The sequence below is a fragment of the Arachis stenosperma genome, chromosome 2 (genome assembly GCF_014773155.1).
Source record: "Arachis stenosperma cultivar V10309 chromosome 2, arast.V10309.gnm1.PFL2, whole genome shotgun sequence".
Lineage (NCBI taxonomy): Eukaryota > Viridiplantae > Streptophyta > Magnoliopsida > Fabales > Fabaceae > Arachis > Arachis stenosperma.
Window position 1 is genome coordinate 98,178,138 of NC_080378.1, and position 72,089 is coordinate 98,250,226.

Here is a 72,089-nt window from a genome sequence, read left to right on the forward strand (position 1 = left end):
GACTACGGTTTGCTCTAAAAAAGTCGGGACGAAGACTACTTGGCAGATTAACATCAATTCAAATGAGTAACTGCCCCTAAAATCTCTCTAACCACTTCCGGGAGCCATATCTTAACCTCCCTAAGATAAAGGGACGGTTATCACCCTAAAAGGGTGGCACTACTTCAGCGGTGGTTATTGGTTCACCCCTATAAATATCCTGACATCCCTCAGGTATCTCTAAGCCCAATACATTCAAAACTTGCTCACACCCTTGCTAACTTAGGCATCGGAGTGTCTTTGCAGGTACCACCCCCCATTCACTCACACAAGTCGGAAGGAGGTTCCATCGTGCAAACCTGCTCGGAGACTACCATCCGCAGACGATTGGACCGGCCAAATACGGTCCAGTCTATTAATCTCCGGTTACCCACCGTAACATATGTAATTTTTTCATAGGTGTCAAACTAGTGTATTTATTTGCTTCAATCTTTTGTTAGAATATTTAAAGTTATTTAGAGGTACCCACAAGAAGGATTTTTTATTTTAATAAATAAATTAATTATAATAATTATCGAAATAAATATTTTTTTCTTATCTCGTTTATAGTATAAACAAGATAAGAGAGGTAGACGCGACACATAAAAATGATGGTAGAAGAGATTAAAATAGATATGTTTGATAAATTAGTACTCAAAAAGAGTACATAAACAATTTTAGATTAAAATATGATCCAATTGGATTTATTTAAATTTGAAAAATAAAAAATTCGTACGTGTTCAAGTTGCATGATAAAACGGTTATCTCCCACGTTATCTCCCATTCTTCCATTAACCTCTCCTAACAATTGGCAAACGGTTATTTTCATTCTCACATTCTTCTTCTGTTTTATTTATCGTCCATCACTCTCCCATTCTTTGTTAGATTGATTTAAATTTGAAAAATAAAAAATTCCTACGTGTTCAAGTTGCATGATGAAACAGTTATCTCCCACGTTATCTTCCATTATCCCCTATCAACCTCTTCTAACAATCGGCAAACGTTATCTCCCATTCTCCCATTCTTTTTCTTATCGTCCATCACTCTTCCATTCTTTGTTGAATTGATTTAAATTTGAAAAATAAAAAATTCGTATGTGTTCAAGTTGCATGATGAAACGGTTGTCTCCCATGTTATTTCCTATTATCCCCATCAACCTTTCCTAACAATTGTCAAATGGTTATTTTTCACTCTCCCATTCTTTTTCTGTTTTATTTATCGTCCATCACTCTCCCATTCTTTGATATTATTAATATTTTTTTATTATTTTCAAAAAAAATATTTTTTTTACAAATACACATATCTTGTTTACATGTAAACAGCGTCCACATCTTTTATACATACAAAATTATCTGTAAACAAAATAAGAGAAAAATATTTATTTTAGTAATTATTTTTTAAAATATATATTTCAGTAATTATTATAATTAATTTATTTATTAAAATAAAAAATCCTCCCACAAGAAGCGAGAAAATTTTCGATCATTAAATGCTTTTTCTGAACCTTTTTATTTTTTGTTTGTCACTATTCATGTTAAAAAAATGAAGAGTGCTAAGGGGGTCAGCAACTTTTGTGATTTATAGCCATCAAGTAGCCATCAATGATGTTTTTAATGGTGTGAGATTTCATCCAATGGTGTAGAATTAGTCAATTTTTTTTTGCTAGTTACATGCTGGCTAGAATTTAATAAAGTTGTTGCCCTAGACTTTTCCTAAACCAGATACATGGATTTGTGTCCCACCAGCTATAAAAGGATGTGTAACTCTTGGTATTCTTCACAAACTTTTCGTATTATATTTCTCACAAATACAAGGCATTAATGGCCAGTAATAGTCCATACATAGTTGTGCTTGTGTATCTCAATTGCCGTATGAGAAACGGCAACAACGGGGTGACATTTGAGTGCGAGGATCCAATATTGTTTCGCACTCAGCGTGTGAATACGTTGTCGGATTTGAAGAGTTTGATATTGAGCAAGCTCAGTGGTACAGAAGAAGGGTGGCGTATAGGTTGCTGGCCCCCATGGGTAACGAAGTCTTCCGGTTTCGACTATTCCGACTTCAAGGCGACAAGCATGTGCGAGTGATGTTCGACATCCATGGGAGGATCATAGTGGAGCAAGTGATGGAGCTATCTACAGAGGTGGGACACAGTGGTCCTTCCGTACACTCGGCCTATGTGCAGGACGACCGACCCCTCGCACCACCGCCTATTCATGTCATCGTTCTAATGGATGAGGCAGAGGATGGCGAGGAGGAGTCAGACGAGGATTACGTGGCAGACAGTGGTGATAGCGACTTGTCCGATAGTGGGGATGAGAATGAGTGTGTTCCGGAGACACCTGTTCCGACTGCAGCCCGGCACGTCCTGCCTCCACCTCTTCCAATACCGGCACTTTCGGCAGTTCTGTCTCACTATCACAGTCTGGATTTGGATGCCATGCATGAAAGGACTCTCTTTCTTGACACGGGTGAAGAGGATTACAACCTAGACGGCGGTGTAGAGTTTTAGGTTGGCCACAAGTTTAGAAGCCGAGAGGCATTGCTTCAGGGTGTGAAGAACTACAGTATTCGGAGGAGTACGGAGTACCGAGTGATCGAATCAAATCGGTTATAGTACCATGTGTAGTACTGTTAAGCTGATAATGGGTGTCAATGGAGCCTCCGTGTGGCCCTTCGACAGAACCTTGGATACTGGTAAGCTTAAGTTTACCTGTGCCTTTCATTACTTCTATACAATATACTAAGTAGGTATACGACATGGCTAAAGCAATCCTGTGTTGTTGTGTTCAGGGAGGTTCGGAGGGTGGGTGGAGTGCATAGTTGTCTAGCACCCACCATGTCTCAAGACCATCGTCAGCTAGACAGAAGTCTGATCTGTTGGGTCATCTTGCCATTGATTCAGTCCAACCCCTCTGTAAGCATTATGATTTTGCAAGGTGCGGTCCAAGCAAGCTATCACTTCAAATCATCCTATAGAAAGGTGTGGATGGCCATGCAGAAGGCAATTGCACAAATCTATGGGGATTGGGAAGAGTCGTACAACAAGGTTCCCAAGTTGCTTCAGGCACTACAGAGCTATTTTCCTAGTACCATTTGTGACCTACGCGTCAAACCATTCTACGATGGACACCTCCTGGTACGTGACTGCAGTATGTTCGACAAGGTATTTTGGTTTTTCCTGTCATGTGTCGAAGCCTTCAAGCATTGCAAGCCCCTTGTCTCTGTAGATGGTATGCATCTATATGGCAGGTATGGTGGCGTGATGCTTATTGCGGTGGCGCAAGATGGGAATAGAAATATCCTGCCTATTACTTTTGCCATTATGGAGTCCGAGAGCACCGAGTTATGGTCGTTCTTCCTAACTAATCTGAGATGCCATGTCACCCCACAAGACGGCCTGCTGGTTATCTCCGACAGATCTCAGGCTATCAAGGCCGCGCTTAGCTCTAATGACAGTGGTTGGCATCCCCCAAGAGCCTACCATGCTTACTGCATAAGAGACATGGCTACAAACTGCATGACTCGGTTCAAGTCAGCCGAGGGCAAGAGGTACGCCATTAACGCTGCTTATAGTCCAAGCAAGGTTGGTTATGAGTGGTACATGGATGCGTTGAGAGGAGTCTCGCCTACAATGGTTGATTGGGCTGGTCGTTTTAGGAAGGAGATTTGGCTACAACATTGCGACAGCGGGCGTCGGTTTGGTCACATGACGACAAATCTGTCAGAGTGCATTAATGCAGTGTTGAAGGGCACCCGATACTTGTCGATTTCTGCCATTTTGCGCATCACGTACGAGAGATTACAGAAGTGACAAAGGGCAGATAGGCGCAGTCACAGCTCGCTGCTCGATGCCGATTCTCACAGAGATTATTGGCCGCCATTGAGAAGAACAGAGCATGGATACCAAAAATGCATGTCACTCACTGCGACAGGCGGGCATCGGTGTTTGTTGTTGAGGAGCTTGAGCCCTTTGAGGGATGGGGGCGGGTCCTTCCGTGTTCGGCTATTGGAGGGCACGTGTGATTACGGCTTATTCCAATGCCTCCACTATCCGTGCCGTCACGCACTAAATGGGTGTGCCGCTGCTAGCATTGAGTGGGTCTCGTATGTGCATCCTGTGTACAAATAGGAAGCTGTTTTCAAGGTGTACGAGATGGAGTTTTCCCCTATTCCAGACGAGTCGATGTGGGCGAAGTGGCATGGGACGAGGTTGTGTCCTAACCCAGTAATGCATCGGAAGGCAACTGAAAGGCCCGTGTCCACCAGATTCCAAAATGACATGGACGAGACCGAGCTACATGAGAAGCGATGTGGCCTGTGTTGGCAATACGATCATACTAGAAGGGGATGTCCTAATCAGCCCATGGGAGATGTGTAGGTCGTACTAGGGTTGTATGTTTACCAAAGTTGGCATGTGTTGGTCTTTTTTTATGTAGTGTGTTATCTAATATTGTAGTAACAATGGACGTGAAACATTGTAACTTCTAATGAAAGGTTTAATGACGAGCCCGTCACTTTATGTAATGTTGGTGTTTTTCCTTGAAAGGAACAATAATATAAACGTAAATACTCATAAGAAAGAATAGCAATATAAATAACAATATACACAAACTAAGTACCACAAATGTGCAATCAAACTAAAATCCAAATGTACATATCATACTCCTAAATAATCAAAAATACATACATAAGCTTAATCCAACTATAGTACAGACAATATTATAATTACTATCTCTGGTGTGGATCCTGGTAGCGGCGCTTGTGCCCAGTGCCACATGGGGGAGGCTGAGCCTGTCGCTGAGGTCGAGCCGGTCGAGGAACCAGAGCGGGCACAGGGCCTGAAGCGCAGGGTGATCGTACACCCTCCATGCAAACTGAATAAAAAAACGTGTAATAAAATAACAAGTATTACAACACAGCAAGTAGAAGGAAATAACAAAATATTTATTTTCATGACAAACCTCATCGAACCGTAACCGGTCGATCGATACCCTATAGTACAGGAGCCTGGCCTGGTGCTGATCCCTACTCTGCTGCTGCAATCCAACCAACCTGAAAGTAACAAAAATATATACAATTCATTAAGTAACAAACCATGCAAATTAACAACAATGTTTAACGCGAAATGAAAAAGTAATATTTGGTTACCTCGCAGCTAACGGGTACTGGTAGACTCCTCTATCTGGTGGACACCACTGAGAAAATCTCTGGTAAATCCAACTCATCAACAGTGGAGTGCAACCGGCGATGTCCGTGACACCCCGCTGTGCCACCAAACAGAATGACTGGTAAGTCCAAGCCAGTACTGCAGAGCCCCATGATAATGCCCTGCACTCCGCGAAGTCCCGGAGAAGCGGTAGCCACCGTATGTGCACCAGGTTGTTGGACTTATCTGTCAACAGATACCCTCCAATCAGTAACATAATGTAGCATCAAGCATACTGTCGGAGGGTCTTAGGATCGTTGGTCGGGGGCATCTGGCGAACACGATCACGCAACAAAACCAGCTTCAGCGTGAACGACTCATTCCTCTGTGCCGCCTGCTGTGCCGCCACCGGAGGCCTGACACCAAGCAACTGCTCCACCATGGCCCACGTCTCCGTGTTGTACCACCTACCAAAGTCACGCAGGCACCCCCAACGGGATTCCTGTGTGCACGGAGGCCCAGGTGGTACGCCACGTCCTGCAGAGTGATAGTCATCTCACTCCACGGGAGATGAAACGTGTGCGTCTCCGGATGTCATCGCTCCACGAGTGCCGAAATCAGGGAATTGTTAAATGTGAAGTCCCTGAGCGGCACCGTGTCGTCGAATCCGGCCTCAGCCAGATACGGGACGATGAGCGTTCGATGGAGGAAGAGTATGGTTGACTAGTCGGGGCAATAGAAGGCGAGGTCTCTGCGGAATGAAAAATAAATTTTTAACCTATAAAGAGATAATAATACATTTTTCTACTCTGCTTAAGAACAAAGTACTACTACTACTTAGGAACATACTACCATGTGTCTACTCTACAGCTGTCTCTAAATTACTTATGTCGGTAAGCAAATTCTAATTAAGTCAACCATAAATATAACTGGAGAACACAAATCGATAAATATTTTTAAATTTATTTATTTCGATAATTAATGCTTTTATTTTATATATTTAAATAAAAAATCTCAAATTGAGATCATCTTTAAAGAATGAGAATATCATTTACCACTTTTAAAAATTGAATCTGTTAAGGCAAAATAGTAATTTAGTACACCGAATCCATTCACCGGTATAAAATGCCGAAAAAGCACCGAAACATAGCAAGTCGTGGACGCATGGCATCCACATACATACACACTCAAAAGATCATGGCAAATTCACCACCATGCATTTTCCTAAGCAAAATTCCAAACTCGTTAACCCCTTCCCAAAGAAACAATAACACAACTTGTCACATTCCAGAACAATCTTCAATCTCTAATACAAAACAAAACACAATACTAATCACTTTCCACCATCATGATGTCCCTATATAAAGGATTCAAGGCCACATCTTATTCTTACCCAAATCAACATCTCTCCGTGTTATTATTCTTGCAATTACAATCTCATCATCAACATACCCTTTTTCGTTCTGTTTCCGCTATGGGATTAATATTTGGAAAAATTGCTGTTGAGACACCAAAGTATGAAGTAGTGAAATCTACACAAGACTATGAAATCCGAAAATATGCACCATCAGTGGTGGCTCAAGTCACGTATGATCCATCATTGCCACAGTTTAAGGGTAACAAAGATGGTGGATTCATGGTTCTTGCAAACTACATTGGTGCCTTAGGGAACCCACAGAACACAAAGCCTGAAAAGATTGCCGTGACTGCGCCAGTTATAACAAAGGACACCACCGGCGAGAAGATTGCTATGACTGCCCCAGTTGTAACCAAAGATGGCAGTGGTGGCGACGGCGATGGCGGTGAAGCCAAGAAGATGGTTACCATGCAGTTTATTTTGCCATCTGTATATGAGAAAGCTGAGGATGCACCAAAGCCTATTGATGAGAAGGTTGAGATCAAGGAAGAGGGAGAGAGGAAGTATGGTGTGGTGAAGTTTAGTGGAGTTGCATCAGATGGGGTTGTGAATGAGAAAGTTGAGAAGCTGAAGGGGTGTTTGGAGAGAGATGGGTATAAGGTGATTGGGGATTTCTTGTTAGCTAGGTACAATCCACCATGGACAATACCTATGTTTAGGACTAATGAGGTTATGATACCAGTTGAGTAATGTATGATATCAGTATTTCATGGGTTTCTGTTCTGCTTTTACATTATGTTGCTTGTATCTTATGACTCAGGTGTATAAACTCAATTAAACACAGCAATGGCAATGTTTGTTATGATATTGCAGTTATGTCTTTAATCTTTTTCTCTTTACTCCTATTCTAGTTATCATATTTTGCACAGAATTCAATTTTGTGTATTTCAATTCCAGTTGACTGCTGAAAATTCTACTGAGTGGACCTCAGAATTGAACTTCATATAATAGTTAAACTATCAGGGGAGAAGCACAAAGCTCAAATTTACACATGAAACACAACATGAATAAGGAAGAGAACAGAGTGATACATATTCAAAATTCTCATCCAGAGAAGAGCTTCACTATAATAATTATGACATTCAAAACTATAAGGGGGAGTCTTAAAAATTGACATGCATATATGAGTCCCAAGACTTGTCCTTTAAGGGAATTTCTCTGAGGGCCTGTCATTTCTGCCAATGTCCACCCTCTTCTAGCAAGGAATCTATCTTCATTTAGTATTGCCAATGCATTTGCAAAGAGAAGAAAACCTTCCAACAAGGTCCAAAACCCCATCTCCTTCAATGCCAAAGGGGGCTTAAGTTATTATAGTCTTGTAATCTATATCTGTAACACAACAATCAGATAAACATATTGAATTATCAATATTCAATGAAAATCTTTCATGCACAAACTATCAATTGAATGTGAAATTTGGAGAATATTACAGATATGTTGACAATAGATAGCCTAACACAACCTTCCTTTTCATGAGTTCTAGAATTTGGACCAATTATGTGTTAATCTTTGCAATAAAGCATAGGCAGAGAGGAAGAGTTTCATCAACATGATACCTCCATGTAAAACTTTAGGGCAATTGCCTAGCCTGAAGATTACACTGACTAAGCTAGTATAATATCCTACAGTTTTACAATCTTCAAAGAACTAGTAAGTGAATGAAAAATATTTCTATCCATAAACCAACTTCAAACAGTATAGTAAACTCTTCGACTACAAATGTTCATATACAAAGAACAGAGATCAAACGCCACTTGTTTTCCTTGGGTATCACAACTTCCCTCTAAATTTGTAGCAATAATAATAAGGTGTCATTAAAACCAACAATTTTCGGAAATAACCACAACTTCTTCAGTGAGAATGGCAACATAAGAGAACAGCAAAACAATTCAAATTAGCATACAAATAGGAACTCTTGGGAAATAGAACACCATGAACAATATGCTGAAAATTCTCATCAGCATATTGTAGTTTCACCATGATCAAAATCACTCATCAACCACGCATGCACTAAAACGATCAAAACCATATCAAATTGTAAAAAGAATTAACCCAAGATACCAACCATGAGAACAAAAACAAGGATCATTACTAATATAACCTTAAGGAAATATACATCATTGCTACAAAACTAAAATCAATGCAAAAAATTCACACAAAAAAATAAGTTGATCAAACAAAAAGCTAAAAGTGCTAGAAGATTTGCTAAAATTTGATCACAAGCGAGATGATGAGTTCTCTTACCTGTTAAAGGAAAACGAAGCAAATGACCCCAGCGGGGTTTGGACTTTGGAAACTGAAGTCTAAACTCTAAAAGGAAACCCACGGTTTTAAGCAAGAACTTTCCAGAAAACTGTCATAGGAATCTACAAACTCATCATCTGACGGTTCAGATTTGCTCTTGCCGACGTGTCTGTAGCATTCTGATTGGAGCAGGATATTCTTACCTTAATTATAAAAATATTCTTATCAGTTATCACAACGCATTTTATGGATTTAATAATTTGTTCAATAATGCTAGCAATAATTTATAGCAAACAGCCAAACATGTGAATATGAAATTTATAACGTTGAATCTGTTATATAAATAGGGATTATACATTTTGTTTCGAAATTAAATATATGAGCTAATTTAGATTTTAATTTAAAAAAAACTAATTAAATAATTTATTTTTAGAAATGGGACTTTTGTTATTTATTAAATAAATTTCTTTTCTCAACTATTAGTATAATGTTGATGTAATTTATATATACTACTTGAAGGATGTAGATACAATTTGATTATGAAATAGGTTTCATTACTCTATTGGTTTTATAGTTTCGTAAAATTTTTAATTAGGTCTTTATATTTTTTTTCTTTTAATTGAGTGTTTGCACCAATTTTTTTTTTAAATTGAATTCCTACACTTTTTATTTTTCTTTTATTTGAATCCTTGCACCAATTCTTTTTTAGTTAGCTCTCTATATAATTAAGCCAATTACTATCAAGAGGGATCTAATTAAAAAAATTTGATGCAGATGCCCAATTAAAAAAAAAAAAAGTATAAGAACCTAATTGAAAATTGTGCGAAACTATAGAGATTAAGAGAATAATTAAACCTATGAAATATAATGTCTAAAATTAGTGAATTAATTAAGTTAAAACTGAGAAATATTAATTATACTAATTAATTGATTACCATGTTAATCAAAATTAAAATATATTCACATTAACTAGTTATTATAATTTATGATATCAAGTAACATCCATATCAACATTAATATTAGACTAATAAATATGAGGCAAAAAATATCGTGAAGAGAGTTGCTTGATATTAAAAAAAAATTAAATTAATTCTTCTGACCAATTTTAGGAATTAAAATGAGTTTTATTTCACTATATAAATAATTGTGATTAGAATATAAAATACCAGACTTTTTGAATTCTCATATTACTTGTTAACAATTTCAAGTTTAATAATGCTTATTGATTAGGTTTAATTATTTTACATATCTCTATAATTTTATTAAATTTTTAATTAGGTGTCTATACTTTTTTCTTTTTACTTGGTCTCTAGGCGTTAATTTTTTTTTTTCAATTTAGTTTCTGCCATGACAAAACTGTTTGAGATAATAGAATATTATGTTAAAAAATCGATATTCTCATGATTGGGTTAGAATAGCTAATTGAGCACACTTTTATTTTTTCAAAATATCAAAACAACTGTTGGTATTTTTTTCCCAAAGTTAGAGAACTCTAACCAGCCCTAACTTGTTCTCTGAAGTTCCAATTCAGTGGCGTTTTTCCTCCGTTGGTTGGTGTCGTCATCCATCTGCGTTGTCGTTCGTAGCGGCGTTAGCGTCCGTTACTTGGTGGTTGTACGTCATTTCTGGTCTGCTCTATGTTGTTCGTCTGTCTGATTTGCTCTGCTCCGCGTTGTTCGTCTGTGACTTCCGTTGCCTTCCCTCGCCGCGCTGCGCCTTGCTGTCTGAAGTCAATATGCCAAAACAGGTGATGAGTTAAATTATATATATATATATATATATATATATTATAATATATATATATATATATATATATATATATATATATATATATATATATATATATATATATATATAACATATGAGTTTTGTTAATTGATGAATTGTATATGAATTGATTTTGTTGATTATAAATTTTGTTTATTGTTGATTGTTGTTGCTGTGATTATACTGGTTTATTAAGGTTCTATTTTCCTTTTTTTTTTGTAGTGATGGGGATTATGATTTCACCATAGACATACATCATGATGACAAGTTTCATGATACGGGATACGGGCTAGAATATTTGGGGAGAAGGGTGTTGGAAGACCTGCATTTTGAGCTCGAATAGTTAGTGAGTTGAAGAAGTTAGAGTACAAAGGGTATGCTAAGATATGGTACTGTGAAGCAGGTTGTCAATTGAACTCAGGTCTTAGAGAGTTTATGAGTGATGGAGATACGATGAGAATGGATAGATTATTAGTATCGCATACTGTTAAGCATTGCTTAGTGTATGTTGTTGATGGTTACAGAGAAGGTAATGGTGTTAAGATATCTACGAATGATAAAAATTTTGTGCCAACTGACATTGAGTACAATAGTAGTGATTTAATAAAAGTAGAAATTAAAGGTGAATCAAAGCCATTTAGTGAGGAGGATCAAGTGACATCCATATCAGCATTAATATTAGACTAATAAATATGAGGCAAAAAAATTTGATTAAGAACTAATAGAAATCACGAAGAGAATAGCTTGATATTAAAAAAAAATTAAATTAATTCTTCTGACCAATTTTAGGAATTAAAATGAGTTTTATTTCACTATATAAATAATTGTGATTAGAATATAAAATACCAGAATTTTTAAATTCTCATATTACTTGTTCACAATTTCAAGTTTAATAATGTTTATTGATTAAGTTTAATTACTTTGCAGGTTTCTATAGTTTCACCAAATTTTTAATTAGATCCCTATATTTTTTTTCTTTTTAAAATACCAAAACAACCCTTGGTATTTTTTCCAAAGTTAGAGAACCCTAGCCAGCCCTAACTTGTTCTCTAAAGTTCCTGTTCAGTGGCGTTTCTTCTCCGTTGATTGGTGTCCTTGTCCATCTGCGTCATCGTCTATGGCGGCATTAGCGTCCGTTGCTTAGTGGTCGCACGTCGCTTCTGGTCTGCCCTGCGCTGTCTGTCCATCTGCTCTGCTCTATTTTGTGCTGTTCGTCTGTGGCTTTCGTTGCCTTCCTTTGCCATGCCTCGTCGCGCCGTGCCTTGCTGCCTGAAGTCGATCTGCCAAACAGGTGATGAGTTAAAACTTTTTTTTTTGTTTTTCAAAGTTGATGAAACATGTTTAAGCATATGATAATTTTTTTGACATAATAGTGTATGAGGTGATTACAAAAAAATATAGCACTCTTTGAATACTTATTTCTTGAATTGATTTCTGAATTTTTTTGTTAATTAATGAATTGACATATGAATTATTTTTTTATTATGAATTTTGTTTATTGTTGATTGTTATTGCTGTGATGATGCTGGTTTATTAGGGTTCTGTTTTCCTTTTATTTTGTAATGATGGGGGATTTGGATTTCACTATAGATATACATCATGGTGACAAGTTTCATGATATAGGGTATGGGCTAGAATATTTGGGGAGAAGGGTGTTGGAAGACATTTTGAGATTGATAAATGGAGTTTGCAAGAAATAGTTCGTGAGTTGAAGAATTTAGGGTACAAAGGGTATGCTAAGATATAGTACTGTGAACCAGGCTGTCAATTGAACTCAAGTCTTAGAAAGTTGATGAGTGATGGAGATGCCATGAGAATGGGTAAATTATTAGTGTCACAGACTATTGAGGATTGCTCAGTGTATGTTGTTGATGGCTACAAGGAAGGTAATGGTGTTGAGATATCTTTGAATAATATGGATTATGTGCCAACTGAAACTGAGTACAGTGACAGTAGTTTAATAAAAGTAGAAGTTGAAGGTGAATCAGAGCCATCTAGTGAGGAGAATAAATTTGACGATAGTGCTGATGATGGAGATCACGAAGATCATTTTGGTTTTGATGTTGAAGATGAAAATGATGGAGAAGATTCAAATACTTTTGGGGGGTTCCATGGCCCGTTAAATCAAGATAACAATGGTCAAGCTAGTGGTATTGAAGTTAGAGAAATTTCTGACGGTTATGAAATTGAAGATATTGATATCCATGAGGGAGATTCGGATGATATGATTAAGAGAAGATATCCTAAATATGATGAGGCTGAGATGAACAGGGACTATGAGTTTAAGGTGGGGTTGGAGTTCAAGTCACTCGCTCAGTTTAAGGATGCTATTAGAGAGCATGCTTTGTTGAATGGAAGGGATGTTAGGTATATCAAGAATGATAAGGTTAGATGTAGAGGGAGTTGCAGAGGGAAGAAAGGGAAGTGTAGGTGCATGGCATTTGCATCCGAGGTTAGTGGTTCCGATTGCTTTCGACTGAAGACCCTGAATGAAAAGCACACTTGTGGATGAAATTATAGCGGTAGACTTACATCAAGTAGTTGGGTGTCACAGAAATTGTTACCAACATTAGTAATGGAGGGGAGATAAAGATTGCAATAGTAATTCAGACCATTCAGAATAAATACATGGCTAATATTTCAGTTACAAAGGCTTATTCGATGAGGAGAAAAGCGAGGGAAGAAATACATGGTAGGCTATTCTGCAATATGGCAAGCTGAGAGATTACTGTGCAGAGATTACGAGGACAAATTCCAAATCTATTATTCAGATTGTGGTTGATAAGCCTTCAATTACTCAGATTATGGGGACATATATGCTTCTGTTTTACTGTTTTTTGGTTGAAATATTTTGTGTTTGATGTGTTAATGGAATAGGTTGTCATAGATAGCATTCATACTAGTGAAAGTGATATATTTTGAGGACATATATGCTGTTGTTTTACTATTTTTTGGTTGAAATATTTTATGTTGCTGTTGTTTTATTGTTTTTTGGTTGAAATGTTGTGTTTGATGTGTTTAGTAGAATAGGTTGTCATAGATGGCATTCATGCTAGTGAATGTGATATATTTTGGGGATAAATATGTTGCTTTTTTTACTGTTTTTTAGTTGAAATATTTTGAGTTTCATGTGTTGATTGGAATAAGTTGTCATAGATGGCATTTAAGCTAGTGAATGTGATATGTTTTGGGGACATATATGCTGCTGTTTTACTATTTTTTTGGTTGAAATATTTTGTGTTTCATGTGTTGATTGGAATAGGTTGTCATAAATGGCATTTAAGCTAGTGAATGTGATATGTTTTGGGGACATATATGCTGCTATTTTAATTTTTTTTTGGTTGAAATATTTTGTGTTTCATGTGTTGATTGGAATAGGTTGTCATAGATGGCATTTAAGCTAGTGAATGTGATTCATTTTCTGAGAATACATGCTGCTATTTTACTGCTTTAACTTGCTTTAATTTCTGCTAAATAATCACTGGTTTATGTAGCAAATTGGTTGTGTTATACCTGGTTTCAGAGCCTGTTGATGCTGTTCCTGTAGCTAACAGAGATGATGTGGCTGGCCTAAATGGAGCTGCTGCTGTCGCTGACGATGGAGCTGCTGCTGACACTGCAGCTGCTACTGACACTAGATCGGGTGTAAATATTTGTAGATCTAAAAGAAGAAGACAAGTAAGAATAGGCAGAGACAGAAGAAGGTGCAGAGGAAGGAATGTTGCTGCATCTTCACAACCATTCCCCACCATACTTAATGCTACATCTTCACAACCGCTACCTCCACACCTATTGCTACCTCTACTAAACCACCTCCCATAGTTGCTACTTCAGATTCTCAGGCTCCAACCTCTCAGCTTCTCTTACCTGTCATAGCTGAAGATTCTTAGCAATCTCCTAGAGCATCGTTTCAAGCTTTATCAAAGACAAAGGTATTTGGTGTGAGGAAGAGTACGCGATTCAAGTTAGGAGTGAGGAAGCCAACTGAACAACCAAGTCTATAAATACACCTAACTAAAGACTAATGTATGATTACATTTAGAGTTAGGGTTGTTGGAATTGCTATTAAATAATATATATTGTGATGAATTGTGTAGAATTTATTGTTAGTGTTGTGTTTCTATGGTTAATGCTTATTATGGGGGTAAGTCAACTATTTTAATATTTTATTATAAGTTTTGACTACTTTTAATTGTTTTATTTTTTTATTTTTATTTTGAATTAGGTATGTGATATACTATATAATTACTTATTTTGTGATGTATTGTGGAGATATGGTAGGAAAAATTCATTGGAAGTGAAGCATGCATAAGCAACAAATTAGTCCCTACACAAACATGAATTGATTATAGTATCAATACACCAGGAACGCATAGCAGCGGAGAATTGGCGACGTTTTACCATGTCACCGCAAAGCAAGGGTGCGGAGGAAGAATCTCTTCGTTGCCGCCACAACAGCGGCGATTGCTCAGTGAAACGCCGCTAGGTAAGGATCTATTAACTCAATTTCTGTTTTACCTCTTTTTAATTTATCTTATATAATCTAATTGATTCCTCCCCAAATTTTGTAGAACCCCACAAAGAGTCCTTGGAAGCGCGCAGACACTGCCGTCACTGCTCCACTGAGCTATCACGGCCTCTCCCTGTCACTAGTTAGTTCTGACACTTTGAGCTTTCCTTCGTGTTTTCACTCTTGGTTCGGAATTTTGAACAAGAATTTGTCCATATCTTCTATTAATTGGGGTTAATTACTACTGTTTAGGGTTAGGAATTTGATTCATGTGACTTGGTCCCATATGAGCAAGCTCAGCTGGCTAATCATTATTCTGCTTCTGTCATAATTTTAACTACTTGAACACGTGAGTGTTGATTGACTAGATAGCTAATTGAGTTAGATTAATTAGCAGATTGTAATTCTATCTTTTAAGAGACAATGCTGATTAGAGTATACATACATATGTGTTTCATTAGCAAGAATGAATTGCTCTGTTATTTTGTTTCTCTTAAGTAATGAGACTAGATTGTAGAGAATTAATCTCGTCTATCTCTCCCCTTGAGTCACTCTCTTATTCTGTAAATAGCTCGAGTAATTTTTGCATAGTGTGATGAGTGTGGAGTTGAGAAACAGGGTTGACTAGTTCGATTGATCTAAAGAGCATATTGTCCTCATTCAATTGAATTAATTTTTAAAGATACTGTGATTCTCAATCGACTGTTCATTTTTTATTTGTTTCTCCCATTTTTCTTATGATCGATCATCCATCTTTCCGTTCTCTCTTAAACCGGCCTTAGTTAGTAGACTTTGAAGGGCAATCATGTGAGTTGAAATGAATTAAGCAAGCTTTAGAACGAGTTAAAAGAAAATTTCATTATCCTCTAAACCCATACTGAACCCCCTCCGCATGCATGTTCCTTTTAAAGTAAAGACTCTTAGACTAATCTAGTTACAATTTTTTGGATGAATCCTAATAAATAGAGGCCAAATGGTTGTCATCATTTACTCTTTCTCGGTCTCTTCTACACGTGATCTCTACTTTTAAGTTTACCAGTTAACCTTTAAATTAATTTTTCTTCTCAGATGAGTCATGAACATTAAACAAACCTTAAACATTCCCGGCTGCCCCTAACAATACCATAATTCACTAGGCTAAAATCTCTTGAGATGATCACCTAACCAAGGTTTCAATTCATTTCTTCCAACTAAAGAAAACTTGTGTTGAGAGTGTTACTTGTTTTATACGTAAGTAAGATAATGTAATTAAACTAGACCAGATTAATAGGACTAAAAGGTGCGGATAATGCACACTATGGATTGAAAGATACATGCATTTGGATTTTGGACATTATAAAGGAAAAATGCTGATCTCCACTATACTCTTTATGTGCTACTAGCATCTATATTCTGCTTCTAAGCTTTGAAATTTGAGGCCATTATACAGCACTCTATAGAGAGTTTTGAGAACTGAAATCACGTTGTTTTAATGCAGATTTATCTAAAACTGACAGTGTTTAGAGGCTCTTCAACAAAGCCGGTTTTGGTGCAGGAAGCGACTTCATTTGGTGTCGATTGCTAAGTATTATGCACGAAAATTGCCAAATGGTGCTTTTGTTTTCGCTGTTGATAATAATTGCAAAATTATTTGCAGCAGAGAAGCTTCTAGAGCACACTCCAAACAAGGTTATTATTTTTTCAACTTTCTTATTTGTTATGAATATGATGATCTTGATTTATTATTATTGTACTATTCCTATTTAGCCTTTGTGAGTAGTAGAATTGATCATTCTGTAGTAAGGAAAAGGTAAATAATAAGAAGGAATTGAGACTGATATAAACTATAATACTATTAAAGTGTTATAAGCAATATACAACATTGGCAACTGCTCAAGACTACAACTTGGCCCTACTATCAGCTGTATCAAACTGTTATAATCAATATTTTGGTGATTTTTGGTATTGTCGGATAATTGATAATATAGTATATTGGGGATTATTGGGTTAATGACCTGGATTTTAGATTCGTTATCAGCACAAGTTTATAAAAATATACATTACTTGATAGGGACGTTAAATGGGAAGGGTGGGAGTTAAAAAGATTGAAATTCTAATAATGCTTTAAGGATAAAGAATGAAGGGTATATAGAAAATACATATCTAATCAAGCCATTTTTTACAAGAACTAGGACTTTGTTATTGACTCTTCCAAGTGACCATTGAACGTTGGTATTTTTATTTTTCATATGATGTGTTGTTGGTCCGTTAATTGTGCTTTACATCTTGGTATTTTTTTAACCATTTTTGCTAGAAAAGGTTAACATTTTATTTCAGCAAAATTTTGATCTGATAACTTTGATCCATCCAAATGCCTTTGATGGAACAATTTTAAATCTGCTTGCTTAGTTGAATCTCTTTGAAGCCGGTATATGTCATTGTATAATTTTAATTTCTCCTTGCTGCTTAGTTCCTGAGATGGCTGCATTATCAGAGTATTTGGTTTATTGTGTCTGATTCAGTGATTTTGTGAAAGCTCATTGATTACACTTTTTGTATAGTGTGAACCGAGTCCTATTTCATGTTTAGCAGCATTCATGCATGTTATTATCTAATTGATGAATGAAATGTTAAGATAAAGAGGAGTTTCTAAGTTCTAACAAACATATAGACACGTGACCCTTTATCCTATTTGTTTATTTGTCCGATTGGTAACTGTTATGTACAACATAATGGTACAGAATATAGAAGTTACATTTGTCTTATCCACTATGTGAAATTAGAAAATAGTACTTAATTAATTCGTGCAGTTAGCTAGCTTGGCTGGATTATGTATTTATTATTGGTAGAGAAATTGTTGTACAGAAGAGGGGAAAGTTAATGTTTTACAAATATGAATAATAATGGGTATATAATATACTTTGCGTATTTAATTTAATTCAACATTTACTTAATATATTTGAATTTCTTTGCATGACGAAAGTTTTCTCTTTCTTTTTCTTTTTTGGTTAATACAATTTCTTGCTTCATTGCAAATGAAGCCAAAATTTTCACCGAACTCAATTATATGCTTCATCGTTATTACTTTAATTATTATTGTTAAAGCATCTTCATTCCATTGCTCAAATCCAAATAAGGGTAACCCAATAATTCAATGTACTATGTCCGTTTGTTATTTCTCAGAATACAGATTTTAAAGTTTAAATTTTTTTCTTCGTCTTTCCTTTTTTTTTTTCTAAGTAAAGAAAATATTGTCACAGCCCTGTCTTTTTTGTTCCTATTTTTTATGCTCTTTTTTACTGGACCAATTATTTGCACTTACACAGTAGATGACAGGATATGGAAACTATAATACGATTTTCTTAGAAGTATATCTAAAATAAAATATCTACAATTTCAAGATTCTATTCCCTATCTGTTATAATTGTTTAGTTACATTTTCTGATTTAATTGTTTTCTTAATCTAACTATTAATCCTGTTTTCTTTTTCGTTTTTTAAGATGTTTTGAAGATTCTATTTTATTCTATTCTATTTTTATTGTTTAGTTATATTTCTTGTTTTAACTATTTTCTAATTCTAACATTTATTCCTGCTTTCTTTCTCATTTTTAAGGAAGCTTTTCTTTATCTTTTCATTTTTTGGACTTGGAACCAACAATTCTTTCTACCAGTATTTTTTTAGAAAGTATAGAATTTTGCAATGAGTAAGCCTCCTCCCCAATACCTTTTGTGTGCTATTTGTTATCCTGGATGCAAGAAACCTTGTTTCTGTTTGCGATCTGAGTTATTCTGTCGCTCCCTACATGGTTTTGCTTGTACTAAATTGTTTAGTTTAGCTCATATATTAGTCTCCCATTTTATAATTGTGATAAACTGTGATTGGTTCTTTTGACACAGCCCATTTTGACTTTTTTTTAAATTCATGTCCTTATTTACTGTTTATTCATTTGTTTATGCTATTTCATTAAAGCCGATATTGATAAGGGCTGGATTAAAAAGCCACGAGGTAGTGCAGAATATAGGGATGGTCTGAATAAATTTCTTGACTTCGCATTTGCCAATGCATCATCAAATGGGATGATACATTGCCCATGTCCTTTGTGTGGGTTCCGGTTTTTCCAAACTAGAGAGGATGCATATGATCATCTTTTAATGAAACCTTTTCTCCCTAACTATACTTTCTGGTTACATCGCGATGAGAGGATCGTAGATGAGAGCTCTGGTGATAGTGTCCCTGCAACTTCATGCCCGTTCCTTCCGCCACGCAGTGTACCAAGGCCTGCTCCACAAATGAGCGCATATAACATTCAGAACTCGGAGCCAGGCCACGTAAACTTGGCAGTTAATGCTAATGATGTAGATTCTGTTAATCAAGAAGCTGATGACCCCTTTGTTGATTCTAGAGCTCAGAATCGCAAAGGACACAAGACTACAGAGTTTTGGGAAGTTAAGATAATCGGTAACGTATTTAATAATTTTTCTATATTCAACATGGTTTAGACTCTATGTTATTTATTAATTTTCTCGCATGCTGTCCACAACGGATACACATATAAGGTATTATATTTCGCTTATAGATTCCGATGGCATAATCAAGTCGATAAGACTAAGCGTGAGGGAGGCTATGGAACGGTCCAACGGTAGAAAGATCGTGCTCAAGTTCAACAATGCAAAGTAACCAATTGGAAATGAAGCTGGACTGTTGAGTGGCGTGCTTGGTTTGCTAGGATCTGACTTTGAAAAATTTCCTATCTGTGAGGAAAGTTGGCATAAGATTACCACTAAAGATAAGGTTTATAACGAATGTATCAAGGTAAAAGTTTATACCCCCTTTGAAATAAATCTGTTTATTTTTACAATTATTGACAAATTGTATTATTTGTATAGCAAATTTTCTACTTTGATGAAGATAGCGAAGGAACTATCAAGAAAAATATTTTGAAAAGTATGGGAAAGTCTTGGAAGGAAACAAGGCTGAGGTTATATAATGCTTTTTACGAGCCAACATTCACGACTGAAGAAAATATTAAGCATCGTCCGCCGGAAATTGATCGGGGGCAATGGAGATGGTTCCTTGACTATCGCACCAAAGCTGAGACCAAGGTAATCTAGTATATCATTGGTACACAACAATACAATTTATGTTGCATTGCCCCTTTTTAAATCAGTTTCTAATCACCTTTTGTCTCTGATGGACCAACAGGAGAAGTGCAGGAAAAATGCGAAGAATCGATCAAAACAACTATGTACTTACACTGGCGGTTCAAAAAGCTTTGCACGGCGGATGGAAGAAGAGGTACTTTACTTTTTATATTCACTCTTTGTACTATTTTTGTGAATTAAGTTTCCTTGATTGTGTGGAATGCGGTAATGGCATAAACTTTATTGATACAGTCGGAACAATAAGCTAGAAGAGTTAGTAGAGGAGAGTTATGGATCACAGTGCACAAAAAAAAGATGACTCCTATATCAATGATGAAGTAAGAGCAATTGGTGTAAGTACTACTACTACTTATAATTGAACCATAAACTTATGACCTCAAATAGGGTAATAGTCTATTTCTTTATGTTATGACCTCAAATAATGGTTTACTACCCTATGTCAAAATGGATTAAAAGACCTTTGCAATTTCTAATTCAGCTTACGTTAATTATAATTGCAAGTTTACCTGTTATGTTTCTAGACATTTTGAACTTCAGTATAATTTATCCCTTATTTCTTTTTTTAGTGGTTGGCATCCTATGTTGTTATCTTTTAAGACCGATATTATACCAAATATTTGTGTGTTTTTTATTGTGATGAATATGATACAATTAATCATCATGTTTGGTGTGTTCTTGACATGAGATGGACCCATCAACAAAATGATTGTATTTGCTAATTTGTGTTTGTAGGAAAGAATTGAGGAGATTGAGTAACATGATTAGTCATCTAGGGTGTTGTCTCAAAATGATTCCATTGCTCAGGTTTTCGGAAAAGAGAAACCGGGTAGAGTACGTGGTGTGGGTTTTGGACCGACTCTTAGTCAACTCTTCGGTCCGAATTCACATGTGCTTGACAACGGAGTCCAACTAGAGGAGACACAGAGGAAGCTGCTTGAACTGTAGGCAGAGCTGGAAGGCGAGAAGTTGAAGAGGAAGGCAATGGAGGATGAGGCAGCAGCAAAGAAGAAAAAGATGAAGGCGATGGAGAGTGCTCTAATTTATCTGTTTCAATGGCAAGGTGAGGAGCCGCCACCAGACATCGCTGCAAGGATGAGTTTCGTGGAATGATAGAGTGAAAAATAGAATATTAGGATTGGAGATATTTTGGATTCAAGCAAATATTTTATTGAATTAGACTGAGCAACTCTTTGAAAGAGATTAATGTTCTTCATGTAAAATTCCTAAAATACCCTTCTCTTTTTTTCCAAATCAGAAACCCTAGTTCCCAAATTGGGAAACTTGACCTTGAAACCTTTTACCCAACCACCAGCCACACACACACACGAAGAAGAGAGGAAGAGGAACGAAGAAGAGAGATTTCTGACGGAAGAGGGAGACCCCGCAACTCGCTGCCGCCGCACTGCTCAGGGTTGTCATATCGCCGTCGCCGGAATGAGGGGAGGTCGCCGCTAATGTCCGAGAAGTCGTCTTCATCACGGATCAGAACTGAGGCGATAGAGAGGACCGCGATGGAGGAAGGAATCGCGCCGCCCAGTCGCCGTCTGTGGGTAGTCGTTGCCGGTGTTGTCGCGAGAAGGAGAGAGCCCGCGTCGGAGGAGAAGAGCCGTCAGGTTCTGCCATCGCTGAGGGACCAGTCTCTGTTAGAACTGTCACTGCTGTTGTGTTCCGTCACTGCCGCCTTGCCGTGACCCCGTTGCCACCACCGAAGGCTCATTTTGGGCTGTGATAGAGTGGTATCAAAGCTTAGGTTTAATCTGTGTAATATGGAGCAAGTGTCTTATGGTAGGATCACAATTGTATAAATAGAAGCGCACCTATTTGTACAAATTGTGGCATTATCAGAGGCCTATAGGAATGTCATCCTTCTCTTTTTGTCATTCTTGTCTTCTGGTTCTTGTCATCATGAGTCATCTATCGATTCTTGCCACATCTTTTCTCTTCTTTGTATCCTTCCTTGAGTTATTATTTGGTAACTTTTCATGAACTTGCTTTTGCAATGACCTCAGTTTCGATTTTGGTTTGTGATTCCTGCCTTGTAGCTAGTTCTAATCTTCCTCGCTTTTGTGAATTTTTGCTTTAATCTTCTTCATCTTCATGTTGTTTTCTATGGTTTCTGATTTCAAGATTTCATCTATTATCTAGAAGATTCGATATGTTTTTGCTGTGAATTATTATCTTATTCCTCTTATAGAACAGTATTTGGATTTGTGGATTGTGGATTCACTTAGCTGCTGATTGAGATGCTTTGTTCTGGATTTCGATAAAACAAGTTTGTTCTTCTTATGTTGATGATCTTTGAAGTTAATATAATTTTGCACCACTCGTGATTCTTTCTTTTGAATCAATAATTTAAAAAAAAAACTGTTATTCGGTTGCTCAAGTAGAAGAACTACATGACAAATATATGCATGGAGTGTTTTTCTTGTTTGCTAGATTGGAATTATAATTTTCTCCGTTTAGGTGTGGCAAAATTTTTTTTTATGATCTGTTAGTTGAATTGGAGATCTTTTCCGATCTGAATGTTTGGTTGAACTTTTTCTTGTTTGATAATCTGTTCTGCTATGGCTTTGTTTGTTGAACATGGCTTTTCTTTTAAGGGCACTATTTCTTCTGGGAACTTTCAAGTTCTTCCCGTTTCAATCTTAGGATTCCTTTGATTCTGAAATTTTGGATTTCAATTTTTGACTCATATTGCTTCTGCTCAGTTACTGACAATACTTCATATTTTCATGGTAAAATGACTCAAAATAGCATGCAAATTATGGGGCATGAATTTTTGTGCATAGAAACTTCTGTGTAGTAATCACTTTTTCAAAACCCATGCTTTCTTTTCTTTTCCTTTTTCATTTTTCTACTGGTTGATGCGTTAATGCTGCTTTGGATTAATACCTTTACTTTGCTGTGAAAAACAACTCAAACCAATTTAGTTTATTGTGTACTGAATATTGCATTGAATTTTGAAGAAGGGTCTTTCTTTCCTCCTTCATTTGTTTTTCAATCATGTTCTAAAATCTAAGATTCTTTGTTGTTTTTCAACACCCGAGTTGAGCATTGTTTTCAATACCTTTCAAAAGTTTTGAACTTATGCTTGTTGGTCAGTTCTCTCTTTTTGTGCATTTTATTTGTTTGATTTTTTAATGCTGTAACATTATTTATTTTATGGAAAAGTGCTTTGAATGTTCAAGCTTTCTTCTTTTATAGACCTTTGTTTTAAACTTTTAATCAATGCAAGTTTTACCCTCAAACTTCTGCAATGCTTTGCTTGTTTGAATTTTCATTGAAGACCCTTTACTCACAAGTTTCTAATCCGTTTACTGATTTTCAGTTGTTTCCTAGTTCCAAATTTATGATTCGAAAAAGCATTTTGCTTAAAGTTACTTTACCTTGTGCAAGTTAACCATGTTCTGGTTTAAACCTTGAATTGTTGCATATGTAGGGGGTTTAATTTTAAATGATTTTAATTTTAGAATGCCCATAAAGTTTATTGAATAACTGCATATAGGTTTAATTGTTGAGTAATTGATTGATTAAATGAAGGCTGAATTGTGACTATGAAAATGTGATTGGAATTGTTGATTTAGTGATATTGATTGATTATGTGAATCGTGAATTGTTTGACCAATAATTACTGGGAATTCTAAAATGTTGGTGGATTACATTGGATTGATTGCCGTTAAGCTGGTTGATTGATATATTGTAATGATGGTGAACTTGACTGATGGTTGATTTGGACTTGATTTTGAGAGGTATTAAAAAGGTTGAATTTTGAAATACTAAACTACTTGCTGAAAATCTGAGTTTTGAAATAAAACGGCAACTTTGAAAGTGAACTAGTAACTTAATAGTGATTGGAATGATATGAGACTAAAAGCTAAGCGAACTACAACAAGTATAGTTATTAATATTAAATTTTGGAGATTTCGTATTAACTGGAGAATTAGTTATGATTTTTCAAAGTTGAAATATAAAATCTGATTTTTGCATTATTTTAAAAGAAGTTAGAAACTTTGAAAATCTATAACTAATTCTATGATGATCGAAATTGCATGAGACCAAGTCTGGATTAAGCTTGGGAATATAAGGAACTGGACTGGTGAATTTGAGACCTTTCCGTTAAGTTTATGATTTATTGTGGGTTTTTGAATTGTGGATGTCAAATCTGATTTTTCTGAAGAAATGCTTAACACAACAGCAACTTGTTTCCTCTATTGGAAATTCTCCAGTTTGAATTTCGAAATGAAACTAGTTTTAAATAAAACTCTAGTCTTATTACTTTAATTTCATAAAATTCTTTTGCTATGTACTTTATTTGTAAATTAAGTCATAACTGTGTGATCATATGAAAATATTTGAGTGTATTTTACAATAATAATAAGTTAGATGTACATATAAATGTTGGCTTAGAGGATAATGAGATGATTGCTTATATTCTTCCGTTATGTTTTACATAATCTATCTATTAATGACATAGTTACTTAATATCCAAGGTCATGATAATAATCTAAAGGCACTTCGTTAAAGGTTTCTATAGAACAGGAAAGGAAGCATACTGATTTTTGTGACACTGTTTTCAAATTTTTATGACTGTCAAGTTGGCTATTCTAAATTGTGTTGTCGTATTTTTAATTTATGTTTTACTTTGCTTTCTCTGTTGTTGATTTTGTCCTTTTACTTATGTATATCCCTGCTTGATTGTGTTACTAATCATTCTCTTAAACCTTCGTGAACATTGCCATAGACTTTAGTGGTCATCTCGTCTGAGCTAGTTACTCTTTTTATTCAGCTTGAATTTGTTTCGATTTAATACTCCATCCTTTTTTTATTGCTTCTATCAAAGCTCCTTGATTTAGATTTCCTTATTAGGATGTGATTGACTCTTTTTGGCACACTTCATTGTTTTTGTACAGCTTAATTGCAATCTTATGCATCCTTCCAAGTTCTTGCGAACGCCATCTATGATGTTTGCTTTTCGCTTCATAAGTTTTGTATTATTTTGAGTAAACTTGACCTTGTTTCAGTGTCACATGCAATTCCTAGATATAGCAAGTGATACATTAGTTTTTAGGACACGACGCGTAGGCTCGGAAGGTGAAACTTGTAAGTGTGCGACGTCATAAGAAGATTATGAAGCAGGAGTGTTATGAAGAGGAAATTAAGGAGATCTTGGTACAAGTTGAAAGGTTAGTCCTGATGATTAACGTTCGAATGTACTTTGGAAATGATGAACAAAGTAAAAGGTGCTATGTATGCTTGAGTCGTCAAGGGAATGAGAGTAAATGAAGGTCCGCCGCGTCGTTTTAATACAAACCTACTTTGTAATTTTTGCACCTCATTATAGTTCTTTCTCATGTTTGGTAAAGTGCTAAAATCAAGTAAAGTTTTGCAGGTTATATTAATTTTTGAGGGCGAAAATTTTTGTAAGGAGGGTAGAATGTAAAATCCCTAAAATACCCTTCTCTTTTTTTTTCCAAATCAGAAACCCTAGTTCCCAAATTGGGAAACCTGACCTTGAAACCTTTTACCCAGCCACCAGCCACACACACACATGAAGAAGAGAGGAAGAGGAACGAAGAAGAGAGATTTCTGACGGAAGAGGGAGACCCTGCAACTCGCTGCCGCCGCACTGCTCAGGGTTGTCGCATCGCCGTCGCCGGGATGAGGGGAGGTCGCCGCTAATGTCCGAGAAGTCGTCTTCATCACGGATCAGAACTGAGGCGATAGAGAGGACCGCGATGGAGGAAGGAATCGCGCCGCCCAGTCGCAGTCCGTGGGTAGTCGTTGCCGGTGTTGTCGCGAGAAGGAGAGAGCCCGCGTCGGAGGAGAAGAGCCGTCGGGTTCTGCCATCGCTGAGGGACCAGTTTCTGTTAGAACTGTCACTGCTGTTGTGTTCCGTCACTGCCGCCTCGTCGTGACCCCGTTGCCACCACCGAAGGCTCATTTTGGGCTGTGATACTTCGTATTTTCATGAATATATTATTTTATTTTGCTTATATTTCAATTTTGTTTTTGCTAAAAGTTTAGATTCTAACGTTGAAAATATTTCCTCTTAAAATAATAAAAATCTAAAAAGAATAAAATAAAATAATTCAATAATATTTTACAAAAATTATGCATTTTTTTTGAAAAATAGAAATTTTCTTTTTTATTTTTTCTTAAATTAGCGGCGGTTTTAAACCGTTGAAATGTGGTTCATAGATTATAAAATATGTTACATCTGACGGCGGTTTGCAACCGCCGGTATCCGTGACCGAAACTATAGTATTATTTAGCGGCAGTTTAAAACCGCCGCTAAACATGCGGCAACTTGGACATATCGAGATAAATCGCGGCGGTTTTGAAACCGCCGATAAATATGAAGGAAATCGTGTTAGTCTGGTTTGACGGCGGTTTTCTATTGGTGTTTCGCGAAATTTTGATTTAGCGGCGATTATACCAACAGTTACTGAAAATCGCCGCCAAACCCAATTCCGGCACCCATATCCATGTCGGTCTAGTTAGCCATCGGTATTTAATTTTGCGGCGGTTTCTAATCAAGAAAAATCGCCACCATTTTGCGTCTCCCTTGTAGTGTATTAAAAATGAAACTGGAAAATACAGAAGAAAAAAATTAAGTAATTAAAAGGGCTAGATTTGCAAAAAAGTTATGTTAATAATGAACTTTACGCTAAGAGATAGATTCATTGAATAATAATAATAATAATAATAATAATAATAATAATAATAATAATAATAATAATAATAATAATAATAATAATAATAAAACTAAAATTTTTTGTATATATTCATATATAAATATATATGAATTGAATTAAATAAGATTTTTGTTTATCATTGTTTGAGTATTTTATATAGGAGAAAATTTTACTTTTCTCTTTTGCGAGATGCTAAAATGACACTCTTATCCTCTCTATTTATGAAATACATTCTCCTCCCTTATAACTTTTAAAAAAGCTCCTCTTTAATCTATTTTAAATTTTTTATGTTAACAAATGTTAATTTTATCTATTTTTTTAAATTATTTTTTACAAAAATATCCTTTAGCAAAAATTTTATTTTTTTTATCATTAAATTTTTCTTACTAAAATACCATTTAATAAATTATTTTTAATTTATTAAATTGTATTTTTATCAAAATATTTTTTAAAATATTTAATAATTAAATTCTTTTTTTAAGATACCTTTCAAAAATTTTTTAATTACTAAATTATGATTTTACCAAAATTTTTGTTAATAATTTTTATATTTTACTATTAATTTTTTGATATCAATGTATATTATTTTAACATTAAATAAAAAAATCTTACCATTGTTAATATATATATAACAATTAATATATATTGATATTGAAAAATAATCTTACTAAGATTTTTTTTAATATTAAAGTAATATATATTGATATTGAAAAATTAATAGTAAATATAAAAAAAATTGTTAACAAAAATTTTGGTAAAATTATAATTAATAATTAAAAAGTTATTGAAGGGTATCTTAGAAAAAATAATTTAGTTATTAAATTTTTTTAAAAATATTTTGATAAAAATATAATTTAATCAATAAAAAAGTAATTTATTAAAAGGTATTTTGGTAAGTAAAATTAATGAGAAAAAAATAAAATTTTTGTTAAAGAGTATTTTTGTAAAAAAATAATTTATTTTTTCTTGAAAAATAGATAAAGTTAAAATTAGTTAACACAAAAAAATTAAAATAGATTAAAGAGGAGGTTTTTTAAAAGTTATAAGGGAGGAGAATATACATTTTATAAATAGAGATGAAGAAAGTATTATTTTAATATCTCGCAAGAAAGGAGAATGGAATTTTCTCTTTATATAATAGTTTTCTTCTATACTAAAAATATCATAAAGTGCAATGAAAAAAATCATACATTTGTAAATTATTTATAAGTAAATATTTAAAGACACGTTATGCAATAAGCTTATATAAAATATATAAGTTTAAAACTACAATAAAATAAGTTCAGTGAAATTTTTTTTTTTGTTAAACGATTTAAAAATAATTTTATATTATTGTATTTTTTTATTTTTGTATGTTGGAGTCATTTAAGTTTAATAAAAATAAAATACATTTTTTACAGTATTTTCATTCAACCTACTCTAAAATATTAAGAACACTTTATAATTAGAGTTGTATATTTTAAAATAGTATCTTTGTGTGGATGAACCACTTTAGACTATATAAAATATAGGTTAATTAAAAATTAAGTAAACAATTTGAGTAAGAAACATTTTAAATAACTTAGTCTATGAAAATGAATATAGTAGCTAGTCAATAGATATGGGATAATTTTTATATTTGTAAAAAAATAATAAACATGATTAAAAAGTGATAACCACAAAAATTAAATATTATAAAAAAGTAACAACTAACCTGAATTCTGATACAAAGTTTGATTTTTCTTAAAATGTAGTAATTGTTTTCGTCTACACCTTACTTCTCGAGATTGAGCGGATATTAGTTGACGAATTTGCAATTCTGAAAATTAATAGTTGTCAAATGAAACAATATTTAAAATATAAAATGTTGCAAAAGAAAATGAATGAGTTAAAGAACATTAGTATTTTGGACTAACCAATGCTCATGAGCAATTCTCGGAGGTACGTATTTTCAGCATTACCTTTTATTATTAGGATTTTTTTTCTACTGTTTCAATCTGATTATTTTGTATAGTAAATTTTGGCGATGGTCATGGATATTAAAAAACCTTCGACAAACATATGAATACACATGTTCACGCTATAAGTATTCATTTTTTTTTTGGGAAAAAGAATAGAATACAATAATAAGACTACACAAATATAAAATTAATTTCTTTAGAATAGTTATACTATGAATGTAAATGAATATTTAAGAGCTAGAGATATATATTTAAGTATATATATATATTTATGTTGTTATTTGTTTTTTGTGACCATCGTTAAAGTAACTGTTATGATAATCGATGTAATCTTTTATAATTTAATACGTAATTATATTATTTTTAATTTCATTGAAAAGCTAATATTACAATTGTTAAACTATCAAAACATATAAAAGAGATTTGTAATATTGAAAATAAAGAATTAATATTAATATTGATAGTATAGATTAACGTATATAAAAATAAAGAATAATAAAGATTGAGACAATAGACTTTGTATGAGAGAATAGAATAAATTTTATAACTTAATTATAGCTATTAAAGAGTAATGATATTAAGAAAGCATCCTATGATATTATACAAAAGAAAAAAGTTATGAAGAGATAAAAATATAATAAGAATAGTATCACACATAGCAAGCTTAAGAGAATGTGCAAACTAAAGTTGTGTGGAATAGCCACTAAAGCTGGTGGCATCATTATAAAAAGTAAGGAGGCTAATAATGTATCTAGAAATTATCTTGTATTATGTTTTAATATATTATTAATAGATTAGTTTTTTTAAAAATACTAATAATTTGGTCCTTTAAAATAGTAAATAATAGATACATGATATTTTTTAATTAATTTATCAACTAAAATTTAATAATAATATTTATGTGTACTGTTAATTATTCTAATGTATTTATTTATGAAAAATAATCATGTAAATAATAACTTTTAAAACGAAATATCACTTATTTTTATAAGATTTATGATAAATAGAGAACAACTGATAAAAAATATATAAAAACTCAAAAGATAATAAATGATTCACTATCCAAAACTATATTGCTTTTATGCTCATGTGATAGTAACAAGATATGCACCACTTTAAATAACAAAATAAATAGACAATTCCATTTCATTTTGTACTATTCATTGACAAAAAGACACATATGTCCACTATTTACTATGTTAAAGAACCTAATTGATACTTTTTTCTTCAAAGACTAATTAATCTAAAATTAATATTTTTGAAGATCTAATTGTCATTTTACTTATTATTCATATTGAAAAATCAAAAAGCATTTTTATAAGCATTATAATAATTTTCTTTTTTTGTATATATCCTCTGACATTTTAAAATTGATTTAGTATTCTTTTTAATGCTAACTAAGGATGAGAAATGGTAAATAACACCATAATATTTTCAATTTATAATTTTTAACAAAACAATTTTTAAAAGAATTTATACTATGTGTATACAAAAAATCAATGATTAAATTAGTCATTTATATAAAATATATATATTAAAATATAAATTAAAAATAAATTAAATAACATGTTTTTCCATGTATATTCATTGTGTGAAGTGAATTTGTTGTCTTTTTTTGTGTGAATAAATAATTTTTATAATGATTTCTGAGATTCAGGTCATTATTCAATGTGGTCCTTGAGATTCTAATTTCACCATTATAATCCCTCAGCTACAGGTCCAGGTTCTATAGTGGTCCTTAGACATCTTTTCGGTGATGATTCAACTATCATAGTGTTGACATAGTATCACCTTTCCACGCTGGAAGGGCCAACAGCTAGTTTAGCTGGCACAATTTCAATTTATACATAATTTGGTCCCTCCCTCTATATTTAATTCTAACTTCTCAAATCTTCAGAAAAGTTAATTTCTTCTTCTTCTTCTTCTCCTTCAATTTCTATACCATAACAACTCCACATTAATATCCAAACTTGTTTATACCAAAACCAATTCATATTATTCTTCAATACTTCAATTCTCCATTCAGAATCTTAGATTCTCATATAACAACAAACCCAAATCCTTTGTCATTGTGACAACCCTGCAACTTTTCCATGTTCAAGCCACCGCAATATGTTCCCAACTCCATGGCTTGTTATCATTGATTTCATAAATTACAGAAAGATCCAAGTCGACGTAGAAAATAGAGTAGCATGGGTTCAAGTTAGTGCAACTGTTGGTGAACTTTACTATAGTATTGGCATCAAAATCAAAACTCTTACTGTATGCACCACCGTAAGAATTGGAGGACAATTCAGTGGTGGTGGTTATAGATCCTTAATTTGAAAATATGAGCTCTCTGCTGAAAAGATAATTGATGCTCACATAATTGATATGAAGAATAAATTTCTTGACTAGAAAAAGCCATGGGTGAAGATCTTTTTTGAGCCATTAGAGATGGTGGTGGTGGAGCAAGCTTTGGAGTGATCTTAGCATGGAAGATCAAGCTCGTTCTGGTTCCATCAACTGTGACACTATTCAAAGTTCCCAGGATGTTGGAACAGAATGCAACGAAGCCTGTTCATAAATGACGGAGTGTGAGAAGTAAACTCGACAATAATCTAATCTTTGGTCTGTTGGTGCAAACAATGAATTCAAGCATTAACAAATGGTAGTTAACTGTACAAGCTTTGTTTAACGGCTTGTTTCTTAGAGGTATTACTATTAACACTATGGCCGGCGAAATTGTGAACTATACTTTTTCACAACTCTCATAATCCCTGGTAATGGCTCCAAAAACTTGGTGCGCTCAATACCATGGCATTACACAACTTCGCACAACTAACCAGCAAGTGTACTGGGTCGTCCAAGTAATAAAACCTTACGTGAGTAAGGGTCGATCCCACGGAGATTGTTAGTATTGAAGCAAGCTATGGTCATCTTGTAAATCTTAGTCAGGCAAACTCAAATGTATATGATGATGATGAACGAAAATAACATAAAAGATAAAGATAGTGATACTTATGTATATCATTGGTGTAAGAGCTTCAGACAAGTGTATGAAGATGCCTTCCCTTCCGTCTCTCTGCTTTCCTACAGCCTTCATCCAATCCTTCTTACTCCTTTCCATGGCAAGCTCGTGTAGGGTCTCACTGTTGTCAGCAGCTACCTCCCATCCGCGCAGTGAAAGCTAATGCAAAGCACTCTGTCACAGTGCCGCCAATCACCGGTTTGGTTCCCTCCCCTACCGGAATAGAATAACTCTTTTGCGTCTGTCACTAACGCCCAGTAGGTTACAGGTTTGAAGCACATCACAGTCATTCAATCATTGAATCCTACTCAGAACACCACAGACAAGGTTAGACCTTCCGGATTCTCTTGAATGCTGCCATCAGGTCCTGCCTATACCACGAAGACTCCGAAGAATCCAAGAGATATTCACTAAGCCTCGAATGCTTGTAGAACAAGAATGGTTGTCAGTCACCTTGTTCATAGGTGAAGAACAAGTGATATCTTGGTAAAAGAATAAGCGGAATTGAATGGAAGAACAATAGTAATTGCATTAATACTCGAGGTACAGCAGAGCTCCACACCCTTAATCTATGGTGTGTAGAAACTCCACCGTTGAAAATACATAAGAACAGGGTCTAGGCATGGCCGAATGGCCAGCCTCCCAAAGATCTAAGATAGCATAAAACTCAAAGATAGCTACCCAAGTCTTGATAAAAGCTACCAAAGTCTTGACAAAAGCTCCTTAATACAATAGTAAAAGGTCCTACTTATAGAAAACTAGTACATAGATGAGTAAATGACATAAAAATCCACTTCCGGGCCCACTTGGTGTGTGCTTGGGCTGAGCAATCAAGGAAATTCGTGTAGAGACCTTTTCTGGAGTTAAACGCCAGCTCCCATGCCAGTTTGGGCGTTTAACTCCAACTTTTATTCCTGTTCCGGCGTTTAACGCTGGAATTCCTGAGGCCGGATTGCTTTGCGGGTTTGGGCCATCAAATCTTGGACAAAGTATGGACTATTATATATTGCTGGAAAGCCCTGGATGTCTACTTTCCAACGCCGTTGAGAGCGCGCCAATTGGGCTTCTGTAGCTCCAGAAAATCCACTTCGAGTGCAGGGAGGTCAGAATCCAACAGCATCTGCAGTCCTTTTTGGTCTCTGAATCAGATTTTTGCTCAGGTCCCTCAATTTCAGCCAGAAAATACCTGAAATCACAGAAAAACACACAAACTCATAGTAAAGTCCAAAAAAGTGAATTTTAAATAAAAACTAATAAAAATGTACTAAAATCTAACTAAAAGATATCAAAAACATACTAAAAACAATGCCAAAAAGTATACAAATTATCCGCTCATCACACTACAAAAAAAAAAGATTATGGTCACGGTAAAAAATTGTGACCGTAGTTAGTAAAAAGGGTGACCATAGATCTATAGTCACAGTTTTTTATCGTGGCCTATTCTCTCATGGTCATAGGTCTACGGTCACAGTTTTTTTTATCTATGGTCACATTTTCTATGGTCACGGTTATAATTTTCAAAATTCTAACACTTTAGGCCACGTTTTTTCATCGTGACCATAGGTTAATTTATGGTCACACGTAAAAATCGTGACCATAGCCTCTATGGTCACCCCTCCTGAAAACTATGACTATAGCCTTATCTATGGTCACGGTTTTCACCGTGACCATAGCCTCTATGGTAACCCCTCTTTAAAACCGTGACCATAGCCTTATCTATGTCACGGTTTTCATCGTGGCTATAGCTCTATGGTCACCCCTCCTTAAATCGTGACCATAGCCTCTATGGTCACCCCTCCTTAAAATCGTGACCATAGCCTTATCTATGGTCACGATTTTTACCGTGATCATAGTCTCTATGATCACTCCTCCTTAAAATCGTGACCATAGCCTTATCTATGGTCACCCTTCCTTAAAACTGTGATCATAGCCTTATCTATGGTCACGGTTTTCACCATGACCATAGTCTCTATGGTCACCCCTCCTTAAAACCGTGACCATAGCATGTTTTGTTTTATGCGATTTAATTTTTTTAAAACATAATCACATCCCAAAACGATGATAATTACCAAATAAATCTAAAAATAAGAAATTCAAGAAATCTAAATCATAAAAGTTTTATTACAAGCTAGATATGTTTTTAGTCCAAACAACACAAATAAAAATAGTGTAATTATCCATTACATGTAACAACACGTAAAATCTCCTTTCAAAAAGTACACACACTACAAGAATTTGACAAATTAGCGACGAATTTTTGCGAGAATTATTTTTTGTCACTAATCCGTCACTAACTTGCGAGGAATTAGTGATGCACTAACGACAAAATTAATGAGCGGTCACAAAATATCCGAACTTGATAAAAGCGAGTGATTAGCGAGAGATTCACGAGTAAGTTTGTTTCTCACATATTGACTTTTGTAGCTAAAAAAAGAGCGGGGAAACTTTCCTCGCTAATTTGTCACAAATTAATTAGCGACTGACAATGTTCTAGCAAATCAGTCACTTAGGGGTTCAATTGAATAAAAGTAAAGTAGCGAGGGATATTATTGTCACTATTCCATCGCAAGTGTTTGATATACAATTAGCGAGAAATAGTTCTCACACTAGTTCATCGCTAAATAAACTTTGTGTGAAAAGGCTAATTAGTGAGGAACAATGTTACTAGCTAATCCGTCACAAAGACTTGAAATACATTTTGCGATGGAAAAATTCCTAGCTAACTTGTCACTAAAGTTTTTATTTTTAGCGAGCAACTAGTTTCTTGTTAATTTGTCGCATACTATTGTAAAAATTCAAAATTAGGGTAGCGACAGAAAACAGTCGTCGCTAACTCGTCGCAACAGATAAATCATTTAGCTAGAGAAGTGTTCCTTGCTAATTAGTCGCTAAAATGGAAATACGGATATTGAGTGCCTAGTACCTAAGTAGCGAGAAATTTGCGACTGTTTAACAATTGACACCCTTCATTCGCTGATTTCAAGTCGCTGATTAGCGGGCGAAATACATTTGTCGCTAAGTTGTCGCAATTTTAATTTAGGGAGCGATTTGGCAACTGCAATCTTGTCACAAAGCAAAAGCTATATCCTACCTATTTTGTAGCGAAATACTCGCTAATCTCGTTGGAAATTCGTCGCATAGTTTTAACAACTCCAAAGCTAACCGAGAAAATTTTAGAAGTAACTGATCGCAATTGAGTCACTAATCAAAAGCTTATTTTGTGAGTAATTAGCGATCGATTAACAACTGTTTGACTTTCCTCGCTTATTTTATGTTGCTACTAATTTGTGAGAAAAAATGTTAGTCCTTATTATGTCCTTATTTCATGTTGATACTAATCGCTAACCTTTATATAAATCCATAGAAAATTCATGGAATTGCCAAGCACGCTAATGTAATTTGTCATAATTTTGTCACTAATCTAAAGTTATTTTAAATGAGAGAATAATTAAAGTTCCAAAGTCGTGACTAATAATTAGCTAGCTAATTTTTAATAACTAATAATTTACAATATTCTAGCAAGATGTCAATTCTAAAAGATGTTACAAACAACTAAAATAAAAAAAATTTTCTTAAAAAAGGATTTTTCCCCTATTAGATAAAAAATTTGTCATTATTTTTAATGGAAAGTTTGCTGTTAATTTGAATTGAAGTTTTAAATTAATATATTTTAAAGACAAGTTTAAAAATTCAATATTTTTAGAAAATAGGAGCATAATGTTGATATTTTCAATTACAAAATATACTAGAAAAATATATAATAGATAAGATAATTAAATTGTTATATATAAGAATTTATTTGTATATGATTATTATTAATTAGAATAATTTTAGAATTCATTCAATAAAGATTAATTTGAGATAGCTCTTGAATTAATTAGGATCGTCAAAATGAGCTAAATCTGTCGGACTAACTTGTTTACTTGACTTAAATAGATGGATATTTGACTCTAAAATCAAACTCGTAAAAATACAAGTCTAAACGACTTAGCCATAGTTATCAGAATTGAACCGGTCGGTCGGTTCAACCAAAAAACCAGTGAAACCGATGTCCTATCCGGTTTGGTTCATTATTAAGATCAGACTTGCAATTAACTCGGTCAACAGCGGACAAACCCTTGAAAACCGGGTGCTTTGTCGCGAATTGGAGTTGATTTAGTCGATTGACCCGCACTTCCTCCTTGACCCGCGTGCTCCACACGTAGACCAGCAGGATGTGGATCACTGTAGGAGCATCTATTTGAATCCCCTTCAAAAAGTGACGTCTCCAAGGTTCGATCCTTAAACCTAAGAGTGAGTAAAAGATGGATATTTGACTTAAATAGATGAATATTTGACTCTAAAATCAAACTCGTAAAAATGCAAGTCTAAACGACTTAGCCATAGTTATCAGGATCAGACCGGACCGACCGGTTTGACTAAAAAACTAGTGAACCGATGTCTTATCCGATTCGGTTCATTATTAAGATTGGACTTACAATTAACTCGGTCAACGGTGGTCAAATAGTTAAAAATCGAGCGGTTTTATCACAAACCGAACTCGGTTTAGGCAATTGTCCCACACTTTCTCCTTGACCCACGCGCTCCACATGTAGACTAGCAGCGTGTGGATCGCTATAGAAGCATCTATTTGAATCCCCTTAAAAAAGTGGCTCTCTAAGGTTAGCCTCCATCTCACCGTGACAAGTGAATCTTCAATAGATGTAATGCTTATAATTATATATATACCATATTATTTTATATGTGCCACTAGTAGATTTTTTATTATATTTATTCATTATTTTATCTATTATATAAAAGTATGGATTATATCATAATTTACATATAATTTAATTAAATTAAATTTAAATAATATAAAATGTTATTATCATTTAATTTTTATTTTTAATATTTAAAATTTAATTTTATTATAACTTTATATATTTATTAAATTATTATCAGATTAAATAGTTTGACCAATAACCCACCATTGAACCACTGACCCAATGATCCATTAATTTGACTAGATTGATTGTTGGTTCGATTTTGATAGTTATAGACTTAGTTCGATTAACCATAAAAAATAGTGAATTAAGATTTTTCATGTTTATTAAAATTTTTTTATTTATCTTATCATTTTTTTAAATTTATTTTTTTGAAAAAAATCAAAATAAATATTTTAAAACAAAAGAAAAAAATTAATAACTCAAAAAAACAAAAAAAGTTATATTAATTTAAAAAAATGTTTAATTTCAAAATTAAAAATGCATAAATGAGCGCCCTTTCCATTATTTCAAATAAAAAATTGTGTATAAGCGCTCATTTGAGCGCTCTTTACACTAAATAACTTTAGCAGCGCCACTCTTAATCGTTCACATTCTCTCTCTGACGAGGGAACATCAATCCCCAATCCCCAATCCCCAAGCCCCAGCCGCCGATCCCCTTCCTCCCAGCAGTGTCTTCCTTCACCGTCCACATCACCGTCGCCAACTCGCCGAACAGAGCCTCGCGGACAGCACCTCGGCGCAGTCCTCTCTCCCTCCCTCCCTCCTTTCGCAGTTCACAGTCGCCGTATCCCTGCCTCGCGTCGCAACTTCTCCCTTTTCCTCCCTCGCTCTCGCAGCCTCTCCCTTCCTTCCATCGCAGGTGAAGCCGCCGTCGTCTGTCGCTCGTCGCTCCTCACCCATCAGTCACACTTCAATAACGTCGTCCATCGTCGTTCGCGCTGCCGTCAGTACAGTAGCATTCCTCTGCATCTAGAATAGGGATGCCTCTCAAGTAAATTCTTTGTTCTAATTTTTTTGGATCTGGTTATTTGTTTTTAGTTCTGTTATAATATTTAGTTCTATTTTTATTTTGCTATTATCATTTTTAGTTTAGGATTCTTGGTTCTGTTCTTTCTAATTTGTTCTTGCAGTTTTGATAATTTGTAGTTCTCTAATTTAAACATTTGTGGCTGTTAGATAATTTTTGAAAAATTGTTCTGAGTGTTCTTGTTTTAATTATCTAATTTGAATTTGTGGTTTGCTGTTCTAATTTATGTGGTTTTAATTTTAGTGTTGTTCTAATTTTGACCTGTTTCTAATTATTTATTCAATTTTTCTTATATATAATACATTGCGTGGTGATTCACTGTTTGGTTGTCATCTGTTGAAGGATCTACTATATTGTATGGTTTCATGAAGATTGCATCCTTTTTGTTTATTCTGTACTAGCATACATGATGATTCTCCTAACCTCAATTTCTTTGGCAAACAATAAGATGGGCTCAATAGGTGTACTTATTTAGGGTCATTCTTACGTCTATAGACCCACACAAGTTAATTACTGAGTCAGTCATAACATAGAAGCTCCTAATGTAAGACCCAAACACTCACTTTTGCCTATTAGTTATCGTTACCCGCTTGTGGTGACCCTAAGTAGTACAGCTACCAAGAGAAAGAATTTAAATTTAATGCACTAACTGCCTTTCGATCGTATCCTGCCACATTAGAAAATGTGGTTCAGTCTTGCATTTTTCACTTGAATGGTCATGCAATTGCAAGATTCAATGCATCAAAATTGAAATTCACTTTATATAATGTAAGATACGATATCATGGGATTTAAAGACATAGAAAACATTGCAACACTGCCACAAATTTTGAGGAGGTTACATGCGCAAAATTGAAGTCTGCTATTTGTGCTATATTCTTGAAGCAACCCGACTCTTGTGATTTGGAAAAGCTTTATCAGGTATTCCTAGATATTCTGTTATTATTTATTATTCACAGTTGGGTTGGCTTGGGTTTGTCGTGTGAATTTTATGGTGAAATAGCTCATTAGTATTTTATGGTGAACTCTTCTGTAGGCTGTCAGTGATCTTTGCATATATAAAATGGCTGGAAATCTTTATCAGCAAATTGAAATGGAATGCGAAGCACATATATCTACTGCTTTGCAGTCTTTGGTTGGACAAAGCCCAGATTTGGTTGTTTTTCTATCTCTAGTTGAGAGATGTTGGCAGGATCTTTGTGACCAAATGTTGATGATTCGGGGTATATCCTTGTATCTGGATAGGACATATGTGAAGCAAACAGCAAATGTACGGTCCTTATGGGACATGGGCTTACAACTTTTCCACTAACATCTTTCATTATCTCCTGAAGTTGAACAGAAAACTGTTACCGGTCTTCTAAGAATGATTGAAAGTGAAAGATAAATCCTTATGTTACAATCCTAATCTTACAAATGAATGTCAGACCTCTTTATATATGACAATGGCAGGGACTGTAAATACATGCAGCAATCAGATGCTCCAGATTATTTGAAGCATGTGGAGGTGCTTCCTTTTCTTTATCCCCTTCTATTATCTTGTTAGCTTGAATTGTTGGTATTTGTATGTGCTCCTTTAAGTAGTTCTTTAACTATTGGATCTTGCCATGCCATGTATGTATTTTATCTGATCATGCATAATAGTTATCTTTGCATAGTTGAACCCTTCCTGCATATCACATTGTTTATGTACTGAATGGATATTTTTGTACTCATTTTTGTAGACAAGATTGCAAGAGGAACATGATAGATGCCTGATCTACTTGGAAGCGAGTACTAGGAAGCCGCTGATAGCCACAGCAGAAAAGCAACTTCTTGAACGCCATATACCTGCCATTCTTGATAAGGTTGTGACTGTTACCAGCTTCATGATTTTTCTGGGTGTTCAATTCCCTCCTCCCTTCTTTTTTCACCTTACATAGCTTGATTATTATTAGGGGTATAGTGATTTCATTTGATTTTGACTTTAGCTTGATTATTGGGTCTTTATTGATCAATTGATCAATTAATTAATTAATTCAACACAATTTTGTTCTGTTTTTTATTTTCTCTATTCTTGCTATGGTTTGTTGTTCTTTACTGCTATTTATTTATTGTTCTTGGCTTCTTGCTATTGTTTGTTCTTGATTTTCTGTTCTTAATTTGTTGTTCTTCATTGTTGTTATTTTTTTGTTGTTAATTTTTAATTTGTTGTTCTTTACTGTTGGCTGCATCTACTGTTATTTTCATTTTGAATTTGTTAATTGTTGATTTTAATTTATTGGTTCTGTTATTTTTTGTTCTTGATTTTAATTTTTTATCTTCGCTGCTGTTCTGATGACTGCTATTTTTTGCATTTAATTTATTGTTGATTAAATAATTTATTGTTTTGTTTTTGGTTTTGATTCACTGATGTGCTGTTATTTACTGATGTTATTTTTCTGTGACATTTTTGCAGTTTGACCACAGTATAAGTGACAATATTGGTAAAACTGAAGGTGGAATTGGCGGACATGTTCTTTGTGCAATTGATATGCCACGTTTTAGGTGTTTGCATTTTTCATTTTTTTTTTAATTTTCAATGTGAAATGAGGTACCGAGATGTGTATTTTTCACTTTTGCTTGCTTAGTTTACTAAGTCATCTTATTTCAAGCTATTGAAAAGATAGAGTAGGCATTTGATCAAGCCCAAATACTTGGTTATTATTAGGTTAAGCTTCAATACTTACTTTCTTGAAACATGGTTTGAACCTTTTTAAACGTGTATAATTTTGATGAACTAATTTATTTTGTATGTGATATTTTTTAGTTCAATGACTAAAATAAAAAAAATTAGGTTTATTTTAGTATAGCGACATACATGCTGTTGATGATGGTGACAAATTAAAGACTCTATTGCGACTATAACATTTATGAGATATCTATCGATTTGTTACTAGTTTAAAAGAAAATTGTGATGATATTTTGTGATAGTATTATAATTAATTGATTATATATTATTTCCTAGCAAGTTAGCGACTATATTATAACTCTACTTTCTCGTTTAAAATAGCTATTGTTTAGCGACAAAATTCTTACAAATTTGATTAAGGATTTTCAAAGATTAGCTACAAAATGTGACAGATTTGCAATCATATTAGCGGATAACTTGCGACAAGTTAGGTTCGAAAAAATTATTCGCTAATTAGCGTCAACTAAGCATTCCATTTTGTCTACGAAGTTAGCTTGTATTTAGCGATAAGTCTGCTGCAGTAAAGTTTGTCGCTAATTAGCGACTACCGTTTAGTCTATTTCTTCTATGGAATTAGCTTTTACTTTAATGATAGATTTACGACTATCTATTCGGTAGCTAAAAAACTTTCCAATGAAATAGTGACTGTTCTGTTTGCCTCACTGATCTGCGACTTGTAATTAGCGAGGAAAACATTAGTTGCTACGCGGTAGCTAATTCGTCCCAAATTATATTTTGCGTCAGATTAGCGATGATTTTATGACTCTTTTTGTTGTAGCTAATCGACCATATTCTTGTAGTGACAAGACATCAAAATATTACATGTAGATAACTAAAGTCATTATAAGACTCATTCCATCTCATCCAAAATACAAGTATGAGAATAGAACAATTAGGCAGCACCATTTCCCTTCTTCTGGATTTTCTTCAGTGCAACCCAAAAGCTTTTGAATTACTCTTCGCATGTATTGAATTGCAAACTTTACCTACAACATTAAAAATCAAACAAAATCAGCTTAACAATAGTAAAACTTTTACCAAATTTTGATTCAGCATTAATTATAAGTATAAAAACAACTATATATACTCACAGTGAACTTTGAAAGATGAACTTTATATGTATCTACAAGTTCCATCATCAAATCAACCAAATCAGAGAATGGACTATCTAAAACCATCCCTGCAATTGACGGATCCTCAACTCCATACATAAGGCTGAAGAGAGTCACATAATTAATGGCATGATATACCGGTCAAAATGATAAGTTGAATCCTTAGATGCACTTAACAAGGAGAAAAAAATTGATTCACATTGGAACAAAAACATACATGAGTTTCCAATTCAACAAATAAAATTACCTAAAATAATTTTTGCTCATGAATATAATATGAAATTCTTAGTGCTACAGAGATACAAAAATCTACTTCTCAAGAATCACAATGATGGAAACACCCTCTTTCACAAGCCATTTCAGCCACCATATAATGGACTGTAATCCCTTTATGTTTTATATGATTCTTAGTTCCTTACAAATAACCACAAAATCTTAATGGAGGAAGTATTTAACAAATTAATGAGATCTCTTCGGTGGTAACTAATTATGACAATGCATTAACTGTGAATTAAACCCAAGTTTTTTTCCCTACAAACCCATTGTTGCTTAGCAAGCCATTTCTAACCCTCCTTCCAAAGAAAAAGGTCGAAGCTAGAAAGTGAATGATAAAAGCCTACCTAATTATAGCTTCCATTGAGATACAAATCCAACAAAAAAATCTTCTATTGGAATTTAAATGTGAGAATTTGTGTCATCCTACTATAGCTTTATTTTTTAAAACTTAATAACTAAGTAATTGTTTCATGCTGACATTATAGGTAAGGAATACATTGTGTGGCATCCAAATATAATTTCAAGAGATGAAAAAGCAAGTTAAAAAATTGTATATCTTTTAGCATAAAGCCATAACTCTACAATAACTATCATGTTCAAGCATATATCTACAAGTCCTAATGTCTTACAAGTTATAATATCCAATCTACGCTGAAATATATTAGCTCTAGACTAAGTTTATAGGTTCATGATCCTCATTTAAGCCAACAATTGGTTGCCTAATCATTCACCCTTTTGCCATGACTTTTTATGTTCATGGGAAATTAAACAGAAGAAGAAACAGATTTACATTCTCACATAGCTAACATTGAAAAGCTTTACTGAAATTATGAAATCTACTTTTTCATGTTTACATCTACATCCTTCCGTTGATACCATTTCCCTCTCAGCATGAACTCTTGATCCAATAAGTCGCTCTTAGGATCATATTCAGCTTTGCACCCCGCCAATGAAAATAAAAATAGAGCAATTAGCAAGGGAAGCAACCAAGTAATACAAGTCAATACAGCTTTCTGAAAATTATATAGAAGACAAGTGCATAATAATGATAATATGCATAGTTTGGTCACAAGGCCAACATCTCAAGAGAATATGTCTTAGCATTATGGCCTGAAAAAACCTTTTCTTTAACCCAATGTCTCTATTTATACCAATATAATACTCAACCACTTAGAGATAAAACGTCAAATACCTAAAGACTAGAGTTATCAAAATTTAGGATCTGGTAGTTACAGATTATTCCATTATATAAAACTATAGATCTCATTTTAATAAAATTGACAGCAATAAGAAATTGAATACTAGGTAACAATAAATCAGATGGTGACAAAATTTCAGATGTTCATTCAGAAAAAGAAAAAACAGCATACCTCATAAGATTGTCTAAATGGGAGCAGGACTTATAAAATTGCATGATCTAGTTATCCACAACACAGAACAATATATCACTAGCACAAAATATAGTGTGTAAGAGATTCTTTTTTATTATTGTTATTTATATATTTTAAAAGGAAAGTGAAAAACGAATACCTGAAAAATCAGGGAAATAAGAAGTAAGAAGTTCCCCAACGAATACAAGAAGGATAGTGATGTTGAGGGTGGAATTTGCGGCAGAAACCCCCAAAGGAAAAGAGGCGGAATTTGAGGACGCGACACCGATTCACCTCCAGGGACGGCGAGCTCCACCGGTGGCGACTGGGTGCGGTGGCGGTGACGAAAATCGGCTCCCCTTCTCTCACGCGCTTCATTGGCTTCCGTCAATCTCTTTCAGCATCGCTCTCCCTTTCTCCTCAGTTCACGATTCCAACAACAGTGGCGGTCTCCATAGTTGCAACAACAAAGCGTGACAGTAATGGCGCGAAACAGCGCCCCTCATCATTTTCTCTCACGCTGGCTTTCTCTCTTTCTCTTCTTGTCTGCAGTAGTGCTGACGAAGAACCCAGTAGCGACAACGAGTGATCGCCGGTGATGTGAGCAGCGACAGCTCCACGGCGATGAGCTGGGCGCGACACTGACACGCTCTTCTCCCTCTCCTTCCCTTCTTCTTCCCCCTCGAGCTCCCCCTATTTCTCGTTTCTTTCCTTTTTTGAACGTGTATGTGTGTTGTGTTTTGATTTAGGGATTGGGGAATTAGGGTTTTATTTAGGAATTTTAGAGTTAGAGTTAAATATATATGAGTAATATAATAATTTTACAAAATATTTGTGATAGAATAATAAACTAAAATTTAAATATAATATTGTAAGGATTATTTTTAGAATAGATAAAATTTCATTTATCAAGATATCATTGAGTTCAAATAATTATTTCTAATTTAAATTATAAAGTAAACATACTAATTATATTTTATAAAATACAGTTAAATTCAAAATATCAATTACTTAAATTAAATTATATGACCTTTCATTATTTTTCCATCATAACTTTAATTTCAATTTATATAAAATAACTAATTAAAATAAAAGTTGTAAAAAATCGTGACCATAGACACTTTTTTGTCACTATAAAAAACCGTGACCATAGACCCCTTTAGGTCACCCTTTCGAAAAACTATGACCATAGACCCTTTTTGGTCATTGTAAAAAACCGTGACCATAGACACCTTTAGGTCACCCCCAAAACCGTGACCATAGACTCCTTTAGGTCACCCCCAAAATCGTGACCATAAACCCTTTTAGGCCACCCCCAAAACCGTGACCATAGACCCCTTAAGGTCACACCCCAAAATTGTGACCATAGACCCTTTTAGGTCACCATTTTTTGAAAAACCGTGACTATAGCCCCTTTTTGGTCACTGTAAAAAACCGTGACCATATACCCTTTTAGGTCACCACTAAAACCGTGACCGTAGACCCTTTTAGGCCACCCCCAAAACCGTGACCATAGACCCCTTTAGGTCACCCTCAAAACCGTGACCATATACCTTTTTAGGCCACCTCCCAAAACCGTGACTACAGACCCTTTTAGGCCGCCTCCCAAAACCGTGACCATAGACCCTTTTAGGTCACCCTTTTTTGAAAAACCGTGACCAGCCATAGGCCTTTTTTGGTCACTGCAAAAAAATTGTAACCATAGACCACTTTAGGTCACCCCTCAAAACCGTGACCATAGATCCTTTTACGCTACCATTTTTTAAAAAACCGTGACTATAGGTACTCTATGGTCACCCTTTCCAAAAAATCCGTGGCCATAGATTCAAAATATTGTAGTGTAATATGCAGTTTTTCTAAAGTTTCAGCGCTCCCACTACGTATCATGTATATCACAAACATGGAGAAGAAGAAGAAGAAAAAGAAGAGAGGGATAAAGAAAAAAAAAAGAAATTAACTTTTCTAAACATCTGAAAAGTTAGGGTTAAATATAGAAGGAGAGACCAAATTATGTAAAAATTGAAATTGTACTAACTAAACTAGTTGGATCCTCCAGCATGACAAGGTAATGCCATGTGGACACTGTGGCAGCTGAGTCATTACCGAAAAGATCCAAAGACCACTATGGTGTCCAAAATTGTATCTGGAAGACTACGATAGTAAAATTAAAATCTCAAAGATTACTTGAACTATTACATACTAGGGTCTTCTATTTCAATTCAGAAATTCTTACATGCCCCTGGATGACATCGACTCTTTTCATCAAAGCAATTAAGTGGTCTAAGAAGTTTGGCAGCCTTGTATTTTTCAATTTGAACTTGCCATTACCTTTATGGAGATCACGCGATGAGACAAGAGAAATAATAAAAAGAGCATAGAATGAAGTAGGCATCATTGAATTTTCAAGAACGGAGTTTAGAATTCCTTCTAGATGAAAAATATTATAAACTACCAGCCGCAATACTACGCAGAGTGTTATGACCATTGATCGCCTTAAGTTCCTGTTTGTGAGTTGTAACTGATGGTACTATTAGGGTTCACTATTATACCCCAACTTTTGACGGCATGGTGATTGGAATCGAAGATGTGCTCATAACCCCATTTACTTGTGATAGAATTGGCTCCAGTGATGCCGTTGTTGCTGCTATTTTAAAAAAACTAACCACCTGCCTGGAAATATTTGAAAATCAAGATGTTTTGTAAAGACAATTACACTTTGCTATTACAGCTGGAATCGTAGCACAATGGATAATTGGTGCAATTAGGAGAATCTTAAGGAACAAGTATATGTACCTTCATTATTGTGGTGATAAAAATGGTTCGTGTAACTTTCCATCTCAAAGGAGAGGCATAAGAACATTGTTCTTACCGGGTTGAGCCGAGGTATAGGTCGTCCTTCTTAGAAAGTCGGCCGATTTCCGAGGTATGATGTGAACCACGTCGACGAAAGAAGAGCCTGGGAGGTGGGTACCTGCAAAGGCACTCCGACGCTCAAGTCAGTAGAAGAATGTATGTATGGAGGTTTTTCTCAGAAAGATTGCTTACCTTTTTCGTTCCTGCTTCTCTTTTTTATACTTGGTCGGATAGAGTTGATCATTTTTTCTGAGTCATAACGTCAGGAAAGAGAATTAACCACCTGTCCGACGTTATGAAAATAAATGCTGATTATTGCAAATGTTCGGTTATAATTGTGGGTACGTTACCGAGCTATAACTCGTAACCGATTTTACTGGTCATATCACAGCCCCCAAGCTTGGCCTGGCCTTGAGGAGACGGGTTGAGCTTCTGACGAGTTATAGCTCGGTATACGGATCCCCCAAGTCAACGTGGCTCACTTCGGGTTTACCTTTGGTATATAGAAAGATTTTGAAATATTTCATTTCATTGGGTGTTGTGCGTGGTCATTATTATGACTTGGTTCAACTTTCAATGTTCCTTTTTAACCGTTTTAAGTGGCCTTAATTAAACAGCCTAGATTGAATCATGGAACTGAAAGGTTTATTAAACTAGTGGTTTAGGTTCAAAATTGAATCTCTGCGTAGTGTGTTTAAGTGGGAGGCAACAGTTTTCATAGAAGCATGAGTACAAGAGGTTAGTAAACCTTCTTCGTTTTTACTGTTTCCAGTATTTCCTTCCTGTTTTCCTTGAGAATGGGTGAGATTAAGAAAAAATTGTCACCTCAAGTTGAAAATGATGAAGATTATAACTGGCTTGATAAAGACGTTCAGATACGGGCTTCGTTGTTTTCTGATACTGAGAGTGTGAACAGGGTAAACTTGGGTAGGGTTGTGAGGACTGGTTTTCACTGGAACTGCTGCCATGCAGTCGGTCTGATCGTGTTTTTCACAGAAAAAATGATTTTCAAAGTTTTTATATGTACAGTTGTGTCATGGAGGAACTGCGGGTTAAACTTCCTTTTACTAGCTTTGAATGTAACGTGTTGAAGCAAATGAATTGTGCCCCTTCTCAAATACACCCGAATGGCTGGGCTTTTATCAGATGTTTCCAAGCTCTGACGAATTTCCTTGAAATTGAAGCAGAGCTGGAATTGTTTTTTTCCTTATTCCAAGCCAAAGGGGTATGGAAGGGTTTGTGGATTAATTTAAATAGTACTCCAGGTTTTTCTGTTTTCAAACTTTATAAATCCTCCTTTAAGGATTTCAAAGAAATGTTTCTGAAGGTAAAATCAGCTGATGATGAATTTCTGTTTTATCTTGATGAGCATTTGGGGGAAAAATTTCCCATGTACTGGTGTTGTCATCCGCAACACATACTGGGTCCTGAATTTATTAACAGTCGAAATGAATGTATTATTTTATTTCTGATTGAGATGGTTGGTAAAGGTGGTTTAATTTCTGTTTCTGATTTGCTTTGCTGGGAAGAAGATAAATCTGCTGTGATAAAGTATTTTGGTAAGGAGTTGGAAATTTTGTTTTCTTATTCTGATCCTTAGTATTTTTGATGTGTTGGTCAATTTTGTTTTTGTGTTGCAACTGGTAGCTTCCCTGGGGTAACGGCATCTAGCTTAAGGTCTCGGCTTAAGACAAAAAATTTTGAGGGATCTTCATCCAATCCGGACAAGGTGGATGGTGGTGCCGAAGTTAATCAACCCCTACCGAGGAAGAAGGCTATTGTTTTCAAAAAGAGGAAGTCAGAACTAGCTCTGGCAGATGAGGCACAAGGTAAGGACGGAAATGTGCGACTGGAAGATCTATCGAGCTTTTTAACAAAACAGGAGAGATTACACGCATTTGAAGAAGAAGGGGAGGGTTCTTCAATGTGGAATAAGAGGTTTTCTTTCAGCGTTGTGGCTGACAAGGTTGTTCAGACTATGACAGATATAAAACGAGTGGAGGAGGTTGGGGATATAGGGGTTGACCAATTCTTACAGGTTATCTGTTGCCTGTGTTATTGTTTTTTTTTATTTGAAGGGAAAATGCCTGACAATTGAATACTAATCTGAAATCACTAGGTACTAGGGTTTCGATTGGCTAGTATCGAGCATAGCCAGGAGAAAAAACATAAAAAGGCAATCTGTGAGACTTCCCAAGTTGCCGAGCTAAAGGAGCAGCTATTGCTGAAGGAAACAAGCTTGACTGACTTGAAGAAGAAGGTGTCTGAAGTTGAAACTGAGTTGAAGGTGGAAAAAGAATATCATGAAAAGATTTCTGATTTGTTGAAAAAGAAAGAAAATGACTTGACGAGTTTAAGTGATCAAGTTATCGAGGTTTCGGCCAAAATGAAAGAGCTCGAGAGTAGCAGGGAATTGGATATCCTAGATGCTTTCGCAGAGGGGTTTCAACGAGCTGTTAATCAAGCGAGGTTTCTTGTTCCTGATGGAGATTTTTTCGCTATGGATCCTGGCAAGATAATTCGGGATGGTAAGCTTGTTGATGACTAGGAGGCTGCCAAGGAGGGGGATGATAATTTGGGCGACTGATGTGTTAAGTAGTTTTTTTTTTGTGTTTTGAGGGATTTGTACCTGCTGTTGGAACTGATATTAGGTACTTTTTGTAAAAAACTGTTTTGATTAGGGGTGGGTTTTTGTTTCCTAATCATGTATTTCGTAGCCCAGAGTTGGCTTATATGACAGGTATAATTATCTGATTTTGCGCATTCGTATTATTTTAATGCGACTTTTTTATCCGATCAATTCCTCCTTTAAAGGAGGGTAAAGTTGCCTAGAATAAGTCCTCTCAAGGGGAAGGAGTAAAATATGCACGAATGAAAAAGTTACTTTTTATTAATAGCAGTACCTGTACAATCTCGTTTAGGTAAGCCAGCCTCATTAAAACCTCCACGAGCAAAAACCCTTCTGGAAAAAATTTTCATGGTAGGAAAAAGAGTACTGGCATGCTGCTTTATTAGCTGTAATATCGTTTCAGAGAGTTGATGTTCCATGTATTAGGAAGTTTGGTTCCATCTATCTCTTTCAGTTTATAAGCTCCTCAGCCTAGGACTTCATATATTCTGTATGGACCATCCCAAGTTGCTGCGAGTTTCCCATGGGAGGGAGGTCGGCGAGCTTGTTCTGTTTTTCTCAGTACTAGATCACCAATGTTGAAGGATCTTGGGATTAACTTCCGTGCATATCGTCGGCTAAGTTGTTGTTGTAATGCTTGGTGCCGAACAGTTGCTATTTCTCGGACTTCTTCAATTAGGTCGAGCTCTGCTTGTCGAGCTTGATCATGTTGTTCGGCCAATGTCTGCATTGAGCCCTGGGACACCTCTATAGGAATCATCACTTCTAATCCATAGACCAAACGAAATGGGGTTTCTTTGGTTGTCGAATGAGTCGTAGTATTATAGGCCCATAATACTTCCGGGACAAGCTCGGCCCATAATCCTTTTGCGCTGTCAAGCTTTTTTCGCAGCGCCCGGAGGATTACCTTATTAGCTGCTTCTGCTAGCCCATTGGACTGTGGATGTTCTACAGAGGCAAAGTGTTGCTTTATCTTTAAGTTCTGCAAAAAAGTCTTGAAATTCTGGTCAATAAACTGCCGACCATTGTTGGTTATGATGTGACCTGGTATACCAAATCTACAAATTATGCTTTTCCAAACGAAGCTTATCATCTGTGTTGATGTGATTTTTGCCAAAGGTTGTGCCTCAATCCATTTCGAAAAATAATCGATTGCAACTACCAAATATTTTACCTGTCTTGGGGCGATAGGGATTGGCCCAAGAATATCGATTTCCCATTTATCAAATGGCCAGCTTACCACTGAGTGATGGAGATGTTCTGCAGGCATATTAATGGTCGGCTAATGCTTCTGGCAATTGTCACAGCTTCTGACTTTGTGTTTGCTGTCTTCCCATATTGTTGACCAATAAAAGCCGGCTCGAAGTATTTTCTGTGCGAGGCTTCTAGCCCCGGAGTGTATTCCACAAATGCCTTCGTGGGCTTCGGATAGAACAAGGTCGGCCTCTAGCCTGTCCAAACATTTTAATAAAGGTCGAGAGTAACCTCGCCTATACCAAGTGTTATTCAACAAAGTAAAAAAGGAGGCCTGTCACCGGAATTTATTCTTATCTTCAATTTCATCAGGAATGGACCCAAAATGGAGGTATTGAATGTAAGACTGTTGCCAACTGTCTTTATTAATTATGTTCAAGATGTTAAATGTATCAATGCTTGGTTTATCTAGAGTTGACTGTAAAAGGGTGGCGGTGTGGGCTTGTGTTGTTGCTAATTTTGACAAAACATCTGCTCTGTGATTTTGCTCTCTAGGTATGTGAATCACCTCAATTTTAGAAAAATATTTTAATAGTTGTTGTACAATATCCAAGTATTTTAGTAAGATTGGGTCTTTTGTTTGAAAATTGTGGTTCACCTGTTGAACTACTAACAATGAATCACAGTAAACCTTTAAATTATCAATATGTAAATCGGTAGCTAACCTGAGCCGGCTATGAGGGCTTCATATTCGGCTTGGTTGTTGCTGGCCTTGAATGAAAATCTGAGAGAGTGCTCAAGAACTATACCCTCCGAGCTTTCGAGCAACATTCCAGCACCAGCCCCGTGAGGGTTGGAAGCGCCATCTACAAATAAGGTCCACTCTAGACTTGGTGTAACCGGACATGGCTCCGTGAGTTCAGCAACGAAATCAACTAAGTGTTGGAACTTGATTGATCCTTTTGGCTGATATTGAATGTCGAATTCTGAAAGTTCAATGGCCCATTTGATCAGCCTTCCTGCTAGTTCAGGCTTCAAAAGAACCTGCCGTAGAGGTTGTCCAGTCCCAACAATGATCGTGTGACTCGTCAGAGACGTCTGGACGAGAAAACTAAGGCCAAGGCGACTTTTTCCAACCTCGGGTAGCGAAGCTTGGCATTCTGTAATGATTTTCTCACAAAATAAACTGGCTGTTGGTCCTTATCTGTTTCTATTACAAGAGCAGAACTAATTGCAGTATCAGTGTGAAGGTTGTGGTAGGCTTAGAGAAGGGAGGTTGAATCTATGCCTTCCTTTTTGGTTGCTGTTATTACCCTTTTAAAACAAATTTGCAGTTTTGATTCTGTTTGAACTCAGCAGCGGAAATTTATGAGACAATTTATTTTTGTCTCATGAATATCAGAAAATAGAACACAGCAGAGAAGAGAAAAGCTAACACCAGCATGTATCCTGGTTCGGTTGCCTTGTGCTATGCAACCTACATCCAGTCTTCTCCACAACTATGGAAGAATTTCACTATAGTTAACAGTATTATAAACACCAATAACACAGGATTGACCCAATCCTTTCACACTCAAGTTCTAACCTAACTTGACATTGGCAATGCTAATACCTAACTATACCTCTTAGTGCTAATCCAACTAAGAAAGGAATACCTTACTACAAGATACAAGACACTTAACCAACCTAAAGAAATCTGAAAATAACCCTAGGCTTTTCTCTCAAGTGTTCCACTCAGCCTTTTTTCACTCATGGCTTTTTCTTGAGCTTTCTCACAATGCCTTTTCTCACAAGAAATTACAGAGAGATAAACTTAGAAAAGTATATTACAATCAGTAAAACATGAAGGAGATTGACTTCATCAACAGCCTCTGTGCTATGCGAAAAACCAGATTAGCAAGCCTCTGATTCAGTTCTTCATACTGGCGGAATGCACCTTTGATTAGGTTGCACTGTCCAGTTAGTTGAACTTCTTCAAAGAGCTCTTCTCATAACAAAACCTCAATTCACTGGTTTTCTCTCCTTGGTTTCTGAATGAACAGCAAACCTCTTTTATCTCCTTGCATGTTGATGGGTTCATCTTCCTAGGTCAACTCCTTGAGCACTGAGCTTTACCAACCCACAAGCTCACTTTTTCTTCTCAAACATCAAAGTAGGACCTTTGCTTCTGACTTTTCCAACTTGACCGAAAGCTATGAAGGAGTAACCGAAATTGTCTTCCAATGGTCAACCAAATCTGAACCATAGAGATGCAACTTAGTCCCCAAGAATCTCTTGTGACTGTGGATTTGTAGCAGTGAAGAACATAGATCAACTTTTCTTTTGAATGCCATTTTCGGATAGAGCAGAGAGTTGGGAAGAAGGGATGAAGATCTGATGCATGCAAGATGAGATGGATTACCTTTCTTAAGCTTGATTTGGTTTGGAATTTCTGTTTTAGCTTCTGTGCTTCAAGCTTCAACTCTCTCTTTCTTGCTTCTTTGGTTTCTAGCTTAGTGAAGAAGCTCTCTCTCTTTCTTACTTTTTCTGAAGTTGATTTGACTTGGTCAGAAAGTAGAGGAACGTTGCACTTCAAGAGGGAGAAGACTTCAATCTTACAAAAGAAGCTTTGTGAGATGGATACGGGTTTGGATTGAATTTCCATTAAGCAACCCGGTTGGCCCATCAGATCCTTTGGCTTTATTTCTTTTGGGCTAAGTTTGTTTATTTACCCATCAGCCTTGCTAAATTATTATTATACCATTTGGGCTGCTTAAAATGAACTTGGCCTGCAACATGAAATAAATAATTAGCAACATATACTTATTAACATTTAACACTAATTATTTATTTTGCCCAAAAATAATGTTTGTTATCATTAATTAATTTAGTTAATTTCTTAACTCAACAATCTCCCCCTTGATGACAAACATGATTTAAGCAATAATCAAAAGGAATTGAGTTTGAGTAAGGTTTGGAAACTCCCTTTGATATTTGTCATTTGCTTTTATGTTGCTCCCCCTTTCCTTTTCAATATTAGCTCCCCCTGGATTTATGCTTTCCTCTTTGCCCCTGTTTCACATTGTACTTAAAGAAAGCACAATAAAGAGCTATGCACACTGTATCTTGTATAAGGAATATCAAATGAGCAACATCACATAATCAGCCCAATCATCAAGCTAATATCATCAGCATCAGTATTCAGCATGTAGAATCAAATTTTAGTGCAGCAATTAGACAAAAATTTCAAAAGAAATACTGATAGTTACATCAATGCCAAAAAATTGCTTATCCTACTATTACTCCCCCTTTTGTCATCAAGGGTGGACGACTAGCAAGATCAACAAAAATAGTAAAACAAATCCTGCAAGAAAGGTTAGATCACAGTTCAAAGTCCTAACTAAACCATCAACAGTGCAGCAGTATTTAGAGTTATTACAGTCATCCAAAATGAAACAGTTCAACAGTAGTAAAATAAATAGAATTCATGAGACAAAAAGAGCAACAGCAACAGTTTTCATGAGACAAAATCTAGGCATCAGAACCACTCCCCTCCGAAGTAGCTTCCTCTTTAACATCAGTGGCAACGTCTTCATCATTTTGAAGGTTATCAATGAAGGTGATGAGCACAGCCACCCTATCCCTCGATTTCTTCAGAAAGTTCTCATGCTTGCTAGCTAGTTTCCTTTGTTCCTTGCTCATGGCAATCAAGTGATTTGATTGGGAGACAAACTCTTGAGCAACATCCTTAACCATATTTAGCAGAGTAGATTTCTTTCCAGTGGAGATGGATGTTCCCTCAGTGGAAGGAGCAGGAGAATCCTCGGGGACAAAATCATCATCTTCATCATCTAGGATAACTTTTTCAGATCTAGTGGGTCCTTTGTTCTGTTTCACTGAACCATCTCCCTTTAGATATGAATGTCTATTTTCATATTTCTCATTGGTCAAGTCAACACCAAAATACTCAAAAATACAAGTTAGAAACATGCCATAAGGAAGAGCTTTGTCCTTTTCACTTCTAACAGAATCAAACATGTATCTAACCATCAAATATGCAAATGAAATTTCAGTTTTGGTGAGAATGGAATATAATACTAGAGTGTCAGTGTATGAAACCCTTTGATATGAACCACTTTGGGGAAGTATAATGTGGTTGAACATTCGGTGCAACTGAGCACGTTCATATCCTAGGGCTTTGTGTGTGGGTGTAATGCCATATATTAAGGAGACATGTTCACAAATACTAGCCAAGGCATCATTGTAAGAAACACCAACTCCTTCATCCCACTTAACTGATGTGTAGGCACAAGGCCCAACATCAGTGTACTTCAAAGCATCACTGATGGTCTCATTGTTTAAAACGATATCTCGGACCTTGACATACGAATGAGCAGTGCCTTCATGATAAGCATGTTTGCATAAAACTCTTTGACCAACAAGGGATAGACAGGTTTTTTGATGTCAAAAAGGTGATTCCAGTCCAGAAAAATTAAGTTGTCAACAAAAGGAAAACCTTTTCTTTTCAAAGATGGCAAATCAGCTAAAAATGAAGGACACAGGGTACGATACTAGATAACCCCTTCATAAAAATCATAGTTCATGGCAGATTTGAATCTATAAGGGTTATAGTTCGAATGAGAGGTCAAAAAGTGAGCTTTGTGATCAAACGGCCCAATGTCAGGTTCACTAACTGATTTGAGAGGAACTCGAGTTTTACCTCTCTGTGATCGCACAGGAATTGACCTTGCCCTGGGTTGTGGTGGCTCGGGAACAGGTTCCTCCGTCGCCGGACACTTCCCTTTGGATGAGGATGGCTTTGCAGAACCAGGTTTTGAGGAGCCAGGCTTGGAAGGTGTTGCCTTTGGCGGTGGCGTCAGCTTGGCTGAGACAGGGATCCTTGGTGTGGTCTTGGTTCAGGCCATGGGACTAGAGCGAGGAGGAGAGGTAGGAGGAGATGGTGACGGCGTGAAGGTTCGGTCTTGGGAGCGAGTTGCAGGTTTGGTGGGTAGCTTGTAAATCTTTTCACGAGGAGCCCTTTTTGCAATGGTTTTCTTCCTCATTTGGTTAGATTCAATCTTTTGAGGGAAGAGGAGCAGTAAAGTGAGTGGGAAGAAATTGAAAAGTGTGTGGAGAAGTTATGGAGGGAAGAGAGGGAGTGTTGGTAACCATACCCAAAAAGTGGATTTCTAAAACCATGCAACTGCATCATCATTTGAAAAGACTTGAAAAGACATGACCTCATAAAAGAAAGATTTTATTGGATTTTGAATTAAAAACATGAAATTAAATTTAAATTTTGAAAGACAACAAAAATTAAACTGAACCAAAGTAAAAAAAAATTAAGTTGGATTAAAAACCATTTCAGGCCACAAAAAAAACTTTTAAAGAAAACTTAAACACACAAGTCATAAACGAAATAAACAAGCAAGAATGTAACATTCATATTGGGTCCAGATGTGGTTTGAATTAATGAAATACATAGGACAACTTAGATCTGAATTGAGGTTGGCCCAGATTGATTTTTCACTAGCAATAAGCCCAGAACACGCTAACTTGAAAGAAGCGTTCATCACCTGCCCAGAATTATCTCATACCTGTTCATGAGACAAAAAGCTCCAGCATGTGCATCAGCATTTTTCAAATAAAGAATCATAACTCAGAATTCCTAGACAAGTCCTAAGCATGCAGAATCTATCCTCAGCTAATGGTTTTGTAAAAATATCTGCTAATTACTCCTCTGATTTAACAAATTGAATGCAAATGTCCCCCTTTTGGATATGTTCTCTTATTGAGTGAAATTTCACTTCAATATGCTTAGTCCTAGAGTGAAAAACTGGATTTTTAGAAATATTAATGGCACTCATATTATCACACATCAGGGGTATATTTTCAGCCTTTAATTTGTAATCAGCGAGCTGTGTTTTTAACCATAAAAGCTGAGAACAACAAGAAGAAGCAGCTATATACTCAGCCTCTGCAGTGGATAAGGCCACTGTTGGTTGCTTCTTACTTGACCAAACATTTAAGGACTTTCCAAGGAAGCAACATAAACCAGAAGTGCTCCTTCTATCAATTCTATCACCAGCAAAATCTGCATCACAATAACCAACTGCAGAAAAATCATCAATCTTAGGATACCAAAGACCAAAATTGGATGTGCCATAAACATATCTAATGATCCTTTTAATTGCAGAAAGATGTGACTCTTTAGGTTTGGATTGGAACCTAGAACACAATCCAACACTTTGCACAATATCGGGTCTAGAGGAAGTTAAGTACATAAGAGAACCAATCATTCCTCTATACCTAGTCTCATCAACATCTTTTTCAGTTTCTCCCTTATCTAATTTTGAATTAGGGTGCATGGGAGTTCCCATGGGTTTGGCATTTTCAAGGCCAAATTTCTTAACTAATTCCTTGGCATACTTTTCTTGATGAATGAAAATACCATTTTCAGTTTGATTAATTTGCAGCCCAAGAAAAAAATTAAGTTCACCCATCATACTCATGTCAAATTCACTTGTCATGAGTTTTTCAAATTCAGAACAAAGGGATTCATTGGCTGATCCAAAAATAATGTCATCAACATATATTTGGACTAGGATAAAGGAATCATTAGAATTCTTGATAAATAGAGTTGTGTCGGTGGTGCCTCTTTGAAAACTATTTTTCAAAAGAAAAGAGCTAAGTCTTTCATACCAAGCTCTAGGAGCTTGTCTTAAGCCATAGAGAGCTTTAGACAATTTAAAAACATGATTAGAATGCTCTTTATTTTCAAAACCAGGAGGCTGCTCCACATAAACTTCTCTATTTATCACACCATTCAAAAATGCACATTTCACATCCATTTGATATAATTTAAATCCACAAAATGCAGCATAAGCTAAGAGAAGTCTTATGGCTTCCATTCGGGCAACAGGGGCAAAGGATTCATCAAAGTCTATTCCTTCTTCTTGGTCATATCCTTGTGCCACTAGCCTTGCCTTGTTCCTTGCAATGTTACCATCTTCTCCCAACTTGTTCTGGAATATCCACTTGGTGCCGGTCACTTTCTTTCCACTAGGCCTTGGAACCAAAGTCCATACTTTGTTCTTATCAAACTCAAGAAGCTCATCCTCCATAGCTTTAACCCAAAAAGGGTCACTGAGTGCTTCCTTGACGTTTTGAGGCTCTATTTGTGATAGAAGGGCTATGTTGGATCCTTCATTTTCTTTTCTAGTGGAAGACCTTGTTTGCACTCCATGAGAGACGTCCCCAATGACAAATTCCTCAGGATAATTCTTCAAGAATCTCCGCTCACAAGGTCTGGTGGACTTGGAGGCAGATTCAGTCACCAAGGGATTCTGGGCGCTGCTGGCTGCAGGATTTCTTTCATATTCATGAGACAAAATGGAATTGTCTCTTGAATTTTCAGCATTTGCAGCTTCTGGTTCAGCTTGTCCAGAATTTTCTTTTCCATGATTTTGAGCAGTTTCATCCTCCTTTTGAGCTTGATTTCCTGCATCACAATCTTCCAAAATGCTTTGTACCAAGTTAGTATCACAAAATGTAACATGTATGGACTCTTCAATAATTCTAGCATCTTGATGATAAACCCTATATGCTTTACTAGTTGTGGAATATCCTACAAACAAACACTCATAAGCCTTTGGTTCAAATTTTCCCAAATTTTCTTTGTTATTTAAAACAAAACATTTGCATCCAAAGATGTGCAAGTAATCTAAGTTTGGTGGGTAGCCTTTCCAAAGTTCATAAGGGATTTTCTTCAAAAATTTCCTTATGATTGTTCTATTTAAAATGTGGCAAGCTGTGTTAACCGCTTCAGCCCAAAGGAATTTTGGAACATTACTCTCACAAAGCATAGCTCTTGTCATATCTTGTATGCTTCTATTTCTTCTTTCCACAACACCATTTTGTTGTGGTGTTCTTGGACAAGAGAAGTTGTGAGATATTCCAAATTCCTTACAAAAGGTTTCAAACAAATTACTTTCAAATTCAGTTCTATGATCACTTCTTATAGAAGAGATTTTCAAATCCTTTTCATTTTGAATTTTCTTGCAAAAAAGTTCAAAGGCTGAAAAGGCTTCATTTTTGTGTGCAAGAAATAAAACCCAACCAAACCTAGTATAGTCATCCACAATTACTAACCCATAATGTTTACCACCTAGGCTTTGAGTTCTTGTTGGACCAAATAAATCAATGTGTAGCAACTCAAGTGGTCTTTTAGTAGAAATGTCTTCCTTAGGTTTAAAAGAACTTTTTGTTTGTTTTCCCATTTGGCAAGCATCACAAGTGATGTCTTTGTCAAACTTTATCAAAGGAAGACCTCTAACTAATTCTTTCCTTACAAGTTTGTTTATTTGAAACATACTTGCATGGCCCAATCTCTTGTGCCATAACCACTTTTCAGATTCTTTAGAGTGAAGACAAGCTACATTTTGATCCTTTAGTTTATCAAGAGTAAGTCCATACATATTATTGAAACGCTTGGCAACAAACATTACTTCATTTGTCTTTTCATTAACAACACAACATTCAAGCCTTTTGAAAATAACTAAATATCCTAAATCACACAGCTGACTTATACTCAAAAGATTGTGCTTTAAACCACATACCAAAAGCACATCATCAATGAAAGTAGATTGCTCATTACCTACTTTTCCAATAGCAATGATTTTACCTTTACCATCATCTCCAAAGGTCACAAAACCTCCATCATACTTATTTAGTTTGATGAAGTAGGCTGACCTTTCAGTCATGTGCCTTGAACATCCACTATCCATGTACCACATGTCCTTTTTGTTCTTGGATGCTAGGCAAATCTGCATGATGAGTTTCAAGTAGCCTTAGGTATCCAAATTAATTTGGATCCTTTGAAGTTAATCCATCTTGGTTGCCCAAGTGCATTGAAATCACAAACAACATTGTAGACTTTGTTTCCTACAACTCTCTTTTCAATGAAGCATTGAGCATATGAGTGACCAAATTTCTTGCAATTAGCACAATAATTTTCTGAGGTGTGTTGCTGAAACTGAGGTGAGTTATATTGCTTGAAATGATTAAAGTGTTGAAATTTTCTGGTTTTTGGAGGAGATGCATTTCTTTTGACAAACTGATTTTTATTAAAGTTATTTCTCCTTGCAAAAGCATCTTCACCAGAATTTTTTTGAATATTTTTACCTTTCGAAAATGAGATTTTGTTGTAAAAAGATAGTTTCTTGAAAGCAGCCTCATTTTTCGAAATGTAGCCCAAACCTGGCCGGTTTGAACTCGGACAAGTTCTTGGTGAAGGCTCAGCTTTATTTGTGTATTCTTCATCAGATTTTTCTTCACAAGTTGAAACATATCTGATACCTGATTTGTTTGGTATGGATTTGGTATTTGATGAAGAGGCCACAAATTTCATAGAGAAAGTGTTGGAAACTGCATCTTCCTTGGCTATGTAGGCTAAACCAGATTTTTCAAACAATGGTCTTTGACTTGCAAGTAATTTGTCCAAGTTACTAGAACCTTGAGCAAATTTTGCCAAGTCACTGATGAGCGGATAATTTATACGCTTTTTGGCATTATTTTTAGTATGTTTTTAGTAGGTTTTAGTTAGTTTTTATTATATTTTTATTAGTTTTTAGTTAAAATTCACTTTTCTGGACTTTACTATGAGTTTGTGTGTTCTTCTATGATTTCAGGTATTTTCTGGCTGAAATTGAGGGACTTGAGCAAAAATCTGATTCAGAGGCTGAAAAGGACTGTAGATGGTGTTGGATTCTGACCTCCCTGCACTCGAAGTGGATTTTCTGGAGCTACAAAAGCCCAATTGGCGCGCTCTCAATTGCGTTGGAAAGTAGACATCCTGGGCTTTCCAGCAATGTATAATAGTCCATACTTTGCCCGAGATTTGATGGTCCAAACCGGCGTTTCAAATCAGCTTAAAACTGCCCGGCGTTAAACGCCGGAACTGGCACAAGAATTGGAGTTAAACACCCAAACTGGCACAAAAGCTGGCGTTTAACTCCAAGAAAAGTCTCTACACATGAAAGCTTCAATGCTCAGCCCAAGCACACACCAAGTGGGCCCGGAAGTAAATTTTTATGTCATTTACTCATTTCTGTAAACCCTAGGCTACTAGTTCTCTACAAATAGGACCTTTTGCTATTGTATTATCATCTTTGGATCATTTTTCAATCTGAGGATCATCTTTGGACACCTAGTTCTTAGATCATTGGGAGGCTGGCCTCACGGCCATGCCTGAACCTTGTTCTTATGTATTTTCAACGGTGGAGTTTCTACACACCACAGATTAAGGTGTGGAGCTCTGCTGTACCTCGAGTATTAATGCAATTACTATTGTTCTTCTATTCAATTCAGCTTATTCTTATTCCAAGATATTCATTCGCACTCAAGAACTTGATGAATGTGATGATTATGTGACGCTCATCATCATTCTCACTTATGAACGCGTGCCTGACAACCACTCCCGTTCTACAAGCAAACAAGGCTTGAATGTTTATCTCTTGGATTCCTTAATCAGAATCTTCGTGGTATAAGCTAGAATTGATGGCGGCATTCAAGAGAATCTGGAAGGTCTAAACCTTGTCTGTGGTATTCTGAGTAGGATTCAATGATTGAATGACTGTGACAAGTTTCAAACTCCTGAAGGCTGGGCGTTAGTGACAGACGCAAAAGAATCAATGGATTCTATTCCAACCTGATTGAGAACCGACAGATGATTAGACGTGATGTGACAGAGTGCGTTGAACATTTTCACTGAGAGGACGGGATTGTAGCCACTGACAACGGTGATGCCCAACATACAGCTTGCCATGGAAAGGAGTAAGAAGGATTGGAGGAAGACAGTAGGAAAGCAGAGAGACGGAAGGGACCAAGCATCTCCATACGCTTATCTGAAATTCTCACCAATGCATTACATAAGTATCTCTATCTTTATTTTATGCTTTATTCGTATATCATCCATAACCATTTGAATCTGCCTGACTAAGATTTACAAGGTGACCATAGCTTGCTTCATACCAACAATCTCCGTGGGATCGACCCGTACTCGCGTAAGGTTTATTACTTGGACGACCCAGTGCACTTGCTGGTTAGTTGTGCGAAGTTGTGATAAGGAGTTGAGATTGCAATTGAGCGTACCATGTTGATGGCGCCATTGATGATCACAATTTCGTGCACCAGTCACCATTCAACCTTTTAATCATATCATTTAATCTTTCATTTTCAGCAATTAACTCATGAGAAGGATCCATAATGTGCTTTCCTTTTAATTTTTCAAGTTCAGATTTTAGAAATCTGTTTTCTTCAATGATGTCCAAAGCACATTCAGTTTCCTTTACTTTTTCTTTTAAAAACTCATGTTCAGCTCTTAACACATCTCTTTCAGATTTACATTCATTGTATTTGTCAAGCAGTTTTGATGTATTTAAAGTGAGATCATCAATAATAGCATGCAAGTCCTCAATAGTCAAATCATAATAGTTTACCTCATCAAGATTGTTGTTTCCAGCCATGAAGCAGTCTTTGTCATCTCCTTCATATTCTTCTTCTTCATTTGAGTCATTTTCAAGATCTTCCCAAGCTGCCATGAGTACTCTCTTCCTTTCCTTCTTTCCTTTGTCCTCCTTTTTGAGCTTTGGACAGTTTGACTTGAAGTGTCCAGCCTCCTTGCAATGATGACACGTCACCTTGCTCAAGTCTATCTTTTGCTCCTTTGAACTTGAACCCTTGTATTTGCCTTTGCTTTTCATCATCCTTCTAAATCTCCTAGCAAAAAACAAAAGCTCGTCATCTGAAATACCATCACTAGACTCACTCTGTTTTGGTTCTATTCGTGACTTGAGGGCTATTCCCTTTTTCTTTGAGTCTATGTTTGTGTGTGTGGCTTCATAGGCAAGGAGTTTTCCTCTCAGCTCATCATAGGTTATGGGACTTATGTTGTTACTCTCGGTTAGGACAGTGGCAGTGTTTTCCCACTCTTTTGTGAGGCTTCTAAGGTGTTTTCTCACCAAGGTTTGTTCTGCATAGTTTGTACCCATAGCATCAAGGTTGTTGATTATGATTGAGAATCTCTCAAATGCTTCATCAATGCTTTCTCCATCCTTCATGCTAAACATCTCGTACTCTTTTCGCAGCATATCAATCCTCATTTCTTTGACTTGTTTAGTGCCTTCATGTGTAACCTGGAGTTTTTCTCGGATTTCTTTGGCTGTCTTGCATCTAGACACCTTTCGGTACTCTTCAAAGCTGATAGCACAGTAAAAAAGGTTGATTGCTTTAGCGTTCAGCTCTATCTTCTTCTTGTCATCTTCATTCCATTCAGCTTCTTCTTTCGGAGTCACCACTCCATCAGCACTTGTTTTTGTTGGGATCTTGGGACCACTCACAACGATCTTCCATAAGTTGTAGTCAATGGATTGGATGAAGATCCTTATCCTTTCTTTCCAGAAGGAATAGTTCTTTCCGTTGAAGAAAGGTGGCCGGTTGTTTGACTGGCCTTCAGTGAGGGTGTAGGCAATTGTGGTTGTGCCCAGATTGTTCGCCATTGGATCTTTGCTCCAAGCGGTTAAGCATGATACTTGAGACCTTTGCTCTTGATACCAATTGAAGGTTGTGGTAGGCTTAGAGAAGGGGGGTTGAATCTATGCCTTCCTTTTTTGTTGCTGTTATTAGCCTTTTAAAACAAATTTGCAGTTTTGATACTGTTTGAACTCAGCAGCGGAAATTTATGAGACAATTTATTTTTGTCTTATGAATATCAGAAAACAGAACACAGCAGAGAAGAGAAAAGCTAACACCAGCATGTATCCTGGTTCAGTTGCCTTGTGCTATGCAACCAACATCCAGTCTCCTCCACAACTATGGAAGAATTTCACTATAGTTAACAGTATTACATACACCAATAACACAGGATTGACCCAATCCTTTCACACTCAAGTTCTAACCTAACTTGACATTGGCAATGCTAATACCTAACTATACCTCTTAGTGCTAACCCAACTAAGAAAGGGATACCTTACAGGTACAAGATACAAGACACTTAACCAACCTAAAGAAATCTGAAAATAACTCTAGGCTTTTCTCTCAAGTATTTCATTCAGCCTTTTTCCACTCATGGCTTTTTCTTGAGCTTTCTCACAATGCCTTTTCTCACAAGAAATTACAGAGAGATAAACTTAGAAAAGTACATTACAATCAGTAAAACATGAAGGAGATTGACTTCATCAACAGCCTCTGTGCTATGCGAAAAACCAGATTAGCAAGCCTCTGATTCAGTTCTTCATACTGGCGGAATGCACCTTTGATTAGGTTGCAATGTCCAGTTAGTTGAACTTCTTCAAAGAGCTATTCTCAGAACAAAACCTCAATTCACTGGTTTTCTCTCCTTGGTTTCTGAATGAACAGCAAACCTCTTTTATCTCCTTGCATGTTGATGGGTTCATCTTCCTAGGTCAACTCCTTGAGCACTGAGCTTTACCAACCCACAAGCTCACTTTTTCTTCTCAAACATCAAAGTAGGACCTTTGCTTCTGACTTTTCCAACTTGACCGAAAGCCATGAAGGAGTAACCGAAATTGTCTTCCAATGGTCAACCAAATCTGAACCATAGAGATGCAACTTGGTCCCCAAGAATCTCTTGTGACCGTGGATTTGTAGCAATGAAGAACAGAGATCAACTTTTCTTTTGAATGCCATTTTCAGATAGAGCAGAGAGTTGGGAAGAAGGGATGAAGATCTGATGCATGCAAGAAGGAGAACGAAACGACGGCACAGAGAAAAACCCCAGAAAGACACACGGAGAGATTCTGAGAAACAGAGCAAAGAGAAAGAAGAAGCAGTGCTCGAAAAAGGATAAAGAAAAACAACGCAGAAAAGGAGGAAAGGGGCAAATAAATAAAGCCTTCACAGGGCCCGAACGAAAATCGAGGAAAAACGGTAAAACGCAATAAATGCAGGAACGGCCATTTTTGAATTTTGAAAAAAAACTACTATACCCGAGCTCGACCTCCCAAAAAGGACGAACTCAGGCAGGGGCACTGTTCATACCCTGACCGGGCTCCTCCAACTCGGTAAATTCATAAAAGGTCCGACCTCGTCCTAAGGCTCACGCCTAAAGGTCGGACCTCGGACAAAAAGCAAGGAAGGCCCATCAAAAGGAACGCAGCCCAAAACCTAAAGGCCGAAAAAGGCCTAGAAGAGGCGGTTCCGCAAAGATAGAGATAAACTCCCAAAAGATAAGATAAGATAAGAATATCTTATCCAGAGAAGATCACGGCCAACTACTATAAATACACTGGAGCACCCAGGTATGGCATTCATTCCACATTCTACGCATATCTGCTTGGACCCATGCTAACTTAAGCATCGGAGTGTCATTGCAGGTACAACCACTAACCACTCCGCATATCAAGCTCGGGTCCCTGAACCCCCACCTCGGGCCTCTCCAGACGACCGAGCTACACGTTTCAGGTAACCCTCGGAACATTGGCGCCGTTGCCGGGGACCTGGAAGTCATCCCTCTATCATGGCGGACGACCCTCTCAACAATGACCACGCTGCATCTGAACAAGAGGACGAAATTGACACCGGAGAACGACCGGACAGCCCTCTATCACCACGCACTCCAGGAGGAAACAAACAGAATCGCCCAAAAACATCACCCCCAAACAAAGATCCACAAAATTCCGAAAAAGAGAAGAGCTCGGAAATTCTAGAAGCAGTCCGAGCACAACAAGACCGACTAAAACAACTCGAAGAAGACATAAAAAAGCAGAAAGAAACTGAACAAGATCTGAAAAGGGAAGCTCAAAAGCGCAGAGAATTAGAAGAAAAACTGCGGAAAATAGAGGCCAACCTGAAAGACCGGACAGAACGCGGCACCGCCACCGAGGGCAACCACGATCCCTTCACGCAAGAGATCATGAAGGAGAAGGTACCGCGAAACTTCAAGCCACCCGATATGGACCTCTACGACGGCACCACCGATCCAAGTCATCACCTCAGCAACTTCAGAAGCAGAATGTACCTAGTCGACGCCTCCGACGCAATTCGGTGCAAAGCCTTCCCCACCACTCTCACCAAGTCAGCCATGAAGTGGTTCGACAACCTGCCACCAAGATCGATCACCAGCTTCGAAGACCTAACCAAAAAATTCCTAACAAGATTCTCTATTCAAAAGGACAAGACAAAACATGCCCCCAGTCTACTCGGGATCAAGCAAGGTAACCAAGAAACTCTCCGAGAATACATGGAGCGATTCAACAAAGCCTGCCTGGACATACAACACTTGCCCACTGAAGCAGCCATCATGGGACTAGCAAACGGCCTAAAAGAGGGACCGTTTAGCCAATCCCTATCCAAACGATACCCGACCTCCCTATACGAGGTGCAGGAGCGGGCAGAAAAATATATCAACAGGGAGGAGACCTCCCAGTTAAGAGACTCTTCTAGGAAGGAATCAACCTACCCACTCCGAGATCGGGATCGGGAACAGAAGAAGAAAGAAGACCCCAACTCGGACAAGCCACGGAAGTACCACAACTACACCCCCCTCCGAGTCTCCCTGGTAGACGTCTACAGAGAAGTATGCCACACCGAAAAGATCCCACCGCCCCGACCGCTAAAACACAAGAGAGCGGGGAGAGATCGGTCCGAATACTGTGAATATCACAAACTCTACGGTCATTCTACTAACGACTACTACGACCTAAAAAATGTTATAGAAAAGCTAGCCAGAGAAGGAAAACTCGACAGATACATAGCAGAGAAAGGAGAAGAGACCAGGAAGAGAAGGCGGGGAGACAACGAAGATCGGGCCGAACAAACCCCGCGAACCCCTGAAAGACATGTTCACATGATAAATGGAGGTTTTGCAGGCGGAGGAACCTCCAAATCCTCGCGAAAAAGACACCTCAAAGAAGTCTATCACATCCGAGAAGACCGTCCCCTGCCCGAATTACCTACCATCTCATTTACCCGAGAAGATGCTCAAGGGATCATGCCCGGGCACGACGATCCAATGGTAGTCACCATTATCCTAGCAAACGCCAACTTACATCGAACCCTGATTGACCAGGGAAGCTCAGCAGATATCCTGTTCAAAACGGCCTTCGACAAGCTCGGACTTGAAGAAAAAGAACTAAAGGCCTATCCCACCGACCTATTTGGACTAGGGGATACCCCGATCCATCCCTTAGGATACATCTCACTACACACTACCTTTGGAAGAGGCGAGCAATCCAAAACATTAAGCATCGACTACATCATAGTCGACGTCACTTCAGCATACAATGCCCTCATTGGGCGACCAACCCTAAACAGGCTGGCAGCTATAGTCTCGACCCCACACCTCTGTATGAAGTTCCCTACCGCAAAGGGAATCGCTACCCTAAAAGGCGACCAAAAACTAGCGCGGCGATGCTACAACGAAAGCCTAAGCCTAAAAGGGAAAGAGGTCAACACAATAGAACTCGGACGAGTTCAAGCCCAAGAAGATTTTCGACCACAACCAGAGGGAGAAACCGAAAAAGTCCAGATTGGGAACACACCTGAAAAAATAACAAACATAGGAGCAAACCTCGAAGCAGGCCTAAAAGAGGAACTCATAACCCTCTTAAGGGAGAATTCCGACCTCTTCACCTGGAAAGCCTCCGACATGCCAGGCATAAGCCCCGACCTGATGTGCCATAAGCTATCAGTGTACCCGGGATCCCGACCTGTCCAACAAAGACGCCGGAAGCTCGGACCCGAGCGCATGCAAGCAATAGAAGAACAAGTACAAGCACTGCTAGATGCAGGGTTCATTAGGGAAGTAAAATACCCCCTATGGCTCGCAAACGTGGTCCTGGTAAAAAAGCCCAACGGAAAATGGAGGATGTGCGTCGATTACACGGATCTCAACAAAGCCTGCCCCAAAGATCCATATCCACTACCAAACATCGACGCATTAGTAGACGCAGCCTCAGGCTATAGATATCTCTCCTTCATGGACGCATACTCGGGATACAATCAAATCCCGATGTACGGACCCGACCAAGAAAAGACCTCGTTCATAACCCCAAGGGCAAACTACTGCTACGTAGTAATGCCCTTCGGGCTGAAGAACGCAGGGGCAACCTACCAGAGGCTAATGAACAAAGTGTTCTCAGAGCACATCAGATTACAGCTGGAGGTGTATGTCGACGACATGCTGGTAAAGACACAAGAAGACAAAAACTTGCTGACCGACCTCACCAGTGTCTTCGGCACCCTCAGAAAACACAACATGAGACTTAACCCGACGAAGTGCACCTTCGCCGCAGAAGCCGGAAAGTTCTTAGGCTTCATGCTAACTCAAAGGGGCATCGAAGCAAACCCGGACAAGTGTCAAGCGATACTCAATATGAAGAGTCCGACATGTGTCAAAGAAGTACAACAACTGAATGGAAGGCTAGCCGCCCTATCAAGATTCTTGGCAGGATCAGCAATAAAGTCACTACCCCTCTACTCACTCCTAAAGAAGGGGAAACCCTTCTCATGGACCCCGGAGTGCGAAAAAGCCTTTCAAGAATTCAAGAAATTCCTCGGGCAGCCACCAATCCTAACCCGACCTTTAAAAGAAGAAGAACTCGTACTATACCTCTCGGTTGGAAATCGAGCAATCGCTTCAGCGTTAATACGAGAAAATGACCGAGGACAACACCCCATATACTTCGTAAGCAAGGCACTACAAGGGGCCGAATTAAACTATCAGAAGATAGAAAAATTCGCCTACGCCCTAGTGTTCACAGCTCGGAGGCTCCGTCCCTACTTTCAAGCCCACACCATCAAAATCCGGACAAACCAACCCATGAGACACATCCTCCAAAAAACAGACCTGGCAGGATGGATACTGCAATGGGCAGTAGAATTGTCCGAGTTCGACCTCCGCTATGAAACCCGGACTGCCATAAAATCTCAGTATCTAGCCGACTTCATCGCAGAATACACTGAGACCCCTGGAACCCCACTCTCATGGAACCTGTATGTCGACGGGTCCTCAAACAAAACTGGAAGCGGAGCGGGGTTATACTCGAAAGCGACCAAGGAACGCGGATAGAACTATCCCTAAAATTCGAGTTCCAGGCTTCGAACAACCAAGCCGAATACGAGGCCCTACTAGCAGGTCTAAAGCTAGCCGAAGAGGTCGGAGCCCAGAAAATCACGATCTTCAGCGACTCCCAGGTCGTCACATCACAAGTAAATGGAAGCTACCAGGCCAAAGACCCCACCATGAAAAAATACCTGGACCAAACACAGGCACAACTACGCCACTTTTCAGAGATACAGATTCAGCACATACCTCGGGAACAAAACGCCCGGGCAGACGCCCTCTCAAAGCTCGCCAGCACCAAGCCCGGAGGCAACAACAGAAGTCTCCTCCAGGAAACCTTACAATCCCCCTCCGTGCTAAAAGAAGAAACGCTAAATATATCCAACCAACAGCAAGGATGGATGACCCCCATACTCAACTACCTGAAGTCGGGAACTCTTCCCGCCGAAAGAAAGGAAGCTAAAAGACTCACGAAAGACGCCCAGAATTATACACTAATTCACGACGTATTATACAGAAGAGGGTTCTCAAACCCCCTCCTTAGGTGCGTCCCGACCTCAGAAACAAAGAACGTCCTCGAAGAAATCCACGGAGGCATGTGTGGGAACCATCTCGGAGCTCGGGCATTATCCAAAAAAGTAGTCCGAGCCGGGTTCTACTGGCCGACTCTGCAAAGAGACGCAACGGAATTTGTGAAAATATGCCTCCCCTGCCAAAAACACGCCAATTTTCACAAAGCACCACCCGAAGACCTTATCAGCGTCACCGCACCATGGCCCTTCGCAAAATGGGGACTTGACCTACTCGGCCCGTTCCCCCAAGGACCGGGGCAAGTCAAATACCTCATAGTAGGGGTCGACTACTTCACAAAGTGGATCGAAGCTGAGCCCTTAGCCACCATTACAGCTCAGAAAAGTCGCAAATTCCTATACAAAAATATCGTCACAAGGTTCGGAGTCCCCTACTCCATCACCACAGACAATGGAACACAGTTCACAGACACAAGTTTTCGGAACTTGGTGGCCGAGCTAAAAATCAAACAGCAATTCACCTCAGTCGAGCACCCACAAGCCAATGGACAAGCAGAGGCCGCAAATAAAGTCATCTTGGCCGGATTAAAACGAAGACTCCAAGAGGCCAAAGGGGCATGGGCCGAGGAGCTCCCCCAGGTACTATGGGCATATCGGACAACTCCACACTCTACAACGGGAGAATCGCCATTCCGACTAGCCTACGGGATGGAGGCAATGATTCCTATCGAAATAGATGAAGGGTCACCCAGAGTCATCTTCTACAGCGAAGAAGGTAACCCGCAGACACAAAAGGAAGAACTCGACCTCCTCCCCGAGGTCCGAGAAAGAGCTCGGATCCGAGAAGAAGCCTTAAAACGGCGAACGGCCCTCAGATACAATCAGAAAGTAATAAAGCGAAGCTTCTCCATTCACGACCTGATTCTAATCCGAAATGACATCGGAACACAAAAGTCGGGAGAAGGGAAGCTAGCTGCAAATTGGAAGGGACCCTACAAGGTAACAGAAGTCTTAGGAACAGGCTATTACAAAATATCCAACCTAGAAGGCAATGAGTTGCCCAGGGCCTGGCACGCCTGTAATCTAAGACGATACTACAGCTAGAAAAACTTGACCCAAGGTGTACTCTTTTTCCCTACAAGGGTTTTTTAATGAGACACCCGGACAAGAAAAACACCCGACCTAGCCAAGGGTAAACACTCTGTAAATATTCTTTCTTTTTTAATACTAATCGAATTTTTCTTTTTCTTTTCTTTTTCCCTTCTCGTGATAAAACAAAATCCTGAAAAGTATCCCGCCAAGGCGCATTAATTTATGCTCGGCAAAACGCAAAAAATCATTTGCCAAGAGACCACACAAGGTCGGCAAAGATAAAGCGACGAGGTTCAAATTAATGTGAGAAGTTATAAAGCAACTCTGAAAAGGCTCAAAAGCCAAAATAAAAGAGGTTGCAAAAATAACTTAAAGAACCGACCAATAACAAGGTCGGACCCAACAAAGGGAATACACCGAGGTCCGAGTAAAAGCCCGGATACAAGAAGAAGCCTTAAAACGGCGAAAAAGCCAAAGAAAACAAAGATTTCGAAAAACGCTTACTAAAAGGTTGCTATACAAAAACAACTAAAAAGTACAAGCGAAAAAACGAAATCAATTAGTAAAACAAAGTTTCAAAAAGCGCTAGCTAAAAAGTTGTTATCCAAAAACAACTAAAAAGCATAAAAGCGGAACTAAAAGCCAAAACGCAAACAAACACCACATAATAAAGCTAAAAAGTTACTACAAGTAGCTAATAGCAAAAAGGTGTTCAAAGTATTTAAACCATCCAAAAAGAGCCCACAGGCCGGGCACAAAACCAAAGACAAAGGATTACAGAGAATCAAGATCCTTTCCGGACTCCACGTCAGTAGGAGGCTGCGGAGGAAGAACCATAGAAATCGGGACAGCCTTGACAGCACCGTCATCTCGGTTTAAAACCTCCACACCAGACTCCTCCCTGGTCGGAGGTGAGGTCGGGTTCGCAACCGGAACTTCGGGGTCAGACACCGGAACTTCATCCTCATTAGGAGCAGGAACAATCCTTCCCTCCACGACAACATTATCCATACTGAATAAACTCAGATCCAGGTCAGGGGCAAGAACCCGGACCTGAGCCTTCAAATTTTCAAACATAGCATCCATACCCTTAGCCACATGACCTTCTAGCTCGAAAAAATCATCCTGAGCGGATTGCAATCTCTCCTTTGTCTCCACAAGCTCGGCAAATGTTCGAGTATAACTCTCCTTCGCCGCCTTCGCCATCTCCTCAGATGCATTCGCTGCCGCCACAGCCGCGGTAGCTTTAGCTTTCTCCTTCTCCAAAGACGCCTCCAGCTCAGTAATCCTAGCAGCCTTCAGCTTACTAAACCTCTCGAGCTCAGACTGAGCTTTCTCAAGTCGGGAACTGGTCGCACCAATGGGGGATTTCTTGAACTCCCGGGCAATAGCGGCATGAAGACTAGCCATCCGGACATAGCTCCGCGCCATATATTGAAAATGGTGCTCCATGGACACATCATCAGTAGAAATAAAGGTCTGAGGGAGAATATGCTGTTCAACCCAACCAAGAGCATCAAAATCCTTATCATTAAAACCGGCAAGCTCTTGAGAGGTCTTCTGCTTCTTGGGAGGAGGACCCGAGGACGAAGGAGGAGAAGAGGTAGCAGGTCCAGAAGTCGGAGGATCTTGATTTATAGGTCGGAACTGGGGAGTCGGAATAGTCTTCGACCGAGTAGTAACACCCATAGTAGCCTTCTTCGGAGAAGATCGGGCAGAAGCCTCCCCAGCCTCAATATTTCGAGCAGCCACAGACTTCTTCGTCCGACGAAGGTACTTCATGGAATCCGCCTGAGAAGACATCTCTGCAGAAATAAAGAAAAAGGATTACCACAAACAGAAAATCCACCAAAACAAGCAAAACCAAAAATACTAAAAAAGATGAAATCTCGGAGAGGTCGGGAACTACCTAACTCGGAACGGAGAAGGCTTGGATCTCCCAACATTTTCTTCGTGTCCAAGTGAGGTGCCCGACCCCATAAACTGCTTACCACAACCCACAAAAGCCTGCTCCACCTCATCTAGACTCTCAAGGGTATACTTAGTAGACACTACATTCTCCTGCCAACAAAGAGGAAAAGAAGGCTCCCCACTCTCATCTAGAAAGAAAGGTCGGACGTCTCCAGTAGCCCGGACCTTGAAATAAAAGTTCTTAAAATCATGAAAGGACTCGTCATATAGGGTACAAAACTTCCTTCCCTGGTTAGCCCTAAAAGAGACCCAAGATACCTTCCCTCCACCCGACCCGGCTTCGTCAACACAAACAAATAGGAAAAAAGAGAAATAGAGGGAGAGACGCCCAAAAAACTGACACAAAAGTTGAAACAGCTTTAAAAACGCCCAAGAATTTGGATGGAGCTGCGTAGGGGCAAGGTTACAAGACCATAACACCTCGGACTCCAGATCGGTAAAGGGAAGTCGGACACTCAGCTTAGAGAAAAAACAATCATAAGCATAAAAGAAGAGCTTCTCGGAACTATCTAAGGGCGGGAAGCACACTCTCTCCTCGGAATCCGGGGCTACTAGTTCATAATCCCTCTCAGACTCTCTATTTTCACATATGCTACAGTGCCTACGG

At 37.2% G+C, this 72,089-nt stretch overlaps 3 protein-coding genes, 1 long non-coding RNA gene and 1 pseudogene across 4 annotated transcripts; 4 read left to right on the plus strand and 1 right to left on the minus strand.

Moving 5' to 3' along the window:
* The first annotated feature begins 2,857 nt into the window (after positions 1–2,857).
* Positions 2,858–3,832, plus strand: LOC130963245 (uncharacterized). The gene has a single exon (XM_057889378.1). It carries the CDS (start codon positions 2,858–2,860, stop codon positions 3,830–3,832), a length of 975 nt encoding a protein of 324 aa, XP_057745361.1.
* A 2,626-nt stretch (positions 3,833–6,458) lies between these two features.
* LOC130962117 (heme-binding-like protein At3g10130, chloroplastic) lies at positions 6,459–7,409 on the plus strand. The gene has a single exon (XM_057888211.1). It carries the CDS (start codon positions 6,516–6,518, stop codon positions 7,272–7,274), a length of 759 nt encoding a protein of 252 aa, XP_057744194.1. The 5' UTR covers positions 6,459–6,515; the 3' UTR covers positions 7,275–7,409.
* A 77-nt stretch (positions 7,410–7,486) lies between these two features.
* On the minus strand, positions 7,487–9,022 carry LOC130962118 (protein transport protein yos1). The gene is made up of 2 exons (XM_057888212.1): positions 8,829–9,022; positions 7,487–7,913 (listed from the first exon to the last, which is right to left on the minus strand). Exon 2 carries the CDS (start codon positions 7,860–7,862, stop codon positions 7,629–7,631), a length of 234 nt encoding a protein of 77 aa, XP_057744195.1. The 5' UTR covers positions 7,863–7,913; positions 8,829–9,022; the 3' UTR covers positions 7,487–7,628.
* A 17,522-nt stretch (positions 9,023–26,544) lies between these two features.
* On the plus strand, positions 26,545–39,071 carry LOC130963246 (cullin-4-like; annotated as a pseudogene).
* A 69-nt stretch (positions 39,072–39,140) lies between these two features.
* LOC130960649 (uncharacterized) lies at positions 39,141–40,157 on the plus strand. Its single transcript, XR_009079186.1, has 3 exons — positions 39,141–39,191; positions 39,409–39,531; positions 40,122–40,157. It is a non-coding gene; the product is annotated as an uncharacterized LOC130960649 (long non-coding RNA).
* Positions 40,158–72,089: the final 31,932 nt, after the last annotated feature.

Excerpts from the sequence above, each read along its gene's own strand:
- LOC130962117 (XM_057888211.1), top strand. The coding sequence starts at position 6,516 with ATGATGTCCCTATATAAAGGATTCAAGGCCACATCTTATTCTTACCCA.
- LOC130962118 (XM_057888212.1), bottom strand. The coding sequence starts at position 7,862 with ATGGGGTTTTGGACCTTGTTGGAAGGTTTTCTTCTCTTTGCAAATGCA.
- LOC130963245 (XM_057889378.1), top strand. The coding sequence starts at position 2,858 with ATGTCTCAAGACCATCGTCAGCTAGACAGAAGTCTGATCTGTTGGGTC.